This window comes from Hevea brasiliensis, chromosome 17 (assembly GCF_030052815.1).
Source record: "Hevea brasiliensis isolate MT/VB/25A 57/8 chromosome 17, ASM3005281v1, whole genome shotgun sequence".
NCBI classification, from domain to species: Eukaryota; Viridiplantae; Streptophyta; class Magnoliopsida; order Malpighiales; family Euphorbiaceae; genus Hevea; species Hevea brasiliensis.
Genome location: NC_079509.1, coordinates 50,855,017 through 50,927,105, shown reverse-complemented (window position 1 = coordinate 50,927,105; position 72,089 = coordinate 50,855,017). Strand labels below are relative to the sequence as shown.

Here is a 72,089-nt window from a genome sequence, read left to right as displayed (position 1 = left end):
ATTACTTCAAATTAATTTTGAAAAAGAGAAAGAAAAGGAAACAAAGCTTTGCAATTGAGCACTAAATGGCCATGTGAGATCATTAAATGTCAAGAAGCAGTTAGGGCAATAAATGGCTATGTGAGATCATTAAATGTCAAGAAGTAGTTAGGATCGTGCCAAGGGACAAATAAAGCTTTCAAAGATATAATTTCAAGGCATGGAGGTAGCTGAAGTAGGTAAAACACTTAGTTTTTAGGCTTAGAACTCGTGTAATGAGAATAAGAAGGAAAATATGCCAATAGTAATTATTTTCTCAAATAATTGGTGATTTTAAAGGTTATATATTCTTAGAAAAATGAACTATGATAGCCCAAAGTTTTGAAAAAAATTTTGAAGCCATATTTTAAAAGTGTAAATTTTTGGACACTGTTGTGCAAAATCCCGCAAGTGCACGAATCTTTAATAAGTAATAAAGTGATAAGTTAATATTATTCCTATAAGGACTGTGTTGAGTACCAAACTACATAATAATTATAATTATCTAGACAATTGGATTGTAGATAAATAATTAAGCTAAAACTAATTATTACTAAAAGCAAATTTAAATTAATTAACTAAATTGAATATCAATTAGTAAAAACATTCCAGAGCTAGGGTTTCATACTTCAATCAATTATAAGCCTAATCCAATTAATTTAATATATGAAAAATTATTACTTTGAAGGAAATTAATCCTAAATTATCTTAAGTCCTCTCTCAAGGCACTCAGGTTGTATCTTAATCAACTTAGACCCTATTTTTGTATAATTAAATTAATTAAAACCTATTAAGTTCTTGTGATTAATTATTAAATCCTCATAGAATTCTAGCCTATCTCTAGGTTAAGAATTTTAAGTTCAAAATTTTTATTCCAATATTAATCTAATTAATATCCAGAATCAATACTAAGTAGAGAATACAAGAAATTGAATCAAAGAATAAAATACTCAATATATTAAATAAAGTCAAATTAGATCCATAACTGAATCGAAAGTGCTACATTTCTAACCCTAGAATTTACTCATTGTGAGTTTTGTGATCAAGTTTGTAAAATAAAAGAGGAAAGACATAAAGAGAAAATAGAACAAAAGAACCCAAATGGAGAATTGTAGCTTTGGACTTTTGGAACTTCAGTTGAAAATCCCTTCTAGTAATCTTGCAGATCCGATCTCTTCTCTTACCTTTCTCAAAGGTAAAGTGCTCTCTTGAATATAAAAGGCCGATCGGGGTTGAAACCTTAACTTTTTTGTTTTTATATCAGGTGAAAACCCTTGTTTTAGAGTCGTAAAAGCCTTAGAAAACCTTTAGGAATGGCCAGGAATCATGGGAGGTCAAATTCGTAATTATGTCGCCAGAAATAGCACGGGCCATGTAATCCTTTTAATTTACATGGCCCTGCCCCATGTAGCTCACTGGACCTTGAATTTCTAAGGTTTTTGGAGCTCAAAAGATTACACGAGCTATGTAATTTTGTGCACCAAGCAACACTGGCCGTTTAATTTTGTGCACCAAGAAACATAGGCTGTGTAATCCATTACACAAGCCATATTATGCTTTCTTCGACTTACACAGGCCATGTTTTGAATAACACAGACCATGTTTTCTTATAGGGCCTCCAAACTTTATTTTATACGTTTTGACACCCCTCCAATCACCTCCATACTTTCCCGGGTCATCGATACATACCTAATAAAGGTCAAAAACCAATCAGACTAATTTAATATAGAATTTAAAAGAAAACTAAAAACACTTGAAAATAATATATGAAAGTAATAAAATACTAACAAAAAGCAATGATTATGTTTCCTAAATCCCTATATGATGTGACTACATCAAATACCTAAAACACGAAACTTTGCTTATCCTTAGGCAAAGAGAAATTAAATGCATATGAGAGGTATTTTCCTTTTGGTATAATAAAAATTGAAATTTTGGACTTTTTAAAGACAACCTTAAAAAGATCAATATGTCAATAACTTATCAAAATGCTATAAAGTCAAATATCCATTGTACGTACCAATATTCAGCAAAGCATAAATTATCAATCCAAAACATATGTATACATACCAGTTATAGAAAATTACTTTACTTAAATAAGTACATGTACACTTATAAAACTTTAATGTCTCTATACGAATGTAATGAGATAATTTTCCTAAATAGATCTCCTATCTGTATCTCCACTAATGTCGCACACATTTTCAAACGATCAAAAGGTTGTCATAGGGTTAGATGGTAATAATGTGGCAATCAAAGAAAATGATAAAAAGTAATCAAAATATGAGAGCAATTAATCTATAAAAGATCATGGCACACCAAATTTTTTTTTCTCTTTCTTTTTTTTATTTTTAATTTTATGGAGATAAGAAATTTAAAAATTGACTCTACTGCTAGAATACTTCTTGATAATTGAATAGGAACCTTATTTATACTCTTAAATTTATTGCACTTGTCCCTCTTTTGTTCCACCCCCAAACTTATTCTTTGAATAATTGGGTGGATTATTTCTTTGTAGTTCATTTCATTCTAGTGCTTTTATTTTATTTCTTTTTTCCATAACATTCTTTTTTTTATTTATTTTTTTAGTGTATCTCTCACTTTTACGAACAACCTCTCTCATCAGGGTAAAATAAGTGTTTGGGCTAAGGACAGGGTGAATAATGTGAGTAAATAAAGAAAATATATAGATAAAAACATAGACTCAAATTGGTTACAAGGAAAAATTTTAACTCGAATGGCCAAACTTATAATGAGGCTATATCGTAGAATGCTTAAATCATCTCTTCATTAAGTGTATACTAAGATTTCGTCTTGATAGATTTAAAAGACTTGTTGTAAAACTAGTAAGACAATTAGAAAATAATAATTATGCACATACATTTGCTGTAAAAACTCACGATTTTATTGTAATAGAATGATGTACACATGCTTAAGAAAAATAATCCACATAAAGTTAAATATTAATTCCTTTATCAACACATTTCCCCTTATACTTTTCTAAGCAATCAACATATCAAACAGTCTTAAAGCCACTTCAATTATCCATTAAAACAATTCTCATCATATCAAAAGAGTCAAAATATTGGCAAAAAGTTTATTTAATTATTATTAGAATGCATAAAATGCAAAAATTTTTTACCTAAAATGCAAATTTTATTACACCTCCAAACTCATATTTGGCATTGTCCTCAACATTATCAAGATAGTATAATCAGTTCAAGAGTAATATCATAAATGCAATCAATAAGGAAAAGCTAATGGATAAAGAATACTCCTCTTTGAAGTGCGTCTTCCCTCACAGATTCGTTTGCTTATTTTCCTAATATATAGCATGAAACTTAAACACATCATAGATATATATGGACAAAACCCAAATAGACATGTATTTTTCCTAACTGTGCTGGCTAACAAACTTTCTTTCATTCCTTACTCTAATCTTTCTTAACATTTAGGCCCATTTATCTAACCTAGTGCTCTGATACTAATTTTGTAACAACCTAACTAGGGGCCCTTATCGGTGCTAGGGAATGGATCAGCTTAAATCTGCTGAAAACCATAGCAAGCCTAAAACTTAATAAAAACATTTCTTTATTTTCCTAAATCAAAACATAAAGCAACTCATAAACAACTATACTTCAGCATTTCCATCCTAACATAAATAATTTCATTTAAAAAAGTCTCTGAAAGTTGAGCCTTATAAAAACAATCATAAATGCTAAAACATAGTTCATTCATTCATTCATAACTATAAGAGATTGCTTAGGGTTTATGGAAAATAGATAGTCTATTCTATTCTTACATATTGCATACATATGATAAATTGAAGCCAAGCACAGTAACTAACAATTTACAATTACATGTCCACTATAAAATCCTTAAGTGATACGTTAAAACTTGCTAGACCTCTGTAACTTGCTAGTCTTACTGTTGACCCCTTCTAATCCTGCTATTCATCATCTATGGTTAAGGGAAGGGGGTGAGCTTTTGAAGGCTTAGTGAATAAACTAACAGTTGGTCATATTTCATTTGTCCCAATCATACTTATGTAATGCATTAGGCATATGATTTTTCACAACACCAAAAGTCACATAAGATAGATTTGTCACCCATTATTTCCCAAAACTAATTTGCTTGGCTCATAAAGATACTCCTCAGGACTTTTTTTTTAGTGCATAACATAACCAAATGCTCAACTCATAAAGGAACTCATCAGGTCTTTCTCTATCATAAATAGTAAGCCAGCGGCTTATTAGGCCTCACTTAGTCTTACCACATCATATCATTCATAATCATACTATATCCATATTAATCATATTATAAGGAAAATCAATGGGTCATCTAACATCTATTGAGCATTAATAAATAAATATGCAGTAATGCAATATATTCATATTATAGATACATACAACTAAATAATATCATGAAATGATGCATGTGGATGGTCATGAGTTTAGTTATAATTAAATAAACTGATTATCATTTATTAGGGTTAGTGTTACTCATATATTGTAGCCCATCAACGCTAATACACGAATGGTAACTATACCTCTCTACTGTGGTTTTTCGGATCCCTTATGTCTGATCGAATAAAAGATGGACCCCGATAAGTTATCTGGACTTCTAGTACTCTATAAACACATCATAGCATTAATTCTAGGTAAATTTGATATAAAATTGGGTTTTGGAGCATTGAAACAAAAACGAAAATAAGGTAGGCAGAAGCAACTTCGACTGCTGAAGTCCTAAACCTTAAGTGCCCTTAGAAAGTAATAGCTACTCCAGCTGCTGAAACAATGGTTTTTAGCACTTGAACCTAAGAATTTTCAGAATTCCCAATTTGATTCTACTGCATCCCAACTTGCCAAAAACCTGATCATTCTTTTCCTAACTCCAAAACTCAACTCTAATAACAACCATAACACATATAGCAACTACTCAACCTTTATAAGAATTAAAATGCCACATGCATACACATTACATTCAAACCCTCAGTAACTCTCAAATCATCAAAACCCAAAACAAAAGAAAAACACTTCAATTGTCCCATAACCCCATAACATTACTTAAGAGGTATTGGTGATGCACCTACTACCCAAAAGGACTCCCAAAATGCACATGCAACTATCCATTAGTAAAAACCACGTGGAGAGGAGCATTTCTCACTAAATTGGAACTCATATAACACATATCTTATTAAGAGTTAAAACCCAAATTCCAATTGCTTAAACACATAATATCAAGTTATTGAACAAGGATCTATTTTAAAACCATACATGTAAAAGAAAAGGAGAGAAAAGGCAAGAAAAGATTTACCTTTTAAAGCATTAACTTTTACCCTTTACTAGTAAGAACATCCCCTTGATATCACTTAACTCTCACATATACTCTAGTACTAAAGTCAATAAACTAGTCATAATTCTATCTTTCAAAGCATAAAGAAACAAGAGGAAGATTTAGAGTTCAAGGGTACCTTGAGAGCAGAAAATGGAGAACATTACTGCTCCATTTTGTCCATCAAAACCTTAAATACTCTGTGAACTAGAAGGGACTTTTGATTACTGAATGTTTAACTTCTGGCTGCCAAAATTCATTCTATCCAAGACAAGAAAATTGTCTTCAACTTAGAACTCCAAACCTCCGACCCCTCTAATACTATATTTAGCACACTATTGAAACACTTATCACTACACCAACTGACTTCCAAAACCCTAGGTTTCACCAAATTCCCTCACATGGTAGGAATTCTAACAACAAAAATTTGGTGGATGTTACAACTATAATTGTTTGATTAGGAGTATCAAATAGATTGAATTCTATTTCCTCCTCTCCCACCTTCAAAGTTAACGTCCCATTTTTCACATCAATATCAGCTCTAGCAGAAGCCAAAAAATGCCTTCCCAATATGACTAGGATTCTCGCATCTTCCATATCAAGCACCACAAAATTGACTGGGATAAAGAACTTACAAACCTTAAGCGTAATATTCTCCAAAATTCCTTCATGGTACTTTATTAATCTATCCTCTAATTATAGAGAGATGGTGGTTGGTTTGAGCTCTCCCAATTTCAACTTCTCACATATTGACATGGGCATTAAGCTTATGCTAGCACCAAGATCACAAAGAGCCCTATCAATATTCAATTTACCAATAGAACAAAGAATGGAGAAACTACCCCAATTTTAAGCTTTGGTGGAAGCTTATTTGGAAGAATTACACTGTACTCCTCAGTCAATGTTATTGTCTCATAGTCCCCAATCCTCATTTTGTTGGATAGGATGTCCTTTAAAAATTTTGCATATAATCGCATTTGGGAGATTGCTTCCATGAAGGGAATGTTAACATAAAGCTTTTTGAGCACCTCCAAGAACTTTTCAAATTGAGCATCAAGTTTCACCTTTAATGCCTTTTGTGAAAAAAGCAAAGGTAGAACATATGGTTTGGCAGGTATATATTTGGCTTCTGTAATGCCCTCACTTTAGGTAGTCCGTACATTCTACTGTTCCGGTGACCAATGTCTGTCCGGATAGCCAAAATGTCTGGAGCTATATTTAAAATAGAGTGAGAAGTCATAAATAACCTAAATAATGACAAGAAAAATTAAGGAAAAATTTAAGAAAATGAAATGCAAAGAGGTTAAATGAGCCGAAGCTACTATGATGGGTAACCCTAACGGGAAGCGACTATGAAGACAGTTAGCAACCCTAGAACCGTGGGGAACCCTGTGAAATAATTATTAGGACTTAAGTGAAGGATTATTGAGGTTTAGATGGTAATGGAATGCTAAGAAAATATAAGAAAAATTATATAAATCGGTATAGACAACTTAAGCTCAGTAAACAAAATGAAGGGCATTTTGGTCATTTCACCCTCAGAGATAATTTTTGACCAATATGTCCATTTAAGTAGGTGAGATTCACATAATAAAATATAAATAAATATTGATAAAAATTTAATTAAAAATGAATAAAAGAGAGAAGAAAGAAAGATAAAATTAAATTAAATTAGAATTATTACCTAAGCATGATGCAATGATGATGCAATTAAAAATTTCTCAACCAATCAAAATTAGACAAGCTTAACTATAAAAGCAAAAAAGAAAGAAATAAAATTTAATTAAGTCATCTTGTTCTTCTCTTAGAGATTCATGCCATAAAATATGAATAAATATTGATGAAAATTTAATTAAAAATGAATAAAAGAGAGAAGAAAGAAAGATAAAATAAAATGAAATTAAATTAGAATTATTACCTAAGCATGATGCAATGATGATGCAATTAAAAATTTCTCAACCAATCAAAATTAGATAAGCTCAACTATAAAAGCAAAAAGGAAAGAAATAAAATTTAATTAAGTCATCTTCTTCTTCTCTTAGCACCTTGGCCGAACCCTCACTCCCATTTCCTCCATTGTTATTTCTTCATCAACCTTGCAAATCCTTGACTTTCTACCATAAAACCCATAACTTTCTTCATTAAAACTTGTCATCTAACCTTGCTAAGGTGCTTGGCTACCAACAATTGAAGAGAAAGTGAAGATTTGAAAACCTTGGGATTTTGCTACAAGAGTTTAGTGCCAATTCTCACCTTTCTCTTTCTTTATTCATTGTTAGGGACTTAAGTTAAGCTAGAATTTGTTGAAATTGAACCAAAATATGCATGTTAGGGCACCCATGAGTTTTCAGCCGTCATGGATAAGAGATGATCTTAATGATTTTTAATTGAATTAAAGTTGATTTGGGATGGGTTTGATGAGTATACATAGATTAGAACTTTAATTTCTATGTGGAATATGAGATTAAGACTTTGAGAATTAGGGTTTGAGCAAAAATTAGGGTCTTGCCAAATTGTTATTGCATTGGTGTTCTTAAGGTCAATTAGTGACCATTTGATATAGTTGGACCTTAAAATGGAAGTGATTGTGGCATTGAATTATGAATTGGAGGTGATGCCCTTTTGCTGAAAATTCTGGACCTTGAGTCCAGTGGGTTTAGACAGCCATAAGTTGAATTCTGTAGTTTCAATTGGTGTAAGGCTAATTGGAGTAAAACTAGAGACATAATGCCACATTTCTCATGAAGAGACTCTACTCAAAAAACCAAGACAAAGTGACCTAAAATTGACTTGAATCTGGATAACCAAAATCTGGACCTGGAAAAATGACCATATGAACAGTGATTATTCAAATGGCCATAACTTTGTATAGAGAGGTCCAAATGACCTTATTCTTAAACCCATGGAAATCTTAAACATAGTAGAACAACTTGCATGAAGAACAGAAATCTAAATTCTAACCATAACCTAATCAAAATGCTAACCAAAATTAGCTCATCAAAATTGTCAGAACCAAAATTTGCCCAGAAATTTTGGGCATAGACTAATCCGGCTAGTTATGGTAAAAATGCCATAACTTGAGCTACAAAACTCCAAATGGAGTGATTAAAAAAGAAAATTAAAGTAGAGATATTAAGGAACAACTTTGATTAAGAAAGTTTAGTCAAAATCCCACTGTAGATTGGACTAATAGAACAGTAAACATAGATGACAAAATCTGAAATTTTGAAATTTCTTCTAGGAAGCTTTGAATTGCAATTGACAACTAATGCCAACAAATTTATAATCCAAAATGTGGTATGTTTATGTATTTAGAATTTGTATACCTATTATTTATGAAATAGTAAAAAAATTACATGAATAGTAATGTGAATAGTAACCACAATAACATCAAATGTAAATAACTAAAAACCTAATTTGCTAAAATACCCATGTATGTCTAGTATGATTGGTTAGGATAGGTTGGAATGCCAATAAGGTTTTGACTGTAGTACTGCTTATGGCTTCGTATCATTTCGTGATTTATGGCTCTTATTGCCATTTTGTGATATTATGACCTTTGGCCATTTTGCTATTCTTTGACATACACGGCTTTATGCCCGATTGATTTTATGACTTGTTAGCCATTCTGTTGCACACCTGACAGACACTATGTGACTGATGGTGTGATAGCCTGAGGTACTTAGTACCTAGTGCTAGTTTACCCGTTTATCCAGTCTAGTCAACTAGTATAGGTTACTTGGGCAATTAAAAATAAGTCTTAACAATTTACAGCGAAATAATAGACATAAAAACCACTAAATTATGAATATTATAAAAAGTTACCAAAAATTCAGTCTGTGTTAATCAATAGCATAATTTCTGCATATTTAATTATTTAGTTTATTTTTATATTATATTGACAACACTAAGTTTTATGCTTAGCACATCGCTTTTTGCCATGCGTAGGTACTGGAGATTAGGAGAGAGAGCCGAGTAGACCATAGACTGGGATTTTAAAGAGACTAGATCTGCACTTGTGTCCGGTGTCACTTCCTCTGCAGTGCATTTTGGCAGGACCTGCTAGACTTATTGAATATTTTGTATTTTGTATTTAGACATTAAATTTTTCATGTAAACTAGATACTCATGTAATTATTTATAAATAATGTAAATTAATAAAATTTGAGTATTTTGCTTATTAAAGTGAGCATGATTGTATTTATGTATGAAATGAATGAAATATTGAGTTTGAGATGTTGAAATGAGGTTTAAGATTTTGAAGGATTTATATGTTTGAAACTATTATTGATATTTTAAACAAGTGGAAAATCGTCAAATTGTTAATAAATTAGGGAAAACTTCATCAGTTTCTCCGATTAACTAATGGAACTTAAATAAAAAAAAATTTTAATGTGATTACTAGGAAATGTTATAAGATAAGATGCTCCAGCACCGAGTGTGACATGCTTTGCTCAGCTACATTGTAGACGGGTAAGGGGTATCACATTTAGTGGTATCAGAGCACGATTTAGGCGTTTTTGGACCTAGAAATAGTGCATACCATGCATTGCATTTGTAAGAGTTGAGGTGACACCAATGCAGATTTGTTTGTCTTTAGTTATTTTTTGTTAGGATATGGATCTGACATCACAGAGAGAACTAGAGGAAGAGGTGGAGAGTCATGCTCCACCCAGAGTTGAAACTGGAAGTAGGGGAGAACCTGCTCCACCAGTACAAGAGGCACTTGCATAGCCTCAGCAGGCCCTATTCCAACAGATGACAAAATTCTTCAGGCAAATGACTGGGCCTATTCCACAACCTCAGAAGCTACCACTGAAGTCCTATTTGGAGAAACTTAGAAAGTATGGGGCTGTGGATTTCCTGGGTAAGAAAAAAGATGACCCATCAGCAACTGAGCATTGGTTAGAACAAATAGAAAGGGTACTTAGACAACTCCACTGCACCCCAGAGCAAAACTTAAAGGGTGTTGTGTCCCTCCTTCAGGATGATGCCTATTAGTGCTGGGACACAGTATCCAGGGAGGTGCAACCAGACCAAATCACCTGGGATTTCTTCCTTGCAAAATTCAGGAAGAAATATATCGGTAATGTGTACTTGGAGGAAAGGAGAAGGGAATTTATTAGTTTGAGGCAGAGGCAGCTGTCAGTAGCAGAATATGAGTGAGAATTTGTCAGAATGAGCAAATATTAAAGGGAAATAGTTCTTACTAAAGCTGAGAGATGCAGAAGATTTGAAGAAGGACTAAATGACAATATTAAGCTACATATCACGGCTTTGAGGATTACAGATTTTGCCCAATTGGTTGAAGCTACATTGAAAGTTGAGAGCGTCAGAATAAATGAATAGAACAGAACAGAAGGGACAGGTAGCAGAAGAGAGGTCAGGGTCAAGCTAGTTCCTCTTTTGCACCCGATAAGAAATTCAAAGGCCCCCAGGGTCAAGGCCAAAGTCAGACTCAAGGTCAGGGCCAATCACAAAAGCCCAGATCTCAGTTCACACCTAGGAGAGGTCAGTCCACACCATCAGTAGGCAGCTCTCCAGGGACAGTGTTTAGGGGACCAGCCCCAACAATCTCTTTAGCGTGTCTACACTGCCATAAGTGGCACAGAGGTAAATGTTGGCGATTGACTGGGGGATGTTTCCAGTGTGGGTCCACTAAGCATCAGATAAAAGATTGCCTAAGAAGAAATGTTACAGCTGCTCCAGTACAAGTTGACAGACCTGCTTCTGCAACTCAAAGGGGTAGAAGACCGGGTAAATCTGAGATAGCTGGTACTTCACAGAGGCCTGCATCAGAATCAGTTGAAAGGCAAAAGGCAAGGGCACCAGCTAAGGCATATGCTATGAGGGCTCAAGAGGAGCAGGATGCTCTAGGTGTCATCAGGGGTATGTTTTCTCTCTATGACATACCTGTGCATGTATTAGTAGATCCAGGATCCACTCACTCATACATTTGCATTAAGTTACTCGTAGAAAGGGAATTCAAGTAAAGGAAAATGACTAAGATATCCTAGTCACTAACCCGCTAGGCCATAGTATGGTGATAAATAAAGTGTATAGAGGTTGCCCATTGAGAATTTAGAGGTATGAGTTCTCTTCAGACCTTATTGAATTACCCTTCCATGAGTTTGATGTCATCCTGGGATGGATTGGCTATCACATTAGCAGGCAATAGTGGATTTGTTAGTAGTATGCCCTAGAGTATATCATTTAGTATGTATCTTATATATATTTTATTAATAAAAGGCAATTTCACTTTTTCGTTTACATAATGTATTTATGTGTAATAGAAAAGGTCCATTGATATTTTGTAAGAAATTCTATTATTAAGTTGTTAAGAATATAAGTGACAGTATTTCTAGCATAAAGTATCATAAATTGGTTCACAATTGGGGATACTTCACACAGGACATGACTTATCCAGAAAGATTATATTCATGTTTGTTCCCAAGGTATTTTTATGAGATATAAATAAGTGGAATGGTGAGTCTCATGCCATATAACAATCATGATAGGTACTTATACATGATAAATAGGCCGAACCAGTGACACATATGACAAGCACATGGAGTTTACTCTTGTCAATGCATTGTCATATATCATATCAGTGCATATAATCTTTAGACCTAAGATAACACAGTTATCTTGTATATAGGTAGTTTGAGTTTGATACTGCTTTTATACTTGTACTGTGTATGGGTATATGGGCATGTGTTGGCTCCTACTAGTTATATATGGAGATAGGTGTTGATCAAGACGGAATCTGTTATCCTAAGTAAATAGGGATAAAATCCTATGTTCATTTAATTGTTCTTAATGTTTCAAGTTGCTGGCTAGGACAGACAGATTTAGTCAGAAAAGAGTTTCTGACAAGAAAATCTAATTAATCAAGAACTGTAATTAAAAGAGAATATAATGTTCATAGCAAATAGAGTTTGACATTAACCATGACTCCAGCTCAAATTGGGATTTTGTAACAGAGAGATTCTAGTACATGGTAACATATGATTAAAGGTTCATTTAAGGTATTCCTTGTTACTGATTAGGTGGCCATGGCACGTTATGCTAGATGTCAACCATGGTCTATGAGTTGACTAAAATGATTTAGAGAAATCATTCATGGTAAGAAAGAGTTCTGATGATATTAAGAGTTAATATCATATCTCATTGTCAATTAGTGATGAGTCTAGTAAATCATACTCATACACAAGATAATCACCAAGTAAAATGTGATTTAATTGATTAATTAAAGAGTTTAATTAATTAATTAAATATGTTTGATTTGCAATAAGATTGCAAAGTCCCTAGTATGACTTGAAATCAAATCTAGATTATTGGATGTATAGTATAAGTTAAATTTATATTTAAAGTGTTTAAATATGAATTTAATTGTGAGAAATTAATTAATAGAGATTAATTAATTGATTTATATTTGATATAAATTGATTAGAAGAGGAGAAATAATGATTTTGGGTTGAGAACTCAAAATTACAATATAAGGGTAATTTGGTCATTTCACATGGTGACATGTGGCACCATGAGATTGTGACACATGGCATCATATAAGTTTGCCATTTGTCTTCCTATCATGCAAGGTGATCAAAGTCAAGATTAAGTCTAGCTTTGACACTTGGCTTAATATGATTAAGTTAATTAAAAATAAGATACAATGTGGCGGTGACATGTGGCATAGGGTTTAAGTGATTATTTGACCTAATTATATAAAGAGAAATTATAAGAAAAAATCAGCAACCTCTCATTTCTCTCTTATGTGTGGCGGCACACTTTGCTCTCCCTCACCTCTTCTTCTTTTCTCATCAATTCAAAGAGAATTGCCCATATTCCTTTGAATTAAAAGTGCTAGAAATTATTTCTAGTGTCCTATACACACATACAACCTCTCAAAAGGCAAAAACCCACATTATAATTGGTTGGCAAGGCTTGAGAAGCTGATTTGAGGGGCTGCCCATTGGTGATCTTGGTGTGGACAAGCTAGAGGGACAACACTTGGGGTCCTAGGTGCTTCCTAAAGGTGCCAATTACATCTATAGTGCATAAAAAATGTTAGTGCACATATTATTCTTTCAAACTAGGATTCAATTGAATTAATTTGTTAATTCAAAAAATCTTAAATGGGAAACATAGATCCTAATACATATTAAAAGTGTTTTAATATACAATTGAGCATTGAAATTAATTAGGCACATAAGAGATGTGGTATGATGCATGTAACCCTAGAAGAAAATTTTTGAAATTCAATGCTCTAATTAACTAATTACCATACTTCCGCTCCTTTAGGATTATAGATTGAAGAGAATTACATTGAAAACTTCTAAGAATGATGAAATTACAGTTGTGGGGAAAAGGAAAGATTTTCTGTCTAATGTCATCTCAGCCACTGCTGCAAGGAGACTGATCAGGAAGGGTTGTGAAGGCTATCTGGAGCATGTGGTTGACACCAGAAAGGCTAAATCTAGTCTCCATGACATTCCCATTATAAGTGACTTCCCTGATGTTTTCCCTGAGGAGTTACCTGACTTGCTACTAGAAAGGGAAGTAGAATTCGCTATTGAGGTAATGCCGGGCACAACACCAATGTCGATTGCTCCTTATAGGATGGCACCCACTGAATTGAAGGAGCTGAAAATCCAGTTGCAGGAATTACTGGATAAGGGGTTTATACTCCCCAGTGTGTCATCATGGGGAGCTCAGGTACTGTTTGTGAAAAAGAAGGATGGAACTTTGAGGTTATGTATTGATTATCGGCAGTTAAATAAAGTAATTGTGAAGAATAAGTACCATTACCCAGAATTGATGACCTGTTTGATCAATTAAAGGGTGCAAGCATATTTTTCTAAGATAGATCTCAAATCAAGGTATCATCAACTGAGGGTAAAGGATACAGATGTGCCTAAGACTGCATTCAGGACCCGGTATGGGCACTATAAATTTCTGGTGATGCCGTTTGGGTTGACAAATGCATCAGTAGCTTTCATGGATCTTATGAACAGTATCTTCCATCCATACTTAGATCGATTTGTAGTGGTCTTTATTGATGACATTTTGGTGTATTCCAAGAACAGAGATGAACATGATGAGCATTTGAGAATTATTCTGTAGACCCTAAGAGAAAAGAAGTTGTATGCTAAATTATCCAAGTTTAATTTCTAGTTGAATGAGATTGCTTTTCTTGGACACATAGTATCAGCTGATGGGATTAGAGTGGATCCCAAAAAGATTGAAGCTGTAATGGAATGGAAGCCTCCCAAAAATGCAATTGAGGTCAGAAGTTTCTTGCGGCTAGCTGGGTATTACAAAAGGTTTGTGAAGGGGTTTTCTCTGATAGCTGCTCCACTGATCAAGTTGCTACATAAGAATGTAAAATTTGACTGGAATGGAACTTAAATAAAAAAAAATTAAAGTGATTACTAGGAAATGTTATAAGATAAGACACTTTGACACCGAGTGTGATATGCTTTGCTCAGCTACTCTGTAGACGGGTAAGGGGCGTCACAGCTTCCTTCTCCTCAACACCTTTGTCTTCAATCCTTTTCTCTTCTCCTTCTAGTAAGCCTTTTCAACTTCATTCGCTCCACTTCTTTCATGCATAACATTACCCAATTGATTCTCTACTAGCCTTTCGCTTCTCAATTTAATAGCATTGCAATGCTCTTTCGGGTTCATCTCTTTGCTATTAGAAAGTTCTCCATCTTAACTTCCATGACTAATTTTTGCTCTTGAAGTTAAGGCTAAGGAAGAGGTAATGATGGAAGTGGATTAGGATTTCTTTGCTGAAACCCTAGTGCTGGTGGTTTGTACCCTTATTGTTTGTTGATAGACTGATTCTGCTTGTTGGACCATAAGAAGTTTAAGTAGTTCTTTCATATAGGATTAAGTATTTGAGCAAGGGTTTTTACCCAATCTCTAGTTGAAATTTCCATTGTTATTTATGTAGTTCAGCTACTCTAAAGGATCATTGTGATAGTTGCATTATGAACTCTGATGTCCTCCCAAACATTGATAATAAACCGAGTTACTAGCTCCAATAGTGATAGCACTTAACCTATCTAAACTTTTCATGCTCAAAGCATCTAGTTCAAGCACTCTAACTGATTTTCTTATGTCTCTTCTTTTATTGGCCCACTCAAAATTGTGGTAGGCAACCCACTTAAGGAGATTGTAAGCCTCAGTGGCTTTCTTTTCCATTAAATTTCTATCAGTTGCAGAATTAATAGTGCTCCTTATTAATGGTAGCAGCCCATTATAGAAATTTTGAATAAGCAACCAATTTTGGATGCCATGGTGTGGGCATCCCTCTAAAGATCTTTGTACCTTTCCCATGCATCATAAAGAGATTTATTATCCCTTTATCAGAATGCATTGGGTTCAGTGCAGACCGGTGGAAAATATCTAGCTAAGAAAGCTTGTGATAGATCATTCCATATAGTGAATGAACCAACAGGCTGAGATAGTAACTACTTTCTTGCCCTATCCTTAAGAGAGAATGAAGATGCTTTCAAGTGAATAGCATCATCAGAAATGCCATTCATCTTGAATGTATCACAAAGAGCAAGGAAACACTAGAGGTGGAAATGCGAATCTTCTAATAGAGAACCCCTAAATTGGCTTTATTGAATCATCTGAAGCTATGTTGGTTTCAATTCAAAGTTATTAGCAGCCACTATAGGTCGTGTCACATTTGGTTGATATCTTTTAATGTTAGGTGCACCATAATCTCTCAGAGGCTGGTATCCTACTCTGCCATTTTTTAAGATTCAACCTCTTGTTGCTTCTTCCCCTTTTTAATGACTTTTAGAGTTCTGTCTATTTATGGATCTAATTTAAGCAATTCCTCCTTTAGTTTAGCTCTAGTTATAAACTAAATAATAACTTCTGAAAAGTGATCAAAAAAGCCAAGTGAGGTATAAGAATTGAAATAAAATAAAATGTCCAAACTAATTAAATTGCTTATTGTTCAATACCAAAGCACCAGTCCCGGGCAGCGACGCCAAAAACTTATTATGCAAAATCCTACAATTACACGGATCATTAACAAGTAATAAAATGATGAATGAGTATCGTTCTCATGAGGACCGTATTGAGTACCAAACTATACAGCAATTGTAATTATCTGGACGATCGAATTGTAGATAGATGATTAAACTAAAACTAATTATCCCTAAAAGCAAATATAAATTAATTAACTAAACTGAATATCAATTAGTAAAAGCATTCCAGAGCTAGGGTTTCACACTTCAATTAATTATAGATCTGATCTAATTCATTCAATAAATGGAAAATTATAACTTTGGAGGAAATTATTTCTATATTATCTTAAGTTCTCTCTCAAGGCACTCAAGTTGCATCTTATCAACTTAAACCCTACTTTCATGGTGATTAAATTGATTAAAACCTATTAAATTCTTATGATTAGTTATTAAATTCTCATAGAATTTCAGCTTATCTCTAGGTCAAGAATCCTAAGTACAAAATCCTTTTTATCCCAATATTAATTTCACCTTTCAGCCATTCAATTAATATCTATAATCAACACTAAGTGGAGTTCAATACAAAGCATGTATTAAGAATGCAAGAAATTAAATAAAAGAAAAAAATACCTAATATATTAAATAAAGTCAAATCAAATCCATAATTGAAGTGAAAGTACAACATCTTTAACCTTAAAATTAAAAAAACTACTAACTCATGGTGAGTTTTACAATTAAGTTTGTAAAATAAAAGAGGAAAGACATAAAAAGAAAATAAAACAAGAGAACCCAAATGGAGCATTGCAGCTTTGGACTTTTAGAACTTCAGCTGAAAATCCCTTCTAGCAATCTTGTAGAATCCAATCTCCTCTTGCCTTTCCCAAAGGTAAAGTCCTCTCTTGAATGTGAAAGGCCAATCTAGGTTGAAACCATAATTTCTTGTATTTATATCTAGTGAAAAACCTTTTTTCAGAGCCCTAAAAGCCTTAGAAAACCTTCAAGAACGGCCAAGAATCGTTGGAGGTCGAATCTGTAATTCTATTGCTAGAAACAACATGGATTGTGTAATCCTTTTAATTTACATAGCCCTGCCTTGTGTAGCTCTCTGGATCTTGAATTTCTAAGGTTTCTAGAGTTCAAAAGGCTACGTGGGCCGTGTAATTTTGTGCACCAAGGAACATGAGCCACGTAATTCATTACAAGAGCCATGTTATGGTTTCTTCCACTTAGTGTTCTGAATAACACAGGTCGTGTTATCTTATGGGGCATCCAAACTTGATTTTCCAAGTTTCGACACCCCTCCAATCACCTTCATACCTTCCTAGGCCATCGATACATACCTAATAAAGGCTGAAAACCAACGAATCAAACCAATTTAACATAAAATTTAAAAGAAAACTAAAAAAACTTGAAAATAAACATGAAAGTAATAAAATAATAACAAAATGCAATGAATATGCTTCCTAAATGCCTACATAATGTGACTACATCAAACAGTAGCGAAAGTAGAACATCTACGTTTAAAAGCAATCTATTACTTTTCTCTGCTAAAAGCACTTCTAAGGAAAAAGTAATCTGTTAATTTCAAAAGTAACATGTTAATTTTAGCCCTAATAACATTTTTCTAGGTTCACAAAAAGACAAAAAACTAATTATATTTTCACTTCCCAAGACATTTTGACTTTGTGAAATGTGTCTAATTGCTAGTTTTTTTATTTCTACCTATATAAGACCTTATTTGTACTAATTTATGAGTATGGAAGCTATCTCCCTAATTAGTAAAGTAATTTAGCATCGAAAGGAAAAGTTAGGAAGATGCTTCATCAGTTCTTCTTTTCTCTCTACGAAAGTTTGGTTTCTTCGAGTAACAAGTCCCATTGTAGCTACCTTTTGAAACCTCATCTGCCCCTTTTTTTCCTTATTTCTCTTTTACAGATTTGGGGCTAACTGTAGGTGTTTCTAGTGATCTATTTGGAGGAGCTTAGCAGATGAAGCTTTACTTGGTTGTCTAATTTTGTTCAGTGCTCCTCCTTTGTTTGAAGGGTTTCTATGGAAGTCTACTGAATTAATGTGAGCTCCATTAGTTTTGCATGGCATGGGATCAATTTCTAGTGGTGGTTTGCTCATGGGTGCAATCTAGAAGGTTAGGTCAAAAGGTGTGAACAAGACGCCAAAGAGACCCATTACGATTGACCTCTGGCTGTTTGATGTTTATGGGTGGTTTTTATGGCTTCTCCTTCACTGTGGCTTCTAGCTACCTTGGCATTGTGCCTCATCTATGTCACGACCCAACCTATGGGCCGGACCGGCACTAGAACCTGGGCCAGCCTAAAGCCCCCGAGGCCCGTAGTAAGCCTAACTGTTCATTTACCCAATTCTAAGGCCCATTGGGCTCAAATTCAAGAAAATAAACGGACAGAGTCCGGCCATAAAATGGACTTTCCAACGGGGAGTTTTCGACTCACCCGACCTGTAAACACAATAAACAATCCATTGGGGAGCTCAGCTCACCCTCCACATACTCATCAACATAATAATAAATGGGAGCTCAGCTCCCTCATCCAATCCATCAAAACAGACTTAAAATATTAAGTTTACAGGTCCAACATGAATATAATATTACAGACCAAATTCAAATAATTACTGCTAACACATGCGGAAATTCTAGGAGTAATTAAAATTACACAAATATTAATAAACAACCTGCGAAGTAGAAAAGCAGGTTAACTCAGAACAAAATATCCTCCTGTGGCCTGTAAAAATTTTTGAACAGGAGTGAGCGTTCGACTCAGAGAGTAAAATATCAATTTTAACCATAATCTCTATAACTATCTAAAACTAATGCACCCTGTAAAGTGAAATGCAACATCAACATCATTTTCACATCATAACATCAAAAAGGTAATTTGGAGCACTCACGCACCCTGTAGCATCAATCATAACATATGGGAGCTGATCCCCTATACAGCTCTCTTAAATCCAACCTGGTGCCAGCGAAGAACTCTAGCTTGACTTTCGCTTAATAAAACAAATAGAGGGACCCAGCGAAGAACTCAAGCCGTGACTACCCTCGAAGGATCGGGTCCCGTGAAGAACTCAAGCCGTGACTACCCGTCCTATCCATAGTCCACACCACATCACACGCACGCCAACGCACGCACACTGCTCCAAATTACCACAACAACATCATGGCACTTTAACATTTATCAATGCATCATAAATCGTGCCTAGAGTTTAACTACATAAATATATGCATATAAGTGATGCATGGGCATGCTGAACATATAATAATACCGAAATTACAATTAAAATTAATATTTTACTCACAGACTTGACGATGGTCACTAAAGGCCGGGCGGAGGAAGAAAGGCGTCGGCTCACTGACAATTATATTACAATTATTTAATACAATCGACTCAATACAAACAAAGAAAAGACCAATTCGTCCTAAGTCGTGCGAAAATCCGTGAGTCTCCTATACCTAAGACCTACCCAACATGCAAAGGGTTCAAAACACACTTCTATACTCACAATCCATATATCCACGTTCAATCATATCACACACCCTCTGCCCATCAAATCGATCATCCATCACAATACGCAAAATTTCAATTTAGTCCTTATTATTGATCATTTTTGCAAAAGCGCCCAAACAAGCTCTAAAAATTATAAAACTTTGCCCATGGTCCTTAGCAATATTACTAAGCTATTGCAAAAGAATCGTAATTTTCTAAGCTACCACGAATATTTTATGGATTTTTAATCCTATTTAAGCACTAGAAAATTACGAAAAAGCAAGGTTGGGTTTACCTTTGCCGATTCCGACTTGGGAACGCTCGGAACGTCGACAATGGGGGCTAGCCAAAACCTCGGTCCAATTCGAGACTTTTTCCGTGCAGTGCATCGGGCCGAAATTTACAGACCCGGTCAACTGTCGAATTTCCGCGACTCGAGGATACCTACACGAAGCCCATAACACGGGGGTTAGTACATAAATTTTTCAGAATTTTCTAAGCTCATTAAATGCTCGGACAAACACTGCGAAGTTCCGTGGGACCCACCGAAAAACGGTGTCGGAAAAATTTGAAATTCATGTCGTTGCGAAGCTCTCGACGAATGGAGCGTGCTGGTGGCCTCGGTTTTCTCGTGGGATTCACGGTTTTCGAGAAATCTAGCCCAAAAGTCGAAATGGGCTAAAATCTTCCCGAGCAAAAATTGAACAATCCGCTCGATGGATTTCGGCGTTCTTGGTGTCTATGGAAAGCTCTCGCCGAGTAGATGATTTTGGACACAAGACCCGGTCCAATTGGTGGCGGATCGGCGGTTGGCCGGGAAGCTGAAGCGCAGCGCTGCGCAGCGTTGGGGCGTTGCGCGTTTCCGGCCGTTTGGTGGCAAGTGGCCGGCGCTCTTTGGTGGTCAAGGCGTGGGGTGGAGAGGAGAGAGAAACGAGAGAGAAAAGGGAGAGAGCCATCGCGCGCGGGAGGGAGGAGAAAAAAAGAGAAGAAGACCGGTCCGATTCGACCGGTCCGGTTCGATTCGGTCGGTTCGATTCAAAATACAAAATTTTAAATTTTTACTCTGCCTCGGGACCGAAAATGAGGTCCAAAAATTCCGAAAAAATTCCAGAAAACTCAGAAAAATACGTAGACTCCAAATATATTTTTAGTTTTGCCACGTGGTCTTTAAATTAATTTTTAAAAATCATTAAAGTTTATATTTTCGGAAAATCGAACCCGATTTTTAAAATCAGAAAAAATCTCAAAAAAATTCCTAAAATTTAAATAAAATTTAAATACCAAAATGCTCATAAAAATTAAAAATTTGGGGTGTTACAATCTATTTCGTGCCCAGAACTAATAGTCCGGTTTGATTGCTTGGTTGTTTTTTGCTTGGGGCCTTCTATCAGGCGTTGATGTCGTGCATGGCCCCCGGCTTGCTCTTTAGTTTGCTATTCATCTCCCCCCGATGAAAGATAGCCATCTATGCACGGCGTTGCTTCTGTGTGTGCTACCGGGTTCTAGATTCGAACGATTTACCCACTTCAGCTATGGTTATTGAAGAGCTTAGATCTTAGAGGCTGGATAGATCTGGTTTAGCCAGGCTATTTGTATTTAAACTTGGTAGCTTTTTCTTGTAAAAAGGCTATAAGTCCCACTCTTTTAATGAATTCAAACTATCTCTTGATAAAAAAAACATGCATTAAAGTTGAAATTTCTCTTACAAAGCTTTCATCATCTCATTTATTGCTCTGAGCTAAATTGGCATTTTTTTCTCTCCGTTCTTCATAGATTTATTATTTCTCTCAATTAAAGAGTGGTTGTAGAGCATTAAAATGCGCTTGAGTGACAATGAATTATAAGAGAGCTAGGGTTTACTCTCAAGAAATTGTAAGAGGCTTAATCTTCATCTAAACAAAAATTTATTAGTGAAGTTAACTCTCAAAGAGGGCCTTGAATAACTAAACCTCTATAAATTTCTTATGCATTTCATTTTCCTCCCTTCATTCTTATTCTTTAAATTGCCAATTTTCTTCTTAACTTTCAAATTTTTAATTACAACCCAATTTACTCACCTCCTAGGTTGCTTCAAAGGACAACAAGGGGCATCAGATATTACAAGATTTAAGCATTTTGGGGCAAAAATCAAATGGCAACCCTCAATACACAAGAAGGCCAATCAATGGTAAGACTTCCTTTCTTCGATCGTAATGATTTTCTTTGTTGAAAGAATAGGATGTATTACTTCCTCAAATGGAAAAGAGTTGATTAATGGGATATAGTTGAACATGGCCCTTCACCTTAACCCAAACGGTAAATAGTGAACATATTGAGAAACCAAATGGTAAATGAAGTGATCAAGAAAAAAGAATGGTAGCTCTTAATGACAAAGCCATTCATGTACTATTTTGTACTCTTAGTACAAGTAGTATAAAAAAGTGTGTATGAAGTCTACCGCTAAGGAAATTTGAGATGCTTTGGGGATCACTGAGAAAATACAAGTCAAATGAAGGAGAACAGAATGAATTCCTTAATCTATCAATATGAGTTATTCAAAATGAAATCCAATAAGACTATTAGTCAAATGTATGATAGCTTTATAAAATTCATTAGAGGAATTAAGTTCTTTAGAAATGCTTTCACCAATGAAGAACTTGTAAAAAATATACCAAGAAGTCTTCCTAAGGAGTGGCTATCAAAGATGACTTCTCTCAAGAATGCCAAATATTTGAGTAAAGTACAACTTGACAAGTTTTTGAGTAATCTCATAGATTAAGAGATAAATTTAAAAAAGGAACAAATGGAGAAGCCTATAAAAACTTAAAAGAACATTACCCTAAAAGAGAGTTTATAGAATTCATTAAAGGAATCAAGTCCCTTTGAAATACCTTCACCAATGAAGAACTTATAAAAAACATACCAAGAAATCTTTCTAAAGAGTGATTATCAAAAGTGACTTCTCTCAAGAATACCAAAGATTTGGGCAAAGTGTAACTTGAAAAATTTTTTGAACAATCTCACAAATTAAGAGATAACTTTAAAAAGATATCAAATGGAGAAGCCTACAAAAACTAAAAAAGACATTACCCTAAAGGTGTGTTTAGTACAAGACTAATATGAGATAATTATTACTTTTTTAACTTCTAATAAGATTAACTAGATTAATAATTTATTTTTTAAAAATTAAAATTTATAAAAATAATATTTAAATTTTAATTTTTTAATCTTTTATCAAACATACCTTAAGAATCTTATTCGAAAATTAAGCGGTGAAAAAGAGTTTAATGAAAAAAAAAATTAACCTTTACGAGAGACCAAGAGAATTGAAGCAGCAGGATAAGGTGACCCGAAGGTTAAGAGGTAAGGTTTAATTAAGATTATATAAATATATGTTTAATTTGATTTAGTTAATTCTTTATTTTTAACAAAACTAACTAAGCTAGATAAAAAAAATCAATTAAAACCCAATCAATTAATAAAAAAATCAAACTAAAAAACTAAATTAAATCTATTCAACTTCTCAATTAAAATCGTTTTCTGACTTCTTCCCCACATGGATTGTTTCATAAATTTCTATTAAAAAAAATTAATAACGCCCTAAATTCTTATTTTAAAATTTCGATTTTTATATTTATTAAATAAAAATTATTTAATTAATAGAAATTTACAAACATAACAACAAGCATCTTGACTAACTTAGCACTTTTAATAATATTAATACACATAGGAACTAATAGCAATATATATGTGAAAAGTAAATAAAAGAAAATTAAAAAATAATATTTTTTTATATTATTGACATTCAAATGATAAATAAATTAAAATTTTATTAATTCCAAAATAAAATTATCAAAATCAAACAAATCAAATTAAAATTTTCAGTTTAGATAGAAATTTTTTTTTCTTTTTTTTTTTTTCTTCCAACAACAACAAACTATTTATATTAGCACAGCAAGTTTTACATCACACGGAAACAGATCTACAAGCAAAGAAAATACATTACAACACACCTCATCGTAATACTTCTCTCTCTCCTTCACACACACCACACACAGAGCATAAGCTCTAGAGCATATATATATATATATATATATATATATATATATATGAGAGAGAGAGAGAGAGAGAGAGAGAGAGTTTAGCCAGAACCAGAAATCTCAATGGATCTTACACTAGGCGATCTAGCACCTTCCTTAGGAATAGTCACAGTGAGAACTCCATTCACCATAGCTGCTTTAATTTGATCTCTTCTGGCGTTCTCAGGCAACTTGAACTTGCTCATGAACTTACCATTCTCTGTGCTTACTTGAAGCGTATTATCATCGTCAATGAAAACCAACACATCCTCTCTGTTAAGCCCACGAAATACAGCTCTAAACACATGGGCTCTTGGGGTTTCCTGCCAATCTACATGGGTTTCAAGGGATGGGAAAATTTCCCCAGCCAAGGATGGGAAATGGGTGGAAACTATGGAGGATTGGAATGGGAAAGGAAAATTTAGGAATGGATCCCAAAGATTTAGTGATGAGAAGAAACCTTCTGGATCCCACAAGTCCGAAGAGGAACGATTGGAGATAGCACCTGCTTGGTCACTGATAGGAACGATCGACATCGGAGAAGAGAGGAATTGCTAAAATTGAGAAAGAGATGAACCGAGCAGATGAGCAGCCAGGCAGTAAATAGAGAAAGGAGAGGAATAATTGGAGGAACAAGGAAGACCACTTTTTCTTGCACTTTCTGGAATGTGCGGTTGGTGCTGTGAACAATAGACGAACCCAATGGGCCTCATGTGATGGGACTTAGGCATACACTAAGGCGGTGATGAAATTCTAGATAAATGAGTACTTTTTACAAAAATCACTATTTTAATAGGATGACAATCTCATCCCGACTTCAATATTATGCAACGTGAGAATGAGAGATCTGCTCTTCACCCCAAATCCCAAATCTCCATAACGGGTCTTGCACAATGAAATATTTATTAAAAAATAATTTATTTATATATTTAAATTATAATTTTAAGAAAAAATATAAATATATTATTAAATTTATATTTAAAATTTATATTTTTTATTTTTAATTTATTTTTTAATAAATAAATTTATAATACAATAATAAATTAAGATAATAAATAAATAAATAAATAAAACACTATAAGAACCCTCTGCCTCCGCTCGCTCCCTGATAAGGAAGTCTCCGCTCTAACTAAAACTCTTATGGAGTGAAAATGGAGATAGCGATGCTCACCTGCCCTAACTCGCTCCTTTGCCATTTTAAAAAATAATTTTTTAAAAAAATTTGTTAAGAATTCTTTTTACTATAACATAACAAATTTAAAATAATTTGCAATACCAACTAATTAATATATTTTAAAAAAATATTTTTCTCAATACTAATTTTAACAACAATATATACTAAATAGCCCTAAATTGTTAATATAGAATTTTATTCAACATTTTTATTGCAATAATGTATGAATGTATTATTGAATTTTAATGGTTGGACGCTTTGTGGTTTGTACTCCATATTTTGTTTTATGCTTTGTGGTTTGTACTCCATATTTTGTTTTATCTTCTTACACATTTTAATTTAATTTTTCATTTTATTATACATTTAAATTTATAATTTTTTATAATATTTAAATATTTATTATAATTTTATTATTTTTTTCGATTAAATTAAATGAATTGAAAAATAAAACAAAAATATCTAAAATATTTAAAATGTTTAATATATATATATATATATATAAATTATTTTCCCGGTGTAAATGTATCTCCAATAGAAGACATTGCGTAAATGTTTAATAAAAATCAAAGTCTCTTTTGCTTTTTTTTTTTTTAGCATATTTCATTAAAAGAGAATGAAATACTTGATTTAAAGCCCATGACAAATGCTAGAACGCTAAAATCATCTAAGCTAACCAATGAAGCAAGCATCAAATCTAAGGCTCAGCCTCACAAGAAACCCTAAGCAAACTAAAAATAAAGCAGTTGAAAAATTTAAAAATAAAAACACTGGCTAAAACTTATGTTATCATTGTAACACTCTAGGCAAATCTCACATCGGCAGAACACGGGAGAGATGCTGTGTTTATAAGTTGGCGGTTCGTAACCCCTAGTGACGCGTTTTAAAACCGTGAGGGCTTCGGCCCAAAGTGGACAATATCACTAGTGGGCCGGGCCATTACATTTGTAGTATCAGAACTGCTCCGCGTGCAACCTTGAGAAATAGTGGGGCAAACCTCAGCGAGGACGCTGAGTCTCTCAAGCCGGACTTTCGCTTAATAAACCAAATGCGGGGTCCCAGCGAGTGTCTCTCAAGCCGTGTCTACCCCGACTTATCCATAAAGGACCGGGTCCCAGCGAGTGTCTCTCACGCCGTATCTATCCGTCCTGTCCATATCCAATACCATACCACACGCACGCCAACGCACGTACACTGCTTCAAATTACCACAAATAAAATCCATAGCGATTTATCAATTAAGAATGCAATATAAAATATGCCTAGTATTTAACTACATAGATACATATTTATAAGTGATGCATGGGCATGTTTGAATATATAATAATATCGAACTTATAATTAAAATTAATATTTTACTCACAATACACCGAGGACTATTGTGGTTGCTGAATGGAGGAAAATAGTTGACATCGATCACCTAAATAATTATGTTATAAATTTATTAGTACTAAGTCAAAATAAAACTCTAAAGAGACAATAGACAACCTAATTCATGTCGGAAATCCGGCAGAGTTTTCCCTATACCTAGGACCTACCAAACCTGCACAAAGATTTAAATAATACTTCTAAATTCTCAATTTCCACAATCACATCTCATCAACATCATATGGCCCCTCCTGAGCCCTCCAAATCAGACAATAGTCATAAACTTGAAAAATTATGTTTTAGTCCCTATAATTGACATTTCATAAAAATTCACTCCGACAAGCTCTAAAAATTCTAAAATTTTACCCCGTGGTCCTTAGCAATATTATAGAGCTAACGCAAAAAGAATTACAATTTTTTAATCACCCATAAATATTTTATGAATTTTATTCTAACCCAGTACAAGACAAAAATTGAGCAATGTAGAGTTCGGGTTTACCTATGTCAAATCTGACACCTGAAACGTGTCCAGAACATCTGAAAATGCTAGGATTGACTATAATATCGATCACATTTGAGACGAGCCATCAGGCAGCCAGACTTGGCTGAAAATGTAGTCCCAATGCCGGTGAGCTATCCTCGATCTGATTGTACCTAAATTAAGTCCAAATTTTGTTAATAATTATCATAAAATTATTTTTAAATTTTGGGATTCGAAAAAGTTCGAAAATCTCACCAAGCGATCTGGACCGTCCGATTATCGCCTTTTTCAAACGGTGTCCAATCGGAGTGGGACCGGTCCTATCTTGAAGATCTTATCGTCCTGAGTCCATCGGTGGCCTTGTATTTTTGATCCGACAGTTGAATCGCCGGAAAAGTGGCTGAAAAGCCACTGCCGTCACTTTCTCTCTCCTCTTTCTCTTTCTTCATTTCTTGCCGGAAACTCCACCATTCTGGGCATGGCTGGTCGGAAAATGGAGCTGGGTTCATGGAGAGTTGGTGGTAGCTTGGATCGCTGGCATTGGTGGCCAGATTGACCGAAAAACGACCTGACTTTCTCTCTCTCTCTCTCTCTCTTCTTTTTCCTTCCCTTTCTTCTCTCTTTCTCTTCCTCCCTGCCTCCTGCTGCCGTGGCTGTCGCTGCCTGATGTCGTCCTTAGGTGGGGGAGTCCCACCGGTGCCTCCCCGACGCTTGCGCTGGCCGGCTAGCCGGAAAGCGAGAGGGAGAAAGTGAGGGGGAGAGGGTGACGCGGGAGAGGAGAGAGGGAGCTGCTGCTGCGTTTTTAATTTTCTGATTTTTTTTTATTTTTTAATTACACAGCTAGTCCCTCAACTTTTTAGAGATTTATAATTAGGTCCAACATTATTTTATTATGTTAAAGTTTAATAAAACTCTAGTAATGATAAAATAAATATAATCTAGAAAATTTTAATTATTTTATTCTCATTTAATAAATTAACTTTAATTAAATTATTTATTATTAGTTTATTTATTATTATTATCTTCCTTTATTTTAAAATCAATTTAAATAAATCCTATAATATTAATAACATAATATTTCCTTTTTATTTTATTTATAATTTAAAAATTTTGAGTTGTTACATAAATTATCAAGTGTTAGATTAAATGTTTATATTTAAATTTATATAAAATCAATTAAATTATATAACACTAAAAAGAAATTAAAAATTTAGCAATTAAAATTACTTACTATTTTAAAAGATTTTAATTGATAACCGACTAAAAGCAAATAGTATATTAATTAGGTAATAGGAAATTTTAACTACCACCCACTTGTAATCGGTAAAATTATTGATTAAATTACCAACCAACTTATTAGTAAGTAAAATTACCAACCAACATTTTAGTAGATAATTGGTAATTTAATCATAATTAAATTGTAGGAATAAAGAATTTAGTTACTATTTACCGATTATTGTAGGTACTTTTTTATGTTAATTTTTATTTTAAATAATTTAATTTCATGAAAAATATTATTCCAATATATTTTTAATTATTAAAGAAAATAAATTAGTAACTAATTCTTTTATAAATTTATAATGTAATTTTCAAAAAAAATAATGTGTTTTAAAGAGCAATTTCAACATTCATTTAGTTCATAGTTTTATTAAAAATAAGGTTAATCGTAAAAAAATTATGAAATTTGTCAATTTTATAATTAAACTTTAAAGTTTGAATAATTATCAATTAAACCCTCACGTTTGATTGATATTTCAAATTGACTCAACAGTCAATAAACTATTTGTATATTTCAATAAAGAAGAAATTATAAGTCAAATTCTGTTATACTTTTTATCTTTATCAACACTTCAACTTTGCTCTGCAAATCATTAATTAGTATATCATTTTAATCACACTATTCACTAAGTTGTATCTATTTCTCAGTAATTTTATTGTTAATTTCCTTCAACTTTGTAACTTTATGTTTAAGAGCATTTTTTTTTCTGAAGCAAATATGTCAGTAGCTCCTTCTCTGAGTCATTGGAAGGTGGATCAAACCACTGCTCATTCTCTTTGACCAATTGTCCATTAATATTAACTCTCAACAAATTTATAAAGTGCAGCTCTCAATCAAAATAGTTAAAATAAAAGCCATTACAATTACATCCCAAGCACCACATAATAACGGTTTATTGATAGTTAGGTCAATTTAAGACATCAATCAAACGTGAAGATTTAATTAGTAAGTATGCAAACTTTAGGGTTTAATTGCAAAATTAGCAAATTTCATAACTTTTTTGGTAATTAACCCTTAAAAATATAATATGTAGAATTTAAAATCAGTTTGAATTGTCATTATATTTCACCTCATATAAAAAATAAATTGTCACGACTCAACCTATAGGCCAGACTGGCACTAGGACCTGAGCCGACATAAAGCCCCCAAGGCCCGTAGTAAGCCTTACTGTTCTCAAACCCATGACCAGGCCCACAATTTAGGCTTAATATGCATATAAAATAATTTAAATTAAACTGTTATAATTTTATTTCGGGTCAACTTAACCCAGCAATTATTAGAAACTAAAATTAGGGGAGCCCAGCTCAACCCTGTTATATCATTTACAAACTATTTAAAACTCATAAAATTTTTCATTTGTTAATACAAAAACTTAAATTCATGCAATTCCTGACAGGATTAATGCTACTACTAGTACATGCGGAGTTCTAAATTATAAATTTAGATAATAATAATACAGTTAAGTAATTTTTTCATAACCTGCAAGGAAAGGAACAGGTTATTCTGAAAAAGATCTCCTCCAGTAGCCTGGAAAAATATGGTGAACAAGAGTAAGCGTTCGACTTAGAGAGTAAAATACCAATTTTAAGTACTATAGCTATCTAAAACTAATACATCCTAAAGAGTGGAATGCAATACTATCAAAATTTTCATACACATCACATCATAACAGCAAAAAGGCAATTTGGAGCACTCACACACCCAACACTGTTCAAACAGTACATATATGGGAGTTGATCCCCTATATAGCTCTCTTAATCCAACCTCTGCCAGCGAGTGTCTCTCAAGCCGGACTTTCGCTTAATAAACCAAATGCGGGGTCCCAGCGAGTGTCTCTCAAGCCGGACTTTCGCTTAATAAACCAAATGCGGGGTCCCAGCGAGTGTGTCTCAAGCCGTGTCTACCTCGACTTATCCATAAAGGACCGGGTCCCAGCGAGTATTCCTCAAGCCGTATCTACTTAGCCTGTCCATATCCAATACCATACCACATGCACGCCAACGCACGTACACTACTCCAAATTACCACAAACAACATCCATGGCGATTCATCAATTAAGAATGCAATATAAAACGTGCCTAGTATTTAAATACATAGATACATATTTATAAGTGATACATGGGCATGCTTGAATATATATAATACTATCCAAATTATAATTAAAATTAATATTTTACTCACAGTATACCGAGGACTATTATGGCTGCTGGATGGAGGAAAATAGTTGACCTCGATCACCTAAATAATTATATTATAAATTTATTAGTGGTAAGTCAAAATAAAACTCTAAAGAGACAACAGACAACCTAATTCATGCCGAAAATCTGGCAGAGTTTTTCCTATACCTAAGACCTACTAAACCTGCACAAAGATTCAAATAACACTTCTAAATTCTCAATTTTTACAATCACATCTCATCAACATCATATGGCCCCTCCTGAGCCCTCCAAATCAGACAATAGTGATAAACTTGAAAAATTACGTTTTATTCCCTATAATTGACATTTCATAAAAATTCACTCCGACAAGCTCTAAAAATTCTAAAATTTTTCCCCGCGGTCCTTAGCAATATTATAGAGCTAACGTAAAAGAAATTATAATTTTCTAATCACCCATGAATATTTTATGAATTTTATTCTAACTCAGTATAAGGTAAAATTTGAGTAATATAGAGTTCGGGTTTACCAATGCCAAATCTGACACCTAAAACGTGTCCAGAACTTCTGAAAATGCTAGGATTGACTATAATATCGACCACATTCTGAGACGGGCCGTCGGGCAGCCGGATATGGCTGAAAATGCGGTCCCAACGCCGGTGAGCTATCCTCGATTTGATCGCACCTAAATTAAGTCCAAATTTTATTAATAATGATCATAAAATTATTTTTAAATTTTGGGAGTCGAAAAAGTTCGAAAATCTCACCAAGCGATCTAGATCGTCCGATTATCGCCTTTTTCAAACAGTGTCCAATCGGAGTGAGACTGGTCCTATCTCAAAGATCTTGTCGTCCTGAGTCCATCGGTGGCCTCGGATTTTCGATCCGACGGTCGGATCACCGGAAAAGTGGCCGGAAAGTCACTGCCGTCACTTTCTTTCTCCTCTTTCTCTCTCGTCATTTCTTGTCGGAAACTCCACCATTATGGGTATGGCTGGTCGAAAAATGGAGCTGGGTTCGTGGGGAGTTGGTGGCAGCTTGGATCGCCGGCGTTGGTGGCTGAAAAATGGCCCGACTCTCTCTCTCTCTCTCTCTTCTTTTTCCTTCCCTTTCTTCTCTCTCTTTCTCTTCCTCCCTGTCACCGCTTTGCCTCGACGTCGTCTGAGATGGGGAGTCCCACGATGCCTTCTTGCGTGTGTGTGTGGCCACCGCGAAAAGCGAGAGGGAGAAAGTGAGGGGGAGAGGGTGATGCGAGAGAGGGGAGAGGGGGGGCTGCTGCGTTTTTAATTTTCTGATTTTTTTATATCTTTTAATTACATAGCTAGTCTCTCAACTTTTTAGAGGTTTATAATTAGGTCTAACATTATTTTATTATGTTAAAGTTTAATAAAACTCTAGTAATGATAAAATAAATATAATCTAGAAAAATTTAATTATTTTATTCTCATTTAATAAATTAACTTTAATTAAATTATTTATTATTAGTTTATTTATTATTATTATCTTCCTTTATTTTAAAATCAATTCAAATAAATCCTATAATATTAATAACATAATATTTCCTTTTTATTTTATTTATAATTTAAAAATTTTGGGTTGTTACATAAATTATCAAGTGTTAGATTAAATGTTTATATTTAAATTTATATAAAATCAATTAAATTATATAACACTAAAAAGAAATTAAAAATTTAGCAATTAAAATTACTTACTATTTTAAAAGATTTTAATTGATAACCGACTAAAAGCAAATAGTATATTAATTAGGTAATAGGAAATTTTAACTACCACCCACTTGTAATCGGTAAAATTATTGATTAAATTACCAACCAACTTATTAGTAAGTAAAATTACCAACCAACATTTTAGTAGAAAATTGGTAATTTAATCATAATTAAATGGTAGGAATAAAGAATTTAGTTACTATCTACCGATTATTGTAGGTACTTTTTTATGTTAATTTTTATTTTAAATAATTTAATTTCATGAAAAATATTATTCCAATATATTTTTAATTATTAAAGAAAATAAATTAGTAACTAATTCTTTTATAAATTTATATTTTAAATAATATAATATTATAATTTAATTAATATTTTTTTATATAATAATATAAATATATAAATAAAAATATTTGATATAATAGCTATTAAAATATTTTTGGTATGAGATCAAGCAGCTGATAACATATAGTTATACTCATATTAAAATTAATATAATTTATTTTAATAATAATATTTTTAATACTTAAATTCGAAGTAAATTTGAAGATAATTCCAATTTTTAAAAATATATTTTTTTCTTATTAATATAGTGCAAGATGGATAAGTGATATTTGCTACAGAAGTTAAGTACGTGTAGGCTTTTCCTTGTAAGTAAGCACACATATGGCCACGTGTGAAATATTTTCACCTTCTTTTTTTGGGCGCAGAGAGAGCATATGGTACGTTGTAGAAGATGGAAGCAAGCAAAGAGAGAAAAGAGCAGAAGGAGAAGGAAGAGGAAGAAGAGGAGGCCAGAGAATGAAAGCAAAAGTTGGTCATCTGCTGATCCAAAAGTTGGTCAAAAATTAAAATTTATAAGCTAAATTTTTTAATTTTTTTTATTATAAATTAAAAATTATTAAATTTAATTTTTAATTTTAAAATTAAATTTTTAATTTTTCAGTTTAAGTCTAAAAATTAAGTTAGGTTAAATTAAATTTAAATTGAAATTTTAATAAAATTAGATAAAAAATTAAAGATAAATTAAATTAAAATTTTAAATTAGATAAAAAATTAAAGATAAATTAAATTAAAATTTTTCAATAAGTACCAAATGTAATTGAGTGTTAATCCATTGAATTTTAATTCACGAACAATTTGATTTATTTACTCATAGCAAAGAATAATACTCATAGGAGGAAATATTTGAATGTTTTATCTTTATAAAATATATATAACAATAAATCAATATATTGACACAAACATATATATATATATTTTAATACAAACTTATAAACAGAATTTTAGGAATAAATTATAAAGAAAAAAAAAAGTGATTTTATGTTTTGACACTTTATATTTTTAACGGTGAGATGCTTTTCTTTTAACGCATTAATTTGTAATAAACATGAAATGCGAACCCAAAACACACTTCATGGTATGTTCTTCAAGATGATTTTGGACTTTCAGCCAATTCTTCTCTTTATTTGCTTCAAATTAATTAAACCAATAAAAGAAAAAGTATTTACAAATCTACTTCAAAATTTAAATTATTTACAAAAATTGGGTTCTGAATTAGAAAAAAATTATTTTAAATTGCGTTTTCTTTAACAAGCTGCCCAACCTGAGAGAGAGAAAAAAAATATATGATCAAGAAAGAATGGCAATGAATTAGGTTTTTATGGATATCGATACCATCGAACTCTGATAGTATTGATTTAGATAACACATAATAATATTTGAGATAAATTAATTTATGTCGTATTTGATTTTTATATATTAAGTATTATTTATATAAATATTTAATTAAATATAGAATGTTAATTTTTTTAATAATATTTATAAATTTTATATTTTTATTTTAAATGAAATAAAATTTAAATATTTTATGAAATTAGGAAAATTTTAAAATATAAATTACTTAATAAAAATAATTTTTTATACAGATGATTAATTAAAATATATAAAATTATATGAATTTTTTATAATAATAATTAGGTTTGGATGAGTTTAGGTAATTAATAATAAATTTTAATTAAATTTGATATGAATTTAAATTTTAAAATATTAATTAAATTTAAATTTAAATAAGATAATTTTTACTGATACCCTTGTTATCATTCCTAAGAAATTACTATTTTTTAATACATTTTTTTTAATATAAATTAGCATTTGTACGAAGGGCTCCCAAAAGCACAACTTTTAATGGCGTTTTCAAGGACATCGGATTAAAGCAGACTTATATGAGTATGTAAAAATAAAGTATCATCGCAAAAGTTTTGATCTTCAATTTAGGAAATAAAAAATTTTCATATAATTTTTAATAGTTGATTTTTAAGTTATTTTTATTAATTTGATATTTATTAAATTAAAAATTATATTTTCTCTATTAATTTAATATTTATTATAAAATTTAATTAGTTAATTAAAATTAATATTTTTTAATTAATTTATCTCTAATTGTAAATAATATTTTATAATCGTATTTTTATAATAATATTTTATATTTTATAATTAATTTGACAATAAAGAGGAAATTTACTGTTTAAATATAAATTCAGGATCTTGTGGCTTATTACAAATCATTTTTTTCTTTATAATAAGACTTTCAAATAGATAAAAAAAATATAAAGAAAAAATACCATTCGTATTACTTTTTTGGATTCTGTATCTTAACAACTATCCTCACTCATTTAATCTCATTCTGAGCTTTCTAATATTAATTTTCAGTTCATTCTATTTATCTTGTCCAAGATGACACTTAATGTACTTTATATCTCACTTTGATCTTCCTAATCTTGTCATATTCTTAACTATTCGTTTTACTCTTTAATTCATCTCCTTTATCTTACTCAAAATAAAACCTTGATTACTTTATTCCTTAGTTCCATTCTTCTCCTTAACCTAACAGCTATGCTGGATAACTGCACTTTTCAATGTCTCTGCCAGGTCATCTTCATCTTTATACTACTCAAAATTCGTCTTTCGACCATTCTGATTAGCACTTTCATTGCCATTCGAATTTCTCTTCTGTTACATCTGAAACCAACTATCCAAATTTTTTATTTCTATGTTTCCTTTTATCTACTGATATTCTATGACTTATTTTTGCTAACTTTCAGTCATTGTCTTTTCCTCTGCTTAACTACAAACTACTCTCTAATATCTCAAGGAGGGAATCTACAAAATTTCCTTTTTCCCTTGCTATTCAAAAGCTCTGCATCCATCATTATCTGATCCCTTATGATCCTTACAACAAAAATGTACTCTCCCCAAGGAGGGTACATGAGCCAACTATTTCCTATCATGCTACCGTCCAATTTAGGACTGATTCCACATATCATTATATTAGTGGTACTCTTCTGTCTCTCCTGAAAAGGCATTACCATACTCTACAGCTACACTGCCAGAGAGGTACTACCTCTACCCCATTACCATAACTATATAAGGCTGTCTGCTCTCTTTTTATATTGTCAACCTTCCTAGAATGCCATTTCACAAGCTACGAATATTATTCATAACCTCCAATCTCCTTTAGGGAGTAGAGCCGTACTTACGCTCCACTGTCACCCGAAGGAGCTGCTATCTTCATTAAATTTTAGGGAATATGTCCACCATAACGCCAACACTGCCAATGATCTCATATTGAAGATTAGATGATCTCACCAAATAGGTGTCATCATTATACTACAACCATACTAAATACCTCTAGTCTTGTGCCACTTACGCTATAACTCTATGCTCAAAGTAGGATAATTGAGTTACTGACTCTAGTTATCACCTAACTATGACCTTTGATGTTCAATCTCTAGGCTCTTAAATCCTAACTAGGAGTTTTTCTAACTCCTCTGTAGAAATAGAACTCTATCTTGATATAAACTCAACTCAACTCAACTCAACTAAGCCTTTATCCCAATAATTTAGGGTCGGCTATATGGATTCTTTTTCTCCATTCTAAACGATTTTGGATTTTCTTCTATCTTGATATAAATGTACCAAAACAGAGACAGTCTGCAAACACCCTCATTATAGTGCACCATGAGAAAGCATGCTGTAACACCATCACTTTAGCTAGTCCGTGCATTCAACTATTTCCGTGACCAATGTTTGTCCAGACAGCTAGAATGACTGGAACTATATTTAAATTAGAGTTATGAGTCATAAATAGATTAAATAATAGTAAGAAAAATTTAGGAAAAATTTTAGAAATGAAATCCAACAAAGTTAAATGAGCCGGTGCTCTGGCGATGGATGACCCAACGGGAAGTGACTGTAAAAACAGTTGTCGACCCTATACCCGTAGGGGAACCCTGTGAAATAATTTCTGGGATGCCAGAGAAGAGTTACGATGCCCTAAGTAGCATTAGAATGCCAAGAAAATGTTATGAGAATTTTTAAGATCAGTACAAACAGTTTTGGCTTCTTAAGCCAAACAAAGGGCATTTTGGTCATTTTGCCTTCAGATACGATTTTTGACCAACTTGTCCATTCAAGTAAGTGAGAATTACGTCCAAAAATACTAATAAATATTGATGAAAAATTAATTAAAAAAATGAGTAAAGAAAGAAGAAAAGAAAATGGAAATTAAAAGGAATTATGACATAAGCATAATGTCATAATAAACAAATTTAAAATTTCCAACCAATCAAATTTCAACAAGCATATTTAAAACAAATAAAATGAGATAAATACCAATAAAATTCAGTTTTCTTCTACCTTAACCCAAACCAGCCGAAAATGTCTCTCTCTCCTCCATAAACATTTTCTTTCATCTCTCTCTTCCATTCCCATGAATTCTCACCATTAAAACCTAAATTGCCCTCATTAAAAATTGTCTTCCCCTCTTGGGGAAGTGTTTGGTTACTAAGAAAAATTAAGGAAGTGAAGGATTGTTAAGGGACAAAAAGCTCATCTAAAGGTTAGTGCTAAATTTCTTACTTCTCTCTTTATATTTTTTATTTGAACTTTGAGTTAAGTTAGAAAATGGAGAAAATTGCAAGAAAATATGCATGTTAAGAACATTCTAATTTTCAGCAGCCATGGGGAAAGTTTGAGAATTGTTGATTTGATTGAATTAAATTGCTTGGAAATGATGTTTGATAATTATATTGGAGTTAGATGTTGATTTGTGTATGTTAGATGAAGTGATGGATTGTTAGGGTTAGGGTTTTGAGATTAAATTGGGGATTTAATGCTTAGATGTTTAATTAGAATTTTGATACATAAATTGAGTATGAATGGATATGTATGCAAATGAGTTGCAAGAATTGAATGTGAGATGAATATAATGAGTATGAATGATATTTTCATTGTAAAATATTATTGAAAATTCCAAATAGGTGAATAGTAAATCACGTCAAATGATAATAAAATAGGAGAAACTCCGTTAGTTTCTCCACAGAATATGATTTATTTTAAAATATAACGAGTTTAAAATTATAAAAGAAATAAAGTAAGATAAGTTAGGGTGCTCCGGCACCGAGTGTGACATGCCTTACTCGGCTACACTATAGGTAGGTGAGGGGTGTCACACATGCAGCTTTATACAATAATCTCATGTCTGTACTGTAATCTGTAGCTTACAGTACAAACATTGAGAATATTACATAGTTACTACAATCAGTCCCAAAAGATTGATTTCCCAATCTTTTATCTCTCTCAGATTTACTGAAACTATAACTTTCTCTGATTGGACTATCCACTGACGACTCCTAGCAGTGATACCCTCACTCCCATTTAGAGTAGCTACACTACCAAAAGTCACCTTTATGTCATTGTTCCTTGCACTAGATAGGCACGCCACTTAAACCCATACTGATAAAAATACAGCATTCTTTAGAGTACATATTCCCATGGCAGATCTCAACACGTCTACTAACTCTATTTTACATCTCTATGTACCCCACAAAAATCAAGACACTAACTAAAGTACTCTTATATTACCCGAGGTACAACACAGAAGCTAGAAACAAGGACATACAAAAGAAGACAAAATAGGATCCTATACTTCACATGTGACCTCCTAACAAGACTCTTTTTATAACCTTAGACATGCACTTCCCATGAATTTGGAGCCTAAGCTCTGATACCATTATTGTCATGAACCGATCCCACGGACCGGACTGATACTAGGACTTTGATCAGCATAAGGTCCCCAAAGCTAGTAGTAAGCCTAACTGTTCATTAGTGCAACCTTGAAGCCCATATATAAGCCCATTTCAAGAAACCAACCGAACAAAGTCTGACCATAACCTAGACCATCCAACGGGGAGTTTTTAGCTCACATGACCTGTAATCACAAAATACATATATTCGGGGAGCTCAGCTTACCCTCACCATTCCCAACATAGCAATATAAATCAAATGGTAGCTCAGCTCCCTCCCCAAGGTGAACATTCATCTCCACATTCACACATACATAGATTAATAAGTTTATAATTTCAAAATAAATATTCTTTTATAGTCTCATACCAAATAAAATATTTCTAATACATGCAGAGATTTAGATTTTAAAATAAACAACACAGAATACGGAAATAGCAACTAATGGACCTGCGAGAAAAAAAGTAGGTTAATGATAAAGAAAAGTCCTCCTGTAACCTGGAAAAATAGGGTAAACAGGAGTGAGCATTCAACTCATAGAGTAAGATATTGATTTTACATATAATTTCTATAACTATCTAGTATTAATGCATCCCCAAGGATGAAATGCAGCATAGATCAGCAATTTCAAACAATTTCAATAATACTCACACAAAGAATAATTTGGAGCACTCACACACCCGTGTGTCACACCAGTATAAATACAATATGGGAGCTGATCCCCTATACAACTTTTTTAATCCAAGGCCTACCAGCGAGATCAATTCAAATCGGACTTTCTCTTATAATCTAAGTGCAGGGGTCAGTGAGATCAACTCAAAGCTGTACTCACCCTGACTTATCACAAAAGGACCGAGCCCCAAGCGAGACTAGCTTAAGCTGATTTGTTCGTCCTACCCATATCCATCACCAATGCACCACACGCACGCCGACACACGCACACAGCTCCAAATTACCTTAGGTGACAGCCACATCAAACCATCAAGTAAAGAAGCAATACAAAGCGTGCCTATAGTAGCTAATACATATATCTATAAGTGATGCATGAGCATGATGTGACATATAATAATAATAGTATTAAAATTATAAATAAAATTAATATCTACCCACAAATTAACCAAAGTTCACTGTAGCAGCTGGGCAGAGGAGGAAGGCTGACCCAGCTCACATAAACATTATATCAAAAATTTTATCAATATTTACTTAAAATAAAATTTTAATGAATCAAGGGACAATCTTAAGTTTTGTTGAAAATTTGATAGAGTTTTCCCTATACTTAGTACCTACCCAACCTATAAAAAGATCCAAATAACACTTCTAAAGCCACACATCATCTCAACAACAACACATGGGCCCTCCTGAGCCCTCCAAATTCGGCAAATCTCACACAATCCAACAATTCAATTATAAGGTTTAAAACAGATATTTTACAAAAGTCATTCTAACTAGCCCTAAAAATTCTAAAATTTTGCCCCGCAGTCCTTAGCAATATTATAGAGTTAACGCAAAAGGAATTATAATTTTCTAACTACCCACAAATATTTTATGAAATTTTATTCTAAACCCGGCACTATGAAATTAAAGAAACTCGGAGTTCGAGTTTACTTATGCCAATTCTGATGCTTGAAATGCGTCCGAGGCATCTGAAGATGGTAGGGTAGCCTATAACTTTGACTCGATTCCGAAGTGGTTTCGATAGCTTATCTGCTCGCCTAAAATTGTAGATCAGGGCAACTGTCAAATTTTCATAAAATGAAAGTATTTACATGAAACTCACAAAAACAAGGGTTAGAATAAAATTATTATAAAATTAAATAAGTTTTTTTGAAGCTCGAAAAAATACTGCGAAGTTCGTGGGACTCATCAAATTTTCAGCGTTAAAAAATTTTAAAATTTATATTACCGCAAAGCTCTTATCGTGTAAAGCACGCTGGCACTCTTAGAATTTTCGTAGAGTTCTCGGTTTCGAAGATATTTAGCCCAAAAGTCAAAATGGGCTAAAACTTTTCGGATAAAAATTGGACAATCCGCTGGATGAAAATTGGTGTTCTTAGTGTCTATGGAAAGCTCTCAGGGTGTAGATGAGGTTTGGGACTAGACCCGGTCCAATCGATTGCCGGATTGGCCGAAATCACGCTGGGAAGATGAAATGAAGTGCGCGTGAGGAGGGAAAATTGGCACGATTTTTCGGCTACCTGGGACGTCGACTAGTGGTGGGGAGGCATGGGGGAGGTGCGCTTGTGACTGGGGAAGGGAGGGGTGGTGCTTGGCTGATGAGGGAAGGAGGGAGGAGAGAGAAAATGGAGAGGGAAGGAGGAGTGTCGGGGCGCACAGGGGAGAGAGGAGAAAAAGGAAGAAAGCCGGTCCAATTCGATAGTCCAATCATGTCCGGTCTAATTCAGCTGGTTCAATTGAGAATACCTAAAATTAAATTTTTACTCTGCCTTCAGATAAAAAATGAGGCCTAAAAATTTCGAAAAATTTATCAAAATCTTAGAAAATTTTTTTGGAGTTCAAATATAATTTTGGTTTTGCCACGTGGTCTTTAAATTAATTTTTAAAAATCAATGAAATTTATTGTCTTAAGAATATCAAACCCGATTTTTAAAATTCAGAAAAATTTCAAATAAATTTTTATAATATTTAATATAATAAAATAATAATATTTACATATAAAATAATTATTTAAAAATTAGGGGTGTTACATTCGTTTCCTCTTATAGAAAATTTGTCCTCAAATTTTACTCAAGGGAATGAAATTACAAGACTACATATTGAATGGATACGTGTACTTGCTGTGCATATCCCGCTCTGACTCCCAAGTACACTCTTTCACCAATTGGCTCCTCCACAAAACCCTGACTATAGGGATCTGCTTTGACCTTAACTGCCTCATCTGATAGTTCACTATGGCTACTGGTTGTTCCTCAAAAGTCAAGTCTTCATTCAACTCTACAGTATCAAGTTGCAGCACATGGGAAGGATCAGGTATGTACTTCCTAAGCATAAAAATGTGAAATACAGGATGGTCATGAGAAAGGCTTGGTGGTAATTCTAACTAATAGGCTACTGCTCCAACTCTATCAGTGATCTCAAAAGGTCCTATGTATCTAGGTGCCAGCTTGCCTTTCTTCTCAAATCTCATAACTCCCTTCATAGGGGAGACCTTCAGGAATACATAGTCACCCATTCCTCTGTTTTAATAATCTCTGCTCTCCAAAGACATGACTTATGTTCCTTATCTTATAATATTCTATGAGATACTTCCTTGCATCACCTATCATATGCATCTCATTTGGAATCTTTACTTGTCCTATGACCTCAATGGTTAACACCTATGCATCTTCTCATCCCCCATGATACTTCAAATTTTCAATCTACTATGTGTCATTACTAAAATCCTTAGACCAACTCCAGTTAATCTTATGTAACTAGTCATGTAGAGTTCCATTCAAGTGCCAAGTGTACCCTACACCATCTATCAACATTGAAAAGTAAACTGGGTCTCTTTTCCTATATGACAAAAGTGTTCATATTCCCTGATAACCCAGTTAGCACGACCTTATCATTTCCCATGCCTTCTCTGGAATGGAAGTATCTTAACTTCTTCCTAAAGCTTCTTGTTATGTGACGTACTTTCTGACACATTGGTACTTAGATTGAGGCTCTACCACTCCTTTATTCTATTATCTCACCATAACTTGTTTTAAACATCCCTTAATGTGTCCTTAGAATACTTATTCCTCCTTATTCTCATCATTGTAACCAACTCTACCTAGCTTTCCTCCTATCCTTTGGACCTTATCCACTTTCCTTTCCTATTTCTGTTATTATTGATATCTTTTCAACCTACCGTACTTATTCTTTAACCTTTGTCCTGTCTCACCCTTATACTTTTTCCTTCAAGGATGTCCATCCCATCATCAACTTTAACCTTCTTTTTATTTCTTAGTCCTATCTTGATTACTAGTTCCATTGCTTCTAAAATTCTAACCTTATGATTCTTAGTCCTATCAACATATGCTTTACATTATGTAACACTTGTAATTGACCATGGAAAATTCTTTTTTGTATCACCTTTTCCAATTTGACCATCAAAACATTATCATTCTCTACTACTCTTTGTAGGAAATTGCTCATCATGATTAGATAGAAGCCCTTCAAACTATAAGTTTCACTGGAACTAACATGGTTGTGGGAAATGTGTGCTATGCTATAATTCGAGATAAGATACTTCACGTATTCATTCTCCTTAATATAACCACATATACTGCCCACAGCTCTCCAAACTTCAGCCTTAAATTCTCTCATCATAAACAATTTCATCCACTGTAACTCATTTGTAAATAGTACTTCCTCTAGCTTATAGTTTAGAAGTGTTGTAAGCCCTGGTAACTAACTCGATTGAACTCCTGTTACCTCTCTAATCGTCCTTTCATACTTAACATTAGGTAAACACTTACCGTTATTTTCTTTTAAAGAGAATGTATACAAACTAGTGCCTACCAACTTCTTAAATACTAGGTCACCTCAACACAATTTTCCTTGCTTATGCAGTCTTCTTGAACCAAAAGCACGAGCTAAACTTGAAGAGAAAGAGGAATTTCCTCCTACAGTCAGCATCACACTATTTTCTATAGAATAATGTTCAACCCATGTCTCTTAGTCTTCTTTTTGAAATTTCATCATTTCTTTCTATAAGATATCAGGTGCAACAATCCTTCTATTGTACCACTGATTTGCCTAACAAATCATCTTAAGATTTACTATCTCTACTTATACTCCATTTTTACCTTTTATGCTTACCCTCATTCTTTTGCATCTTTATACGTCACTGTATTCTAGAAGATACCTCTCACTAACATACTCTTCTAGAATTGATTCCAATCATATCTACTGCCATAACTCTTATCCTTATACTTCTCAGTGACTTGTGATTACTACTCATATATATCTTTTCTTGCTTTATCTCCTACTGTTGTTCTGTCACTTATTTTCATTCATGTTTCCTTATAAAGTGACCCTATTTGTCATACTAAAAATGCTTACCTATCCCTTGATCACGAACCCCATAAATGCTATCTCACCATCTCTTCTCAAGACCTAAGCCTATGTGCCATTTTCCACCATCCTTTTTGTTCGTCATGCCTATTTGAACCATTAGGTTTACCTTTATTTAACTTACCACTTATTAATTCACTCCTTTGCCTGATAGGACAGTTCAAGACACCATTGCACATCCTAGAACTTTTGCCTGGTCTGTTTGCATCCCTCAACTAACTTTCGTCACACTATTAGAAGTTTAAATGGATCTTATCCCATTACTTCCTACTCCATCCTGGGAATAGGAATAGACAGAGTTTGATCCATATTCTGCAACCCTGAACTCCATGTTTTGGCTCCTGACACTGTTCGAACTATGACATGCTCTAAGTCCTACACTTATGGATTCTATATCTTGACAACTATCTTCACTCATTTATTCTCATTCTGGGCTTTCTAATATTACTTTTCAGTTCATCCTATTTATCTTGCCCAAGATGACACTTGATGTACTTTATATCTCATTTTGATCTTCCTAATCTTGTCCTATTCTTGACTATTTGGTTTGCTCTTTAATTCATCTCCTTTATCTTACCCAAAATAGAACTTTGATTACTTCATTCCTTAGTTCCATTCTTCTCCTTGACCTAATAGCTATGCTAGATAACTATACTTTTTAGTATCTCTGCTAGGTCATCTTCACCTTTATACTACTTAGAATTGGTCTTTCGACCACTCTGATTAGCACTTCCATTGCCATTCGAATTTCTCTCCTGTTACATCTAAAACTGACTATCCAAATTTTTTATTTCTATATTTTCTTTTATCTATTGATATTCTATGACTTATTTTTATTGACTTTCAGTCATTATTCTTTCCTCTGTTTAACTACAAACTACTCTCTAATGCCTTAAGGAGGGAATCTACAAAATTTCTTTTTTCCCTTGCTACTCAAAAGCTCTGCATCCATCGTGATCTAATCCCTTATGATCCTTATAACAAAAATGTACTCTCCCCAAGGGAAGTACCTGAGCCACCTATTTCCTATCAAGCTACAGTCCCATTTAGGACTCATTCCACAGATCATTATATTAGTGGTACTCTTCTGTCTCTCTTGAAAAAGCATTACCATACTCTACAGTATAACTAACTACAAGAGAGATATTACCTCTACCCTATTACCACAACTACATAAGGCTGTTTGCTCTCTTTTTATATTGTCAACCTTTTTAGAATGTCATTTCGTAGGCTACAAATATTATTCATAACCTCCAGTCTCCTTTAGGGAGTAGGGTCGTACTTACACTCTACTGTCACCTGAAAGATGTGCTATCTTCATTAAACTTTAGGCAATATGTCTACCATAACTCCAAAACTGCCAATGATCTCATACCAAAGACCAAATGATCCCACCAAGTAAGTGTCATCATTACACTGCAACTGTACTAAATGCTTCTAATCTTGTGCCACTTATGTTATAACTCTGCACTCAAAGTAGGATAACTAAGTCACTTACTATAATTATCACCCAACTGTGACCTTTGATGTTCTATCTCTAGGGTTTTAAACCCTAACTAGGAGTTTTCCTAACTCCTCTACAGAAATAAAACTCTGTCTTGACATAACTGTACCAAAATAGAGACAGTCTGCAAACACCCTCATTATAGTGCACCACGGGGAAGCACGCAGCTTTATACAATAATCTCATATCAGTACTATAATCTACAGCTTGCAACACAAACATCGAAAATATTGCATAGTTACTACGGTTCGTCCCAAAAGACTAATTTCCCAATCTTTTATCTCTCTCGGATTTACTGATACTATAACTTTATCTGATTGGGCTATCCACTAATGACTAACAGCAGTGATACCCTCACTCCCATTTAGGGCAGCTACACTACCAGAAGTCACCTTTATGTCTTCGTGCCTTGCACTAGATAGGCAGGCCACTTAAACTTATACTGATAAAAATACAGCATTCTTTGGAGTATGTATTCCCATGGTAGACCTCAATACATTTGCTAACTTTATTTTACATCTTTATGTACCCCACAAAAATTAAGACACTAACTAATGCACTCTTATATTACCTGAGGCACAACGCAAAAGCTAGAAACAAGGACTTATAGAAGAAGACAAAACAGGATATATACTCCACATGTGACCTCCTAACAAGACTCTTTTTATAACCCTAGACACGCACTTCCCATGAATCTGGAGCCTAAGCTCTGATACCATTATTATCACGACCCAATTCCACGGGCTAGACCGACACTAGGACTTGGGTCAACATAAGGCTCCCAAAACCCGTAGTAAGCCTAACAGTTCATTAGCCCAACCTTGAAGCCTATATACAAGCCCATTTTAAGAAACAAACTGGACAGAGTCCGGCCATAACTTGGACCATCCAATGAGGAGTTTTTAGCTAACCCGACCTGTAACTACAAAATACATATATTCGAGGAGCTCAGCTCACCCTCACCATTCCCAACATAGCAATATAAATCAAATGGAAGCTCAGCTCCCTCACCCAAGGTGAGCATTCATCCACAAATTCATACATACATAGATTAATAAGTTTACAATTTCAAAATAAATATTCTTTTACAGTCACATACCAAATAAAATATTTCTAATACATGCGGAGATCTAAATTTCAAAATAAACAACATGGAATATGAAAATAGCAACTAATGGACCTGCGAGGAAGAAAGCAAGTTAATGATAAATAAAAGTCCTCCTGTAACCTGGAAAAATAGGGTGAACAAGAGTGAGTGTTTGACTCATAGAGTAAGATATTGATTTTACATACAATTTCTATAACTAACTAGTACTAATGCATTCCTAAGGATGAAATGCAGTATAGATCAGCAATTTTAAATAATTTCAATAATACTCACATAAAGAATAATTCAGAGCACTCACACACTCGTGTGTCACATCAGTATAAATATAATATGGGAGCTGATCCCCTATACAGCTCTCTTAATCCAATGCCTGCCAATGAGATTAACTCGAGCCGGACTTTCTCTTACAATCCAAGTGTAGGGGTTAGCGAGATCAACTCAAAGCCGTATTTATCTTGACTTATCACAAAAGGACCAGGCCCCAAGCGAAACTAGCTCAAGCCGATTTGCCCGTCCTACCCATATCCACCACCAATACACCACACGCACGCCAATACACACACAGAGCTCCAAATTATCCTAGGTGATACCCACATCAAACTATCAAGTAAAGATGCAACGTAAAGTATGCCTGTAGTAGCTAATACATATATCTATAAGTGATGTATGGACATATTGTGACATATAATAACAATAGTATTGAAATTATAAATAAAATCAATATCTTCTCACAAATTAACCAAAGGTCACTGCAGTGGCTGGGTGGAGGAGGAAGGCTGACCCGGCTCACCTAAACATTATATCAAAAATTTTATCAATATTTACTTAAAATAAAATTTTAATGAATCAAAGGATAATCCTAAGTTTTACCGAAAATTCGGTAGAGTTTTCCCTATACCTAGGACAATGTAACACCCCAAAAATTTTAAATTTATGAGTATTTTTGGTATTTTAATTTTATTTGAATTTTAGGAATTTTTTTGAGATTTTTCGGATTTTAAAAATCGGGTTCGATTTTCCGAAAATATAAACTTTGATGATTTTTAAAAATTAATTTAAAGACCACGTGGCAAAACTAAAAATATATTTGGAGTCTACGTATTTTTCTGAGTTTTACGGAATTTTTTCGAAATTTTTGGACCTCGTTTTCGGTCCCGAGGCAGAGTAAAAATTCAAAATTTTGTATTTCGAATCGAACCGACCGAATCGAACCGGATCGGATCCGACCGGTCGAATCGAACCGGCTCCCTTTCCTTTTTCTTCTCCCGCGCGCGTCGTCCCTCTCTTTTCTCTTTCTTTTCTCTCTCCTCCCCTCCCTGTGGCGTCCTCCGATTTCTCGGCCAAATCCGATCCGTCCACCGATTGGACCGGGTCTTGTGTCTAAAATAATCTACTCGTAGAGAGCTTTCCATAGACACGAAGAAAGCCTATATCCATCGTTCGGTTTGTAAGATTTTTGATCGTGAATATTTTAGCCCATTTCGACTTTTGGGCTAGATTTCTCGGCCGTGAATCTCACGAGGAAACCGAGGCCACCAAAGACGCTCCATTCGTCGAGAGCTTCAGCGACATAAATTTAATTTTTCCGACACCATTTTTGGTGGGTCCCACGAACCGCAGTGTAATTTCGAGCATTAAATGAGCTTAGAAAATTCTGAAAAATTTATGTGCTAACCCCCGTGTTATGGGCTTCGTGTAGGTATCCTCGATTCGCGGAAATTCGACAATTGGCCGATGCGCAAATTTCGAGCGAACGGACGCGTGGCGGAAAAGTCTCGAATTGGGCGAGGTTTTGGCTAGCCCCATTGTCGGGCGTCAAAGGCGTCCCGAAGTCTGAATCGGCAAAGGTAAAACCGAACCTAGTTTTTACGTAATTTTCTAGTGCTTAAATAGGATTAAAAATCCATAAAATATTCGTGGTAGCTTAGAAAATTACGATTCTTTTTGCAATAGCTTAGTAATATTGCTAAGGACCGCGGGCCAAAGTTTTATAATTTTTAGAGCTTGTTTGGGCGGTTTGCAAAAATGATCAATAATAAGGACTAAATTGAAATTTTGCGTATTGTGATGGATGATTGATTTGATGGGCGGGAGGGCTGTATGATATGATTGAACTGTTGATGTATGGATTGTGAGTATAGAAGTGCGTTTTTAGCCCTTTTGCGAGGTTGGGTAGGTCCTAGGTATAGGGAGACTCTGTAGGATTTTCGCACGACTTAGGGCGTAATTGGTCTTTTCTTTATTTGTATTGAGTCGATTGTATTAAATAAATGTAATATGATTGTCGGTGAGCGGACAGACCTTCTTCCTCCGCCCGGCCGCCACGGTAATTTGTCGTCAAGTGCGTGAGTAAAATATTAATTTTAATTATAATTTCGATATTATTATATGTTCAGCATGCCCATGCATCACTTATATGCATATATTTATGTAGTTAAACTCTAGGCACGATTTATGTTGCATTCATAACTGTTGATGTACCATGGATGTTGTTGTGGTAATTTGGAGCAAGCAGCGTATGCGTTGGCGTGCGTGTGATGTGGTGTGGACTATGGATAGGACGGGTAGTCACGCTTGAGTAATTGGGACCCGTTCCTTCGAGGGGTAGTCACGGCTTGAGTAATTCGGGACCTCGATTTGGTTATTAAGTAGAAGTCCGAGCTTGAGTAATTCGCTGGCACCAGGTTGGATTTAAGAGAGCTGTATAGGGGATCAGCTCCCATATGTTATGATTGATACTACAGGGTGTGTGAGTGCTCCAAATTACCTTTTTGATGTTATGATGTGAAAATGTTGTGTATGTTGCATTTCACTCTACAGGTTGCATTAGTTTCAGATAGTTATAGAGATTATAGTTAAGATTGATATTTTACTCTCTGAGTCGAACGCTCACTCCTGTTCAAAAATTTTTACAGGCCACAGGAGGATATTTTGTTCTGGGTTAACCTGCCTTTTTACCTCGCAGGTTGTTTATCAATATTGTGTAATTTTAATTACTCCTAGAATTTCCGCATGTGTTAGCAGTAATTATTTGAAATTGGTCTGTAATATTATGTTCATGTTGGACCTGTAAACTTAATATTTTAAGTCTGTTTGATGGATTGGATGAGGGAGCTGAGCTCCCATTTATTATTATGTTGATGAGAATGTGGAGGGTGAGCTGAGCTCCCCAATGGATTGTTTATTGTGTTTACAGGTCGGGTGAGTCGAAAACTCCCCGTTGGAAAGTCCATTTTATGGCCGGACTCTGTCCGTTTGTTTTCTGGATATTGGGCCCAAATGGGCCTTCGAGTTGGGTTAATGAACAGTTAGGCTTACTACGGGCCTCGGGGCTTTAGGTGGCCTGTGTCCTAGTCTTGGTCCGCCCATAGGTTGGGTCGTGACAAATGTGGTATCAGAGCTTAGGCTCCAGATTCCTAGGGAAAAGTTGTCTAAGTGTTGGGAAGAGTCTAATAGGAGTCACATGCGGAAAAATAGGGTCCACATTCGTCTTGCATTGTCATCTCTGCTTCTAGTTTCTGCTCCATATGTTATGTATAAATATGAGTCTATAGAGCTGTGTAATGTGCAGTTTTGAATTTTGTGGGCTAATGCTGCTGAATTTCAGGAAAATGCATAGAAGCAGGAGAGCTGCCATCGCACTGAACAGATGTGCTGACGAGGTGTCAAGACAGATGAGGCGCTGCCAGGAGGCGGGTAGGAGGCCTAGAGCCGCTCAAGTAGAAGAGCGGCTACCCACGGTCAGAACAGTCTTTCATGGCACAGTGGTCCCATGGACCCCATGGCGCCTACTCTAGCCGGTTCAGAGAACCATCGACATGATGGCGCAAAGATATGGTCCACCCTCCACAGCAGCAGATCCACCGCACCAAGAGGGGAACCGCACAAACAGATCATAAATTTTAAGAAGTTGGTGCACGGTACTTATGATGTGTCGACGATGCATATTTGCCGGATTCTCGCAGACAGCAGAAATGTAATTACTGATTGACTGATAGAAGATTGATAGAGTGTATGCAGCATGTCATGGGTGTAACACCCCTGATTTTATATATTATTATTGGGCTTCGTGTAGGTATCCTCAATTCGCTGAAATTCGACAGTTGACCGGTTCGTGGAAATTCGGCTCATGCACTGCTACTGGAAAAGTCTCCGAATTGGACCGAGGTTTTGGCTAGCCCCATTGTCGACGCCCCAAGCGCTGCCTCAAGTCGGAATCGGCAAAGGTAAACCCGAACCTTGTTTTTACGTAATATTCTAGTGCTTAAATAGGATTAAAAATCCGTAAAATATTCGTGGTAGCTTAGAAAATTATGATTCTTTTTGCAATAGCTTAGTAATATTGCTAAGGACCGCGGGGCAAAGTTTTAGAATTTTTAGAGCTTATTTGGGCAGTTTTTGCAAAAATGGTCAATTATAAGGACTAAATTGAAATTTTACATATTGTGATGGATGATTGATTTGATGGGCCCAGGAGGGGCTGTGTGATGTGATTGAGTTGTGGATATATGGATTGTGAGTATAGAAGTGTGTTTTAAGCCCTTTTGCAGGTTGGGTAGGTCCTAGGTATAGGAGACTCACGGATTTTCTACACGACTTAGGACGTATTGGTCTTTTTCTTTGTTTGTATTGAGTCAAATTTATTAAATGATTGTAATAAAATTGTCGTGAGCGATGCCTTTCTTCCTCCGCCTACGCCAGTGACCATCACAAGTCTGTGAGTAAAATATTAATTTTAATTGTAATTTCACTATTATTATATGTTCAAGCATGCCCATGCATCACTTATATGCATATATTTATGTAGTTAAACTCTAGGCACGATTTATGTTGCATTCATAACTGTTGATGTGCCATGGATGTTGTTGTGGTAATTTGGAGCAGCAGCGTGCGTTGGCGTGTGTGTGATGTGGTGTGGACTATGGACGGACGGGTAGTCACGGCTTGAGTAATTGGGACCCGATCCTTCGAGGGGTAGTCACGGCTTGAGTAATTCGGGACCTCGATTTGGTTATTAAGTGGAAGTCCGAGCTTGAGTAATTTGTCGGGCACCAGTTGGATTTAAGAGAGTCAGATAGGGGATCACCCCATATGTTATGATTGATACTACAGGTGTGTGAGTGCTCCAAATTACCTTCTTGATATTATGATGTGAAAATATTGTTGCATTTCACTCCACAGTTGCATTAGTACTAGATAGTTATAGAGATTATGGTTAAAATTGATATTTTACTCTCTCGAGTAACGCTCACTCCTGTTCAATATTTTTTCTCAGGCTACAGGAGGATTTTATTGTGGTTAACCTGCTTTTCTCCTTCGCAGGTTGTTTATCAATAGTTTTGTAATTTTATTTACTCCTAGAATTTCCGCATGTGTTAGAAATGTTTATTTGATTTGGGTGCAGAAACTAAATTATTATTTTGGGACTCAGAAACTTAATATGCTATGCATGTTTGATGGATTGGATGAAGGAGCTGAGCTCCCATTTATTTTTATGTTGATGAGTATGTGGAGGGTGAGCTGAGCTCCCCAAATGACTATATATTGTGTTTACAGGTCGGGTGAGTCAAAAACTCCCCGTTGGAAAGTCCATTTTATGGCCGGACTCTTTCCGTTTGTTTTCTTGAAATTGGGCCCAAATGGGCCTTAGAATTGGATAAATGAACAGTTAGGCTTACTACGGGCCTCGGGGGCTTTAGGCTGGCCCAGGTCCTAGTGCCGGTCCGGCCCATAGGTTGGGTCGTGACAGATGTGGTATCAGAGCTTAGGCTCCAGATTCATAGGGAAAAATTATCTAAGTGTTGGGAAGAGTCTACTAGGAGTCACATGCGGAGTATAGGATTCTGTTTCGTCTTTTCCTGTAATTCTTTGTTTCTAGATTCTACGTTATACCTCGGGAAGTATAAGATTACCTCAGTTAGTGTCTTGATTTTCGTGGAGTACACAGAAATGTGAAATAGAGTTAGTAGACATGTGAGGTCCATCATGAGGATACGTACTCCAAGAAATGCTATGTTTCTGTCTGTATGGGTTTAAATGGTGTGCCCATTTCGTGCAAGGCACGAGTACATAAACGTGAGTCTTGAAAGTACAATTGCCCTAGATAAGGATGAGGATACCACTGCAGGCAGTCATCAGTGGATGACCCCATCAGAATAAGTTTATGATAATAGAAGATTCGAGAGAGATAAGAAATTAAGAGGCCTAGTCGGTCCGGACGTATCGTAGTAACTATACAATGTTCTCGATGTCTGCTCTGTAAGCTGCAGACATGCATCGACATGAGATTATTGTATAGAGTCGCGTGCATCCCCGTGGTGCTCCATAATGAGGGTGTTTGCGGTGGCTTCGCTTTGGTACAATTATGCCGTAGCAGTTCTATATCCGCAGAGGAGTTGGGAACTCCTGGTTAAGAGTCTAGAGCTAGAATATCGAAGGTCAGCTTGGGTGGTAACTAGAGTTAGTGACTCGCCACCCTAGCATGAGCTAGAGTTACAAGAAGAGTTGCCATCGCACTGCAGGTTTGGACTAGTTGCAAAGTAAAGTTGATACCTATAGAGTGAGACCATCTAGTCTTGGTATGGAATTTTGGATGGTTTTTGCGAGCGATAGACGCTTTGCTTAGAACTTAGTGAGAATAGAATACCTTGTGTGTATTAGCAAGGTGTAAAGTGCAACCCTACTACCTAGGGAAGGTCAAAACTATGAATTGATGATTCACAGAGATATGATATGATAGGAGAGTCATTAATTTGACATGGTTTGGGCAAGGTGGTAAATGTAGTACCTTTGATGCAGCAAGTTAGGGTGTAGTCCTATCTTTTCAGAAGGGATCGAAAGTTATTACTAATAATAGTGACCAACCAAATAGTGCCCAGATGGGACTGTAGAGTGTGGTAGAGAGTAGTTGGCTGGGGTATCCTGCAGATGATACAAGTTCCATTATAGGAATCATATATAATCAGATCATGATGGATGTAAATCCTTTGAATTGGATGACGGGTTTGGGTACCCGGAATCTTAAGTTTTGGCTAGTTGAGTAAACATGGAAAATAATAATAATAATAACAAATAAATAAAATTACTGCAGAATCAGTTCTCGAGGTAGTAAGGGTATTATGTAAGCTAAGAATATAAATCATACAAAAAAAAGTATGACTGTAATTTTCTGAGTTCCTTTCTAACTTCATATCGTTCAAAACAATAGTATAATCTAATTATAATAGTGTCAAGAGTAATAAATTAGCAAAGATAAATTATAGAAGGCCAATGGATAGAGAAAGTGCAGAATGAAAGTTTGGACAATTGATTGCAGATGCAATATAATCTAAATGCTAGTGGAAGTACTAGCTAGAGTGGTCAAAGGACCAAATCTGAGTAGCATAGACATGTGATAACGTGGTAGAAACTCTGAAAGATATAGTTTACAGGTACAGCTGTCATGTTTGGAAGAAGAATGGAACCAGGGATAGAATAGTTAAGTTCTGTTTTGGGTAAGACAAAGGAGATAAACGGAAGGACAACCTGAAGAGCGCATAATAAAAGGAACAAAGTTAAGATATAGGGTAGGCTAAGTGTTATTCTTGGCAAGGTGAATGACAAGGATGGAAAACCCAAAATGGGACCACATTAGTGAGAATAGTGATGGAGGTATGGAATAACATAATAATGAGTAAATGCTAGAAGGTGTGCGATGGTATTGCGGACTACCTAATTAGGTAGAGAAAACGAAGTTAGTACGTAGTAAGTTGAATAAAGGTCAATCTAAGGGATCAAATAGGTATGATGAGTGGAAAGAATTATAGATAATGACACATAAGCTTTAGGTTAGACTTTTGAGATAGTGAGAAGGTAGTTAGAGGTTCGTTATGAATGTTAGGCAAACATTTTTAGTGTGATCAACCGAATCACTTTGCAGTGAAGCAATAACGCATGTAACAACAAAGAGGAGTAGAACGAAAAGTGACAAGTCTGGGTGGTTATAAATCACTAGAAAGTTCAAGGATCAAATTAATGACCATAGATAAGGGTGGAATTGGTGTTGGAAGAATTTATTAGTGAGAGAAATCTTTCAGGAATCAACAAAAGTTAATGGCACAATATAAACGATGATAGATATGAATCATTGGTCGAGTATAAGTAAAGTTAATAAATTATAAAATATTATGTCAGGAAGGACAATGGTACAGAAAGTGTTCATGCAGATGATATCTTATAGGTAGAGCACAATTGTGCTAAGAGATGATGAAATTTGAAGAGAAATACCAAGAAACATAGGTTAAACGTTATTATATGGACAATTGGCGTAGTTGAATATAAGAGGATATTTTTCTTTCTTTTCAAGTTTAGCTTGTGCTTTTGGTTTTAGAAGGTTATATAAGGAACAGAAACTGAGTCAAGGAGACCTAGTTATTGAGAGTTTGGTAGGCACAAATTCATACATAATTTCCTGATATGAGAATGACAGTAAGTGCATACCTAGTATTAAGTATGAAAGGACGACAGAGTAATGACATGAGTTAAATTGAGTTAGCTACTAAGGCTTGCATCTGTTTTAAACTATGAGCTGGAGGAAATTCTAATTGTGGATGAGTTTCAATAGTTGAAATTATTGCTAATGGGTAATTTGAGGTTGAAGTTTGGAAAGTTGTGAGCTGTATTTGTGATTATATTTAGGAGAATAAACACGTGAAGTATCTTATTTAGAATTAAGGCATGACACACATTTCCCACAGTGTTAGTTCGGATGGAACTTATAGTTTCAAGCTCCTATCCATCCAGATGAGCAATTTCCTACTAAGGCTGGTAGGGAATGATAATGTTCGATAGTTAAGTTGGGAAAGGGGTTACAAAACGAATTTTCTATGGTTAATTATAAGTGTTACAAAAGGTGAAGAATGTCTTTGGTAGGAGAAAATCGTAAGGTTAGAATTCCAAGTAATGGAACTAGTAATCAAGATAAGACTAAGAAATAAAAAGAAAGTTAAAGTTGATGATGGGATAGACATCTTGAAGGAAAAGGTGTAAGGATGAGATAGGACTAAAATTAAGGAATAAGTACAGCAGGTTGAAAAGATACCAACAATACCAAAAATAGGAAAAGGGAAGTGGATAAGATGCAAAGGACAGCAAGAGAGCTCGATAGAGTCAGTTATAATAATGAGGATAAGGAGTGTCTAACCATCGCCTCGTGTTAACACTACCTATGAGCGGTGAAGGATACACTGCATCGTGGACGCCTTGAGTTGGCCTAAGGTGTGTTTTGATGCGGAATGGAAAAGTAGTGGCTTATGCTTCAAGGCACCAAGAGGCATGAGCGTAACTATTCCACCCATGATTTGGAAATGGCGGTGTAGTCTTTGCACTAAAAATCTGGAGACACTACCTGTATGGTGAAGTGTGCGAGATATACACCGACTATAAGAGTTTGAAGTACATCTTCCAACAGAGGGATTTAAACTTGAGACATAGGAGATGGATGGAGCTTCTGGAAGACTATGATTGCACCATCCAGTACCACCCTGGGAAGGCCAATGTAGTAGCAGATGCTTTGCGTAAAATCTTCCGCGCTTTGGCGCACATTTCAGCAGAGAAGAGACCGTTGATTCAGGAAGTACATGAGTTGATGGATCAAGGTTTAATCCTAGATCTTTTAGATGAGGGGGTTTTGTTGGCTCATTTTTCAGTGAGGCCAGACTTGCGAGATAGAGTTAGAGTTTCCCAACGCAGAGACCAATAATTAATGAAGATCATAGAAAGAGTATAGCAAGGTGAAGGTGGTGAGTTTGGATTTGCCAATGATGGCGCCCTAGTGCAAGGTTCTAGGATATGTGTGCCCAATGTGGACAACCTCAGAAATGAAATCATGCGAGAGGCACACTATACACTGTACAGTGTCCACCCAGGTTCCACCAAGATGTACCATGATGTGAGAGATAGCTATTGGTGGAATGGCATGAAGAGAGGCATAGCAGACTTTGTGTCCAAGTGCTTGACTTGTCAGAAGGTGAAGTTTGAACACCAGAGACCGTCAGGGAAGTTGCAAGAGCTCCCTATCCTAGAATGGAAGTGGGAAATGATTTCTATGGATTTTGTGGTAGGTTGCCTGCATCACGCGAGGATATGATTCGATATGGGTAATTATAGACCGCCTAACCAAATCAGCTCACTTCTTGCCTGTGAAGACTACATATTCTGTGGCACAGTACGCCCGGCTCTACATTCGAGAAATAGTCAGATTGCATGGAGTTCCGGCTTCCATAATATCTGACAGAGGGCCCCAGAACACTACTCGATTTTGTAGAAAGTTGCAGTAGGCACATGGCACACGATTGAACTTCAAGACGGCTTTCCACCTCGCAGACGGACAACTGAAGGACAATCCAAACATCGAAGACATGCTTCGCATGAGTGTTTTGGATGTTGGAGGACAATGGGATGAGCGGCTAGCTTTGGTGGAGTTTGCCTACAACAACGATTATCACTCCAAAGATAGGGATGCCACCCTATGAGGCACTATATGGCAAAAAGTGTAGGTCTACTTTGTGTTGGATGAAAATGGGAGAAGAGAAGGTGCATGATATATACCTATTGCAGTACACTTCAGAGATAGTTCCTTTAATCGTGAACGATCAAAACAACTTTTTCGAGGCGTAAGAGTTATGCACTTGCACGGAGGGATGTGGAGTTTGCAGTGGGCGACTATGTATTCCTGAAGGTTTCTCCAATGAAGGGAGTCATGAGATTTGGAAAGAAGGGCAAGTTGGCACCTCGGTATATTGGACCTTTTGAGGTTACTGATAGAGTTGGAGCAGTTGCCTACCGGTTGGAGCTACCACCCAACCTTTCTCACGTTCATCCTGTATTTCACATCTCCATGCTCAGGAAATACATTCCCGATCCTTCTTATGTACTGCAGCCGGATGTGATAGAGCTAAAAGAGAATTTGACATTTGAGGAGCAGCCTGTAGCCATAGTGGACTACCAAGTGAGACAGCTGAGATCAAAACAGATCCCTATGGTTAAGGTTTTGTGGAGGAGTCAGTCAGTGAAAGAGTGCACCTGGGAGTCAGAACGGGACATGCGTAGCAAGTACCCCTATCTGTTCAATGTATAATCATGTGCTTTATTCTGCCTTGTGTAAAAATTCGAGGACGAATTTTCTGTAAGGGGGGAAGAATGTAACACCCCTGATTTTATATATTATTATTGGGCTTCGTGTAGGTATCCTCAATTCGCGGAAATTCGACAGTTGACCGGGTCTGTGAAATTCCGGCCCGACAGACCCGTTACCGGAAAAGTCTCCGAATTGGACCGAGGTTTTGGCTAGCCCCCATTGTCAGACGTCCCAAGCGCGTTCCCGAAGTCGGAATCGGCAAAGGTAAACCCGAACCTTGTTTTTACGTAATTTTCTAGTGCTTAAATAGGATTAAAAATCCGTAAAATATTCGTGGTAGCTTAGAAAATTATGATTCTTTTTGCAATAGCTTAGTAATATTGCTAAGGACCGCGGGGCAAAGTTTTAGAATTTTTAGAGCTTATTTGGGCAGTTTTTGCAAAAATGGTCAATTATAAGGACTAAATTGAAATTTTACATATTGTGATGGATGATTGATTTGATGGGCCCAGGAGGGGCTGTGTGATGTGATTGAGTTGTGGATATATGGATTGTGAGTATAGAAGTGTGTTTTAAGCCCTTTTGCAGGTTGGGTAGGTCCTAGGTATAGGGGAGACTCTGCCGGATTTTCGGCACGACTTAGGACGTATTGGTCTTTTTCTTTGTTTGTATTGAGTCAAATTTATTAAATGATTGTAATAAAATTGTCAGGTGAGCCGGGACAGCCTTCTTCCTCCGCCCAGCTGCCTCAGTGACCATCGTCAAGTCAGTGAGTAAAATATTAATTTTAATTGTAATTTCACTATTATTATATGTTCAAGCATGCTCATGCATCACTTATATGCATATATTTATGTAGTTAAACTCTAGGCACGATTTATGTTGCATTCATAACTATTGATGTGCCATGGATGTTGTTGTGGTAATTTGGAGCAGTGTGCGTGCGTTGGCGTGTGTGTGATGTGGTGTGGACTATGGACAGGACGGGGTAGTCACGGCTTGAGTAATTACCGGGACCCGATCCTTCGAGGGGTAGTCACGCTTGAGTAATTCACAGGACCTCGATTTGGTTATTAAGTGGAAGTCCGAGCTTGAGTAATTCCGCACCAGTTGGATTTAAGAGAGTCAGATAGGGATCGGCCCCATATGTGATGATTGATACTACAGGGTGTGTGAGTGCTCCAAATTACCTTCTTGATATTATGATGTGAAAATATTGTTGCTGTTGCATTTCACTCCACAGGTTGCATTAGTACTAGATAGTTATAGAGATTATGGTTAAAATTGATATTTTACTCTCTGAGTCGAACGCTCACTCCTGTTCAATATTTTTTTCGTGCTACAGGAGGATTTTATTGTGGTTAACTCGCTTTTCTCCTTCGCAGTTGTTTATCAATAGTTTTGTAATTTTATTTACTCCTAGAATTTCCGCATGTGTTAGAAATGTTTATTTGATTTGGGTCTAAACTAAATTATTATTTTGGGACTCAGAACTTAATATGCTATGCATGTTTGATGGATTGGATGAAGGAGCTGAGCTCCCATTTATTTTTATGTTGATGAGTATGTGGAGGGTGAGCTGAGCTCCCCAAATGACTATATATTGTGTTTACAGGTCGGGTGAGTCAAAAACTCCCCGTTGGAAAGTCCATTTTATGGCCGGACTCTTTCCGTTTGTTTTCTTGAAATTGGGCCCAAATGGGCCTTAGAATTGGATAAATGAACAGTTAGGCTTACTACGGGCCTCGGGGGCTTTAGGCTGGCCCAGGTCCTAGTGCCGGTCCGGCCCATAGGTTGGGTCGTGACAATGGGGCCCATGCCTAGACAATGGATGAATGACTACGTGTTACCCCGGATGGAGGGTTTGACATGGGCTCAGTTTGTGGAACTTTTTATCAATCGGTTTGTGCGTAAAGCTCAGAGATCGAAGCGGTGGGCCTTTGAGGCCTTAAGACAGAATGGCGTGTCCAGAGATGAATATGCTCTGCAATTTGGAATTGAGCAGATATGCCCCTACAGCAGAGCTACGAAACTATGAAGGTGAAGAGGTTCCTAAAGGGGCTTGACAGAGGTATGCGAACTGCCATGATGTCGGATCGATCTTTTGATGTGGTGGTTGATCGAGCGCAGATTGAGATTAGCTATCCGTGGATGACAATGAAGAGCAAAGAAAAACAGAGCAGAGGGTTCCTCGGTGTCCCTTCCATGGGTACTCCGGATGGTGGCTGTGGTAATTACAGAGGAAAAGGTAGGAGCAAGAGAAGTGGTTTCGACACCACGAGGATTGCACTGGTACGGATCCAGCGGTGGTAACATGGGAATGAGTTCGGGTCCGTTCAGATCCTCCTTTGCACCTTTTGAACATTGTTGAAGAGGACATTCAGGACCTAGTTTGATGGGATCAGGAGTATGCTTCAGGTGTTGCCAACCTGGTCAATTTTCTAGAGAATGCCCCATGTTCAGAGACCCACAGATGGGGTCACAGTGGTTCTCATGCGAATGTTCCTCGGCGATTGTATCCGGTGCTTCCAACATGGCAGTGCGATCGATTCAACAGGGCCGAGGACAAGGGGGACGTGGATTTGGAGGCCGATCAGGAGGTAGAAGTCGATCGTGGTTACGCCACTCGGGTAGGGTCAAGCTCGGGTTTTCACCCCGACCCACCAGATGCTCAAGCTTCAAGTGCGGTTGTGGTGTATTCTTACAGTCCATTCTTATGAGGCTCGTGTTTTGATAGATCCGGTGCTACGCACTCATTTGTCTCCCGTGTTTGCCATGAGGTTGGGTAGAAACCCTACAACCTTAGAATGCCCTTTGTCGGTAGCTACCCCACTTAGTGACAACATAGATGTAGACATGGTATTTCCGGGCAGCCCAGTGGTAGTGGATGGAAAGATCCTCCCAGCAGACTTGGTTCCTCTACCAGTAATGGATTTCGATGTAATCCTGGGGATGGACTGGTTGGCAACTCATTATGCCACCTTAGACTGCAGGAACAAAAAGGTATACTTCCACATACCTGGTGTGGAAGAGTTTAGCTTTGATGGTGACAGGAGCGTGGCTCCATATAATTTGGTGTCAGCAATTAGTGCCAGAAAAATGTTGAGGCGTGGATGCCAAGGGTATTTGGCATTGGTGAGAGATACATCTGTAGAAGGTGTCGGCATGGAAAATGTTCTGTTGTCGAGAATTCATGGATGTCTTCCTGAAGAGCTTCTGTGGTTGCCACGAAAGGGGAATAGAGTTCGCCTTGATGTTATTCCGGTACAAACCCCATATCGATGCCACCTTACAGGATGGCACCAGTAATTGAAAGAGTGAAGGAGCAACTACAGGAGCTCTTGGACAAGGGTTTCATACGTCCGAGCACTTCACCCCGGGTGCTCTGTTCTATTTGTGAGAAAGAAGGATGGGTCATTGAGGTTGTGTATCGACTACGCATGTGAACAAGGTGATCGTGAAGAACAAGTATCCACTTCCTCGGATCGATGATTTGTTTGATCACCCAAGGAGCTAGATTCTTTTCAAGATAGACTGCGGTCGCTACTATCAATTGAGAATCGGGAATGAGGACGTGTCCAAAACGGCTTCGGGACAAGATATGGTCATTATGAGTTCTTGGTGATGTCTTTTGGACTCACTAATGCACCAACAGCCTTCATGGACTTGATGAACCGGGTGTTCAAGCCATTTTTGGACCGTTTTATCATCGTATTCATAGATGACATTCGTATACTCTCGACCGAGGAAGAACACGTGTGGCACTTGAGGATGGTGTTGCAGACTTTGAGGGAGCACCAGCTATACGCCAAATTTTCGAAATGTGAATTTTGGCTAAAAAGCATCTCATTCTTGGGACACGTGGTTTCAAGTGAAGGTATTCAAGTAGATCCCAAGAAAATTGAAGTCAGAATCGATTGGCTTAGGCCTACAACGATACCGAGGTGCGAAGTTTTCGGGTTTAGCTACTACTGGCGTTTTGTGCAAGATTTCTCCGGATAGCGCTCCCCTAACTAAGTTGACCAGAAGAATGTTCCATTCATTTGGACAGATGACCGTGAGGTGAGTTTCCGAAGCTCAAGGAGTGTCTAACCACCGCCTCGTGTTGACACTACCGTGAGTGGTGAAGGATACGCCGTGTCTTGTGACGCCTCGAGTTGGCCTAGGGTGTATTTTGATGCGAATGGAAAGGTAGTGGCTTATGCTTCAAGGCTTGAAGAGGCATGAGCAGAACTACCCCACCCATGATTTGGAAATGGCGCTATAGTCTTTGCACTTAAAATGGAGACACTACTGCACGGTGAAGTGTGCGAGATATACACCGACCACAAGAGTTTAAAGTACATCTTCCAACAGAGGGATTTAAACTTGAGACAGAGGAGATGGATGGAGCTTACGAAAGACTATGATTGCACCATCCAGTACCACCCTGGGAAGGCCAATGTTGTCGCAGATGCCTTGAGCAGAAAATCTTCTGGCAGTTTGGCGCACATTTCAGCAGAGAAAAGACTATTGATTCAGGAAGTACATGAGTTGATGGATCAAGGTCTAATCCTAGATCTTTCAGGATGAGGGGTATTGTTGGCTCACTTTTGGTGAGGCCGGACTTGAGGGACAGAGTTAGAGTTTCCGACAGAGACCAACAATTGATGAAGATCATAGAAAGAGTACAGCAAGGTGAAGGTGGTGAGTTTGGATTTGCCAATGATGGCGCCCTTGTGCAAGGTTCTAGGATATGTGTGCCCGATGTGGACAACCTCAGGAATGAAATCATGCAAGAGGCACACTATACATCAGACAAGATCCACCTGTGTTCCACCAAGATGTACCATGATATGAAAGATAGCTACCAGTGGAATGGCATGAAGAGAGACATAGCAGACTTTGTGTCCAAGTGTTTGACTTGTCAGAAGGTGAAATTTAAACACCAGAGGCCATCAGGGAAGTTGTAAGAGCTCCCTATCCTGGAATGGAAGTGGGAGATGATTACTATGGATTTTGTGGATCTGGTTGCCTCGTACCACGCGAGGATATGACTCGATATGGGTAATTGTAGACCGCTTGACCAAATCAGCTCACTTCTACCTCAGAAGACTACATACTGCGGGCACGGTATGCGGCTCTACATTCGAGAAATAGTCGATTGCATGGAGTTCCAGCTTCCATAATATCCGACAGAGGGCCCCATTCACTTCTGGTTTTGGAGAAAGTTGCAGGAGGCACTTGGCACCTGCTTGAACTTCAAGACAGCCTTCCACCCTCGCATGCACGGACAAATTGAAAGGACGATCCAAACATCGGAAGACATGCTTTGCATGAGTGTCTTGGATTTTGGAGGTCAGTGGGATGAGCAGCTAGCTCTGGTGGAGTTTGCCTACAACAACAGTTATCACTCCAGAATAGGGTTGGCACCCTATGAGGCATTATATGGAAGAAAGTGTAGGTCTCCTCTGTGTTGGACAGAAATGGGGGAAGCGAAAGTGCATGATGTAGACCTAGTGCAGTACACTTCAGAGGTAGTTCCTTTAATCGGGGAACGACTGAGGACTTTTCAAGAGGCGTAAGAGTTATGCAGACCCCAGACGGAGGGATGTGGAGTTTGCAGTGGGCGACTATGTATTCCTGAAGGTTTCTCCAATGAAGGGAGTCATGAGATTTGGAAAGAAGGGCAAGTTGGCACCTCGGTATATCGGACCTTTTGAGGTTACTGATAGAGTCAGAGTGATTGCTCACGGTTGGAGCTACCACCCAACCTTTCTCACGTTCATCCCGTGTTTCACATCTCCATGCTCAGGAAATACATTCCCGATCCTTCTCATGTACTGCAGCCGGATGTGATAGAGCTAAAAGAGAACTTGACATTTGAGGAGCAACCTGTAGCCATAGTGGACTACCAAGTAAGACAGCTAAGATCCAAACAGATCCCTATGGTTAAGGTTTTGTGGAGGAGCCAGTCAGTGGAAGAGTGCACCTGGGAGTCAGAACGGGACATGCGTAGCAAGTACCCTTACTTGTTCAATGTATAATCATGTGCTTTATTCTGCCTTGTGTAAAAATTCGAGGACGAATTTTCTGTAAGGGGGGAAGAATGTAACACCCCAAAAATTTTAAATTTATGAGTATTTTTGGTATTTTAATTTTATTTGAATTTTAGGAATTTTTTTGAGATTTTTCGGATTTTAAAAATCGGGTTCAATTTTTCGAAAATATAAACTTTGATGATTTTTAAAAATTAATTTAAAGACCACGTGGCAAAACTAAAAATATATTTGGAGTCTACGTATTTTTCTGAGTTTTACGGAATTTTTTCGGAATTTTTGGACCTCGTTTTCGGTCCCGAGGCAGAGTAAAAATTCAAAATTTTGTATTTCGAATCGAACCGACCGAATCGAACCAGACCGGATCGGACCGGTCGAATCGAACCGGCTCCCTTTCCTTTTTCTTCTCCCGCGCGCGTCGTCCCTCTCTTTTCTCTTTCTTTTCTCTCTCCTCCCCTCCCCTGCGCGCGCGCGTCGCTCCAGTTTCTCCGGCCAAATCCGGCCGATCCGGCCACCGATTGGACCGGGTCTTGTATCTAAAATCATCTACTCGGCGAGAGCTTTCCATAGACACCAAGAACGCCGAAATCCATCGAGCGGTTTGTCCGATTTTTGCTCGGGAAGATTTTAGCCCATTTCGACTTTTGGGCTAGATTTCTCGAAAACCGTGAATCCCACGAGGAAACCGAGGCCACCAGCACGCTCCATTCGTCGAGAGCTTGGCAACGACATAAATTTCGAATTTTTCCTACACCGTTTTTCGGTGGGTCCCACGAAACTTCGCAGTGTAATTTCGAGCATTAAATGAGCTTAGAAAATTCTGAAAAATTTATGTGCTAACCCCCGTGTTATGGGCTTCGTGTAGGTATCCTCGATTCACGGAAATTCGACAGTTGACCGGGTCTGCAAATTTCGGGCCAGACAGACCCGTGATCGGAAAAGTCTCCGAATTGGGCCGAGGTTTTGGCTAGCCCCCCATTGTCAGACGTCCCGAGCGCGTCCCCGAAGTCGGAATCGGCAAAGGTAAACCCGAACCTAGTTTTTACGTAATTTTCTAATGCTTAAATAGGATTAAAAATCCATAAAATATTCGTGGTAGCTTAGAAAATTACGATTCTTTTTGCAATAGCTTAGTAATATTGCTAAGGACCGCGGGGCAAAGTTTTATAATTTTTAGAGCTTGTTTGGGCAGTTTTTGCAAAAATGATCAATAATAAGGACTAAATTGAAATTTTGCGTATTGTGATGGATGATTGATTTGATGGGCCCAGGAGGGGCTGTATGATATGATTGAACTGTTGATGTATGGATTGTGAGTATAGAAGTGCGTTTTTAGCCCTTTTGCAGGTTGGGTAGGTCCTAGGTATAGGGGAGACTCTGCCGGATTTTCGGCACGACTTAGGACGTAATTGGTCTTTTTCTTTATTTGTATTGAGTCAGATTGTATTAAATAAATGTAATATGATTGTCAGGTGAGCTGACACCTTCTTCCTTCGCCACCGCCACAGTAATTTGTCGTCAAGTCTGTGAGTAAAATATTAATTTTAATTATAATTTCGATATTATTATATGTTCAGCATGCCCATGCATCACTTATATGCATATATTTATGTAGTTAAACTCTAGGCACGATTTATGTTGCATTCATAACTGTTGATGTACCATGGATGTTGTTGTGGTAATTTGGAGCAGTGTGCGTGCGTTGGCGTGCGTGTGATGTGGTGTGGACTATGGATAGGACGTGGTAGTCACGGATTGAGTAATTCGCTGGGACCAGTTCCTTCGAGGGGGAGACACGGCTTTAGTAATTCGCTGGGACCGTCGATTTGGTTATTAAGTGGAAGTCCGAGCTTGAGTAATTCGCACCAGGTTGGATTTAAGAGAGCTGTATAGGGGATAAGCTCACATTTGGTATGATTGATACTACTGGGTGTGTGAGTGCTCCAAATTACCTTTTTGATGTTATGATGTGAAAATGTTGTGTATGTTGCATTTCACTCTACAAAGTTGCATTAGTTTGAGATAGTTATAGAGTTTATTGTTAAAATTGATAGTTTACTCTCTGATTCGATTGCTCACTCCTGTTCTAAAATTTTTACAGTCCGCAGGAGGATATTTTGTTCAGGTTAACTTTGCTTTTTACCTCGCAGTTGTTTATCAATATTGTGTAATTTTAATTACTCCTAAAATTTCCGCATGTGTTAGCGATAATTATTTGAAATTGGTGCGTAATATTATGTTCATGTTGGACCAGAAACTTAATATTTTAAGTCTGTTTGATGGATTGGATGAGGAGCCGAGCTCCCATTTATTATTATGTTGATGAGTATGTGGAGGGTGAGCCGAGCTCCCAATGGATTGTTTATTGTGTTTACAATTGGGTGAGTCGAAAACTCCCGTTGGAAAGTCCATTTTATGGCGGACTCATCCGCTTGTTTTCTTGATATTGGGCCCAAATGGGCCTTAGAGTTGGGTTAATGAACAGTTAGGCTTACTACGGGCCTCGGGGGCTTTAGGCTGGCCCAGGTCCTAGTGCCGGTCCGGCCCATAGGTTGGGTCGTGACACTACCCAACCTGCAAAAAGATTCAAATAACACTTCTAAAGCCACACATCATCTCAACAACAACACATGGCCCTTCCAACTTAGGCAAATCTCACACAATCTAACAATTTAATTATAAGGCTTAAAATAGATATTTTGCAAAAGTCATTCTAACTAGCTCTAAAAATTCTAAAAATTTTCCCCGCTGTCCTTAATAATATTATAGAGCTAATGCAAAACGAATTATAATTTTTTAGCTATCCACAAATATTTTATGGAATTTTAATGTAAATCTGACACTATAAAATTGAAGAAACTCAGAGTTCGAGTTTACCTATGCCAATTCTGATACTTGGAATGCTTCTGTGGCGTCTAAAAATGGTGGGGTAGCCTATAACTTTAACCCAGTTCTGAAGTGGTTCCAACAGCTTATCTGCTCGGCCCGAAATTACAAATCTGGGCGATGGTCGAATTTTCACAAAACAAAAGTACCTACATAAAGCCTACAATATCATGGGTTAGAATAAAATTATTACAAAATTAAATAAGCTCATTTGAAACTCAGAAAAACACTACGAAGTTCGTGGGACCCACCGAATTTCTAGTGTCGAAAAATTTTAAAATTTATATTGTCGCGAAAGTCTCATCGTGTAGAGCATGCCGATACTCTCACAATTCCCATGGGGTTTTCAGTTTGGGAAAAATTTAGCCCAAAAATTGAAATGGAAAAAAATTTTTCAGGCAAAAATTAGACAATCTGCTCAATGAAAATTAGTGTTCTTAGTGTCTATGGAAAGCTCTCGAGGTGTAGATGGCCGAATCGGCCAAAATCATGCTGGGAAGATGAAATGACGCGCGCGTGATGAGGGAACTTTGGCGCAATTTTCCGGTCACCTGGGACATCAGCCGGCGATGGGGAGGCATGGGGGAGGTGCACCGGTGACTGGGGAAGGGAGGGGTGGTGGCTGGCCAGTGAGGGAAGAAGAGAGGAGAGAGAAAATAGAGAGGGAAGGAGGGGTGTCAGGGCACGCAAGAGAGAGAGAAGAAAAAGGAAGAAGACCCGTCTGATTCGACCAGTCCAGTCCGATCTAGTCTAATTCAGCCGGTTCGATTCAGAATACCTAAAATTGAATTTTTGCTCAGTTCTGGGATAAAAAAAAGAAGCCCAAAAATTTCGAAAAAATAATAGAAATCTCAAAAAAAAATTTTGGAGTTTAAATATATTTTTGGTTTTGCCACGTGATCTTTAAATTAATTTTTAAAAATCAATAAAATTTATTGTCTTAAAAATATCAAACACAATTTTTAAAATTTAGAAAAATTTCAGATAAATTTTCATAATATTTAATATAATAAAATAATAATATTTACATATAAAATAATTATTTAAAAATTAAGGGTGTTACATGTCATTTCAGCTATCATATGTGAAATAACCAATCTATCATATAATCTAATTTCATTTAAGTTATTCTATATAGAATAACTAAATTATTGTTTAATTTTACGATGAGGTGGGGAACAGTCCTGATAGGTTTTAAGGATAAATTTCAAGGGTTGTTTCTAAATTTTAGAGATTGTAACAACAGAGTCGTCGTTGAACTTAAAAATATAATGTAAAATCCCTTGAACTTTGAAATTTCGCATAATAAAATCCTTCTAGCCCTCAATAGTCGGTTTACACAATGCAAAATAGTGGTAATATGGATAATTATCTATGCTCTATGTAACAGTGGCAAAACCGACTATAATTTTCTTCATAGATTATCCATAAAAAGAATCTCAATCGTACGAGATAATGAAATACTAGATGTAGAGCAGCTGATTAGAGGGGCTTTACCTTCAAAAAATAACAACAGTTGTTCATGTTATTGTTATTCATAATTATCCACATCAGCGTATTACTTATAAATTGGCTATTGGGAGTTGAAGAATTTTATTATGCAAAATTTCTAAATTCATGAAATTTTATGTTACATTTTTAAATTTAAAGACAACTCTGTTAGAACCCTTAAAATTCAAAGATAATTATTGAAATTTATTGTAGTTTTAACTTCTCTTTCTTCCAATGCATGTGGGGCATCATTAGTCAAAGGTAAATGATTTAATCTCCTTTTTCTATGAGAGGGGCTTTATGTCAAGAATTTTTCTTACTTAAACAGGTCCATTATAGACTTAATATACACGATATAATAGAACTCATTTATTAAATACATGAGCCTCGCATATTTGTGTTTTGATTTCTAATGAAACTTTGCCCAGTCTTGAGATTTCCAAGAAACCTGGCCAGTTTTCTGCTGAAACTAGATTTTGAAAAAGCATTTGACAATATCTCATGGGATTAGCTCATTGAAGTTCATGGGCTTCGGGGAAAATTGGATTAATAGGATGAATCCGTGTATTAGATCAGTCAAGACTTTAGTTTTAATAAACAGGTCACCTACTAAGGACTTTTCCCTTGAGCATGGTTTGAGGCAACGCAGCCCACTCTCCTTTTTTATTTCTAATTGCTGCAGAATGATTGAATATACTTTTATTCGTAGCATCTAGATTGAACTTATTTAAGGGATTATCTGTCAATGCCCGTTTGGAAAAGCTCACCCGTCTAGAATTTGCTGATGATTGCTTGATTTTTCTCTAATGATTCTGTCCAAGGATCGCTGAACACAAAGGATATTTAGCATGCGAAATTCTGATCTAAACTTCATTTATCGTGTATCAATTAATATACAATTACATAAAAATTATATGTAAAATAGATAAAATTCATATCTTGTGTCTATAATATACCAATCTAGCTAGCTAAGCTTTTTTATTGGATGTTTTGAATTGGCGTCATAGGCTTAATGTAAATTTTTATAAGAGCAGTGTAGTAGGGATTAATAAGCCAAATGAAATGGTGCAGTGCCTCGTCTCTCTTTTAAATTGCAAAGTTGAAAATTATCAGGTATCTTGGGCTTCCTCTAGGTACCATTTCCTACAAGTAAGAAAACATGGCAGCTTCCTGTTATGGCGAATACTTGGATGCACCCTGGAAAGGTAGATTTCTCTCTATGGCTGGCGGACTTGTTTTGATGAAATCATGTTTTGAAAGTCAGATTGAGAGGAGAGTATTTCTAACAAAAGAAAACTAGAAAATTAATGTTTGTTAGAGAACTGTCCAAAAATCCAAAATCAATGGATTTTTGAAAAAAACAAGTGGCTATGGAAATATATATAGAAAACTTCCTTCCTTGTCAGAATGGGATTCTTTCGTTTATGCCAACTAAAGCCTTTGTTCTTTGCAAAGATTTGAATATTTATTAGATGTTTCATTAAAAGAAGGTAGTGAAGACTAACAGTTTGAAATTATCATTGGGTGATGGATCTCGCATTTTATCTTGGAAAGACGTGTGGATTACTGATTCACCATTAAGGGAGAAGTTCCCAAGACTTTTTTTCTGTTTCAGTGGATAAAGATTGTTTGGTTTTGCTGATATAGGAACTTGGTCAAGTGAGGTACGAGTATGGAATTTAAATCGAAGACGATCCTTGTTCAATAAAAGAATGATGAAAAATGAGTCTGAATTATGGATTTTCATATGATGAGCCTGTCTGAGCCCACCCCCATGCATGCATGAATATTATTTAATTAATGCTCAAAACTTTAGAGGAAGTTATGGAATCTTGGTAGGAACATTAGCACGAAATGGCCATAGGGCCATAATTAAGGTGCTGTAACCGGTTATTATTCGACTCTCTCTATATAGAGAAATATAGAGGATTCATTTTTTCTGTGAGAGAGATAGTATTTATTTTTTAGTATTTTCAATATATTTAATAATTAGTATATATATATATATATATATATATATATATATATATATATAAAAAATGCTATGCATTATATGGATTTATTATTAATAATTTATTTTATTTTATTTTTTAAATATAAAAATAATTACATTGATAGAGATGTTTATATTTTTATTTTTTAAGATATTATTTTAATAATAAAAGCTTGAATATTATAAAATGAGTGACAATAATAATTAGATTATGATTAAGCATTTATGGACTTTATTAGATTAAATTGTAAATTATATTATTTTTTTCATGTATAGTTAATAGTCAAGAGGTGCACATGTGTGTGTGTGTATATATATATATATATATACATATTTGTGTCTAGAATACTATAATTATTGATACAATGTGTCCGACCATTTAGACGGACGCCACACGTAAAGGTAGCAATACCTTATAAATTGTCTGACTACCTAGATTCATGCCACATGTCTTCAGAAAGGTTGTACTTCGTTATACTAGTCAGGCACTCAAGAGTATAGCGAATGTCACCAAAGTAAGAGTCCCCATAAGCATCTAATCACCTAAACACTACAATATGCATACGCCCTAATATCATTCCTAAATGGACTTCTTCTCCTACCAATCACACGAGTACTTTATGCCAAGCTGACCACGACTTCTAAGTTTAGCCCCGGGCTAATTAGACCGCTTCTTTGCAGTTTTTACCTTAAGTGATCAAAATGAACGATTTATAACCCATATATATAAAGAATATATACTATTATGAGACGATATGAGCACTCGTCTGACTCATATTTTGAGTTGTCTACTCATTATTAATAGGTCGGTTTAATTAGAGCGAATTCTCTCTCAAGTCATGGGAGTTTCCCCTTTAGGTTTCTTCTTCTCCCTCAGTTGAAAGGGTTTCCCTACCCTTTTGGGCAGGGAGACAACTTCCTAATTCTAGGTTGATTATTGAGTTTTCACTCTCTCCTTAGTCAATTTCAGTGTAGATACTTTTGGGCTGATTATTTTTTGCAAATCAAGTATAGTAGGAGAGAGTGTTATCCTTGGAGATCTGTGAAATGGGTTGGCTATAGAATTTATATTTTTGAGCTTCTTTTCGTGGCTTAGCGGGAAGGTTCCCTTGATATTGGCGGTGGCACCTTCGGATATTTGTGTCGGCTTAGATTCCAGCGTCAGATCTATCAGCTATACGAGATTGAGAAGCTGTGGAGCTCTACCATCCCCCTTCCTCGTTTGGCCTGGCTTGACCTTTCAAGGTTCCTTTCCATGACTGTTAGCTTATGTTTTATTGGGTCCTTTGCTTGACTGCATCTCGAAAGTTTTGCATGAATTTCTGGTTATGGCCGAGGATGGGCTCTTTCCTCCTCCATGCTTGTAGTCGAGTTGCTGTCCCTACTAGGTATAGAAGGTGCAAGACGGCTGTTGTTGAAGTTTTGGCTCTCTGGGTCGGGTTGATACCCAATCTAACTTAGGGTTCCTTGTTTGGGCTCTTGGGCTTGTGTAATTAAGTTGGTTGGTAGGTTTGTAAAGTGACCTCTTTAATGGGTCATGATCTGAAACTTTTCTCTTATAACTAGTTTATTAGCCCTGTGGGTTTTGTAATGAAATGCCATCTTTCGTTAAAAAAAAAAAAAAAAGTCGGTTTAATTACCTACCTATTCTATTATCTTATATAAAAAAAACTACCTATTATTACCATTTCAAATATGTCACCACTATTATTATATTCTGATATGACATACTGACCATCAGCAGATGTCTAATTGAATAAAACAATCCCATTTAACATAGACATCTGCACGTTTGTTTATATATATATATATATATATATATATATATATATATATATATATATATATATATATATATATTCGCAGATAAAAAAATTCGAACAACCTTTTACTCATTTACATTTAATGTGTTTACTGTTTTACCCAAACAAACTTGAGCATCTGAGTTTCAAATGGGAGCACCTCTTTCTAACCCTTGTTGTCTAGTAGGAAAAGTAGTCGGATTCCTCCTCAGCCTTGTCTAAACCTCCCAGAAGTAGGCGAAGCTTACTGATACTTCACCAAAGTACTCCAAAGCAGTCATATAATAAGTCATTAAATTATCCGTATTTCCTTTGCCTACATAATATAAACCCTGCCCACATGTCATTATCCAAATATCTACGATATCACTCTTTATCAATTATAATTAATATATTTAAATGCTTAAGATTAATTATTGTTCGTAAATTAAAGAAATCTGGTCATCTAACTTCGCTTTATTTCTTGCAATTTTGTTCTGATTCTAAATAAAAGTGATAAAGTAGTCTTTTAAAATCCCATTTCATAGAGGTCCACCAAAAAACCCTCGCAATATAATTTATAATGTAAAAAATATTATATTTAAATTAAATATTTTATTTGAAATATTATATACTTTATAAGACATAAAAAAATAAATATTATATAGTATATATTTTATTAATAAATATAATACATTTTATGATGTAATAGTGAAAATAATATTATTAATTTTATATTAATTGTGATAGTATTTCATTGGCTCTATAGGCAATATATCTATTATTTTCTTAAAAATCGATATATTTATTTTTCCTTTCACATATATAATACGTATATAATATTAATAAGATATTTTATTAAGTTATATATTTAATATTTTAAATATTAAAAATCAAAAAATAAATTTAATATTTAATGATATAATTAATATGATT

The 72,089-nt window shown here is 35.7% G+C and overlaps 1 protein-coding gene across 1 annotated transcript; it reads right to left on the bottom strand.

The window, feature by feature from the left end:
* Positions 1-23,647: 23,647 nt before the first annotated feature.
* LOC131169232 (18.1 kDa class I heat shock protein-like) lies at positions 23,648-24,615 on the bottom strand. The gene has a single exon (XM_058139817.1). It carries the CDS (start codon positions 24,450-24,452, stop codon positions 23,979-23,981), a length of 474 nt encoding a protein of 157 aa, XP_057995800.1. The 5' UTR covers positions 24,453-24,615; the 3' UTR covers positions 23,648-23,978.
* Positions 24,616-72,089: the final 47,474 nt, after the last annotated feature.

What these genes read in the sequence shown, in the direction of transcription:
- LOC131169232 (XM_058139817.1), bottom strand. Translation starts at nt 24,452, where the DNA reads ATGTCGATCGTTCCTATCAGTGACCAAGCAGGTGCTATCTCCAATCGT.